This window comes from Panthera leo, chromosome A2 (assembly GCF_018350215.1).
Source record: "Panthera leo isolate Ple1 chromosome A2, P.leo_Ple1_pat1.1, whole genome shotgun sequence".
Lineage (NCBI taxonomy): Eukaryota > Metazoa > Chordata > Mammalia > Carnivora > Felidae > Panthera > Panthera leo.
The window spans coordinates 15,622,415-15,693,630 of NC_056680.1; the positions used below are offsets into that span (position 1 = coordinate 15,622,415).

Genomic DNA, 71,216 nt, shown 5'->3' on the forward strand with positions numbered 1-71,216 from the left:
AGAAGGACCACCAATTCCTTGGGACTAGAGTAATCCTATAGAAATCTTTCTCCAAATAAGAATGACCAGAGGCTGACCAACTTGAGAGTGGTGCTAATCCTTCTTTGCAATCTTACGCCCCCTAACATGGGCTTCCCTCTGCCTTCACACAGAGCAGGCCTGTACACACGTGGCCAGGAACATCCTGCAAGTCCACATGCCCCCTCTTATCCCCGGGCCCACCTCTAATCTTTGTAACCGCCCAGTTCTCCATGCCCATCCATTGCCCATATCTTCTCTCTAACCATGAGTGATGCTCACCTCTGATTTTCTGAAATGGTCGAAGTCAAGGAACCAGGCTTCCATTGTCCTCCTTTGGGCCCTCTGGCCACACTTTCTCTTGTGGAGGAGCTGGGAGTGTGTGTCTAGCAGGGTGGGGGTGGGGTGGGGGGCGGGGGCGGTTACAACCACCCACACCTAAAATCTGGGCTGGCCCCAAAGTGGAGAGCATAGTTCAGGATAATCCTTCTTCCCCTTCCCAAACTTCCCCCAAACCTGCAAAGTATCTCCCACCAAGTTTTCAGGATGCCCCAAATTCCCGGGAGGAAGCATAGCATTCCTTCTGATTAGAGAGGGCTGATCTCTGAAAAGTCCTTGTTCCAACACAGTGGGTCATGAAATAGGGGGGGGGGGGGGAAACCTTGGACTTGAAGACAGCCCAGGGGAGAGACAGGGACAGAAAACTCGAGAGCCACAGAGCACTCGAGACACATCGGCCTCCTGGATAATTTTGCCTAAGGCCTAAATGGAGCAAATTTCCCACCATCCTGACCCACACAAGGCTTGTTCCACACTCTATGCCCCATCCTCTTCCTGTATCCCTCCCTCCACCCTGAATCCTAACCCAGATCCCCCGCAAGCAGAGGACTTTTAGGAATCTTATATAAAGACCTAGGTAGGAATGAGGGGAACACAGCCAGGGATGAGTCCATACACGCTACTCTTTTATTTGTGCGTATGATACAATGATGCTTTCTGTCTTTATGAGATTATTACAGTCATAATTCCTATTTGGGGCTGAATCACTGGCAAAGCAAGTACTTTTACACACATGATCTCATGTGTATCTTCATTGTGTGAATAGAGTCTGTCTTTGTGCTTTTGGCATTTATACAGTTTTACAGATGAGGACGCGGAGAGTCTGGGAGGCCCATGGTCACAGTGATTCAGTAAAGGACCTTAGATTTGGGGTTTGGGTCCAAGGCTCACATCCCAAGGGCCTTCTCAGACAATCTACTTTGGGATCTGTTCTCCTGGATTTTCCAGACTCATGGGCCTCTTTGTCCCGTCACAGGGAGGCTTTACAAATGAAAGCTGTCAGGAGTTCAGCAAACCAGGCGGTGTGTGGGCTGATGGGCCATAGGGGAGAGTTCATGGGACGCCATTGGGCAGTGCCTGGTGTTGACCAGAAGGTATAATGTAAGCAAGTGTGGAAAGAAAAAACAGAAGTAGGAAAAAGCCAGAAAGATGGTCTCCTATTCACTTACTCAACCAACCACAAACATTGCCGGGCGTTGAGGGAGGTTCTAGATCGGCCACACGTGGCTTGTGCCCTTGAGGAACTTCCATTCTGGCTGGGGTCATCTGAGGTCTGGGGCTGCCCTGGGCTTGGAGTTCCTATTCAGAGACCAGCAAGGCTCCTCCCTTCCGGGTTTTGTCCAAGAGAGTGGGGTGGTGGGAATGCTGTGAAGACATCTTCCCTAGGAACTACCGTGGATTTTTTGTGTTCCCGGAGCAGCAGAAGGTCCGCAGCCCTGTGTCCAGGGCAACTTTTATTGACTCTCGTGGGACAGGCCCACAAGAGTGCAGCTGTGGTTCAGTGGGCGGAGGGAGGGGACAGCAGGAGGTTGTGGTCAACACAGTGTGTGGTCAAGGTGGCCACTAGTGTGCAGTGCTCTGGCTGATTTTTTTCAGCAGTGCTGCCTGTCGGGTCCTTTTCTGATAGGGCGTCTTCCCACTTAGCGAAGTGCTCTCAGGGGTACGGCTGAATGTGTCGGAAGAAATGCTTAGATGAACATCTTTGGAGGTGAAGGGATGGGATGGGTGAGGAGCAAACGAGGCGAGCCTCTGTAGTGACGACCCCCCTCCCAACCTGCCTTCCAGGAAGAGTGGCGTTAAGACCACACTGCGTTGGTTTTGGGGGTTGCGAGCTGGAATCGTCTCCCCTTCTCCTCCCAGGGCTCAGCCTGCCCTCTGAATAAAAGTCAAACAAAACTTTAGTAATATTAGTTTGAAGGGGGTGCTGAACGACTACCCAGATCAGAAGCCTGAAGGCTTAACTCTGAGCCACGACTACCTCATTGCCTCTTTCCTTTTGCTGTTTCTTCTGTCCGTGGTGAGTGATGTCCCCACCTATTGGCTGGCAAGTCCATGAGAGCTTTATCCCTTCATGAGGGTCTGAGACTCAATGCGTTTGATAACTGTGCAGAGGCGGGCTGCTGGTGAGACGGTCTGGCCCCTGCCTGACCGGACGGCTGTGCCGGCTGGTTTTGGAGGGGTTGGCTCTGCTCAGTCCTCGGTGACTGCCGGGTGAGACCGTCTGCAGGGCCAACGTGAGCACATCCTAAAATAAGCATAGTCAGAGTGCAATCTGGATGCTGAAAACCCGCAGCTAGATGGGAGACGTGTTGCATATCATAGCTCCAGCTCCTTTCACATGAGCTGGCCCCTGCATATTCGGCCCATGATTCTTTGCGGGAAGGAACGAATGGAGTAAGTGCCACCTTCTGCATGAAGCATTTACTTGCAGGATATAAAGATGACGAGATACCACTGCCTCCCTCCGAATGCCAAGAGCCCAGCTCCAAAGGTCCAGATAAGCAAACACCCACCTTGGCCAAGGCACCCAGGGTGAAGATTCCTGCAACACCTCCTGCTCTCAGGATGGATATTGAGCTGACCCTTCAGATTCATCACTGTCACCGGGAATGTTCTCCACCTGCCTGGTGGGTGGCACCCACTTTCCCTGGCCACGCCCGTTCCAAAACTGAGTCATCTTTGAGTCTTGTGCTTCCCCTCCCTCCACCCCCACGGCCCAGTCCTGCTGACTCTGCCTTTTCCCCATTCCCTCAGAGTCGTTCTTGCCCACAGTGGCTGCGTGTCCGTGGTTCCACCCCCAGATGACCTCGCTTCCTCAGCATCCTTCTGCGGTGCATCTCTTTCCCCACCCAGTGTGCTCTGAATGGACACCGGGGTGCTTCAAGACCCTCAGCGGCTCCTCATCTCTTGCAGATAGAGCCCCGACACCTCAGCGAGTCTTTCCGGGCCCCTGCAAGTTGGCACCAAGGAACTTTCCCAAGCTTCCTGCGGGCAGGACCCTGGTCTTCCGACCTGCTAGGCATGGGCCCTGGTGTTCCATCACTGTGTATGAGTGGGAGCAAAGAATGACAGGTGTCACTATTCTTCCAATGTATGTATTTTGGGGGGCCATGCCTGGGGGGCACGTGCCTCTTGCCCCAGGAAGCTAGTTTACAGATATTAACCTTTCTTCCCTAGTCTACACTCTCAGAGCACCACGCTTATTCGTCTCTGTGGCAATGGCTGTCACTTGACCTTGCTTTTTGGTTAGCAGCACACATGCCTGCCTCCTACACTGTCCCATAGCTTCACATCCCAAGGACGTACATGAAAGCCACCTTCTAACCTTTCCATACAACAAACCTGGTCCCGATCTGTGAACCTGATTTAGTTCTGGAGCGGGGCCTTTGGAAAAGCTCCCCAGGTGATTCTCACGTGCACCCCAGTTAGGTACATTCAGCTGTAACTCCTTGAATTCCAGAGTCTTCCACAGTCCCCAGAGTGGGACTTTGTGCACGGGAAGCACGGAATATATGCTTGTTGAATAAAGTAGCTACTAATAACAGCCCTCGGCTGGAGCTTAGAGAGCATGTGAAGCCTTCTCCTCTTCACCTCTGGCTACAGGTTCCATGACGTATTTGCACTTGGGTGGCCAGGCTTGGAGGCGTTTTACTTGGCTGGGGAAGACTGAAGGTCCAGTTTTAAGAATTAGGCCAGTAGCACCTGCTGGAAAGGACTGAGTCTCGGACCCTCATGAAGTCTTGGAAGATCCTCCTTTCTGGGACTCCTTCCAAGTCTCAGAGCCTTCTGAACGAAGCGATGTCTAAGCGAATGAATTAATAAAAGCAAGAGTGATGAAGTCAGAATTCAAGGCTTGTTTTTGTGGATGGCAGTATAACATTTCCAGCTGGGAGCCACTTTCTGCAGAAGGGGCGACAAGTGGGACCTGCTGGTGGAAAGGTACTGCTTTGGCCCCAACCCCATGGCCTTGGCATTCCCCACGGTGCCCTCCACGGTGCTCCTTCCTGCACCACCGAACTCCCTTTCAAAAGAAGGAGGCGCCCTCATAGTTGAAGGTGCCCAGGGTGTGAGGGGGGATGCTGGACGCCTGCTGCCGACAGAGCCAGAAGTGCCGGAGCAGACTTTTGAGATGCCTGCGGAACTTGACCCCGACAAAGACGTAGAGCACCGGGTTGAAGCAGCAGTGGGAGAAGGCGACGTTGCGGCAGATGAGCAAGGCGTAATCCAGCTGCTGGATGAACTCGCAGCTCTGGATGACCCTGAGTTTCAGCAGTGTCTGTAGAAACAGGATCAGGTTGTAGGGAGCCCAGCTGAGGAAGTACACCACCACGATGGTGAAGATGAGCCGGACCGTCCGGTGGTGCCGTTTGGACCGCGAGCGGAACAGGGTCCTGAGAATCTCCACGTAGCAGAACAGGATGATCCCGACGGAGAGCAGGAAGATGATGTTGTGCTGGTAGACCGAGGCTATGAACCATCTGACTTCCGAATAGTTGCAGTCCGGAGGAAACACCTTGTGGAAGATGGCATCGATGATTGAGGACAGGATGCTGGTCGCCCACACGGCCGCGGTCACCAGCACGCGGCACTGGAGGGTGTGGACGCGCATGGACGAGAGGGGCCTCACCACCGACACGTAGCGGTGGATGGTCATGATGGTCAAGAAGAAGATGCTGCTGTAGAGGCTGATGGAGAAGATCATGTTGAGGAGCTTGCAGAGGAAGTCCCCCAGCACCCAGCCCCAGTGGTACCCCAGGATCCACACCGGCAACAAGCAGGAGAAGGCCACGTCTGAGAGGCACAGGTTGAGGATAAAGACGTTGGTGAGGGACTCCAGGCTCTCGAACTTCACCAGGACCCACAACACCAGGCTGTTGCCCACCAGGCTGAGGAGAAACACCAGGAAGTACAGGATGGTGGTGCTGAGGGTGGCAAAGGCGAAGTTCTTGCTCTCACACAGAAAGCTCTGATCGTCATAGTCAAAAGGAGTGGTGGACTCTGGGATGCCTGAGGGCTCCATCTAGACATGGAGAGCATCTGAAATGAAAGAGATGGGGAGTTTCAAGCCACACGGTTAGGCGAGGATCGATAGGACCCACGTTATAAGAAAGTGTGGTCCAGGGGCGCCTGGGTGGCTCAGTCAATTGAGCCTCTGACTTCAGCTCGGGTGATGATCTCCTGGTTCACGAGTTTGAGCCCCACGTCGGGCTCTGTGCTGACAGCTCGGAGCCTGGAGCCTGCTTCGGATTCTGTGTCTCCCTCTCTCTCTGCTCCTCCCCCCCTCATGCTCTGTCTCTCTCTCTCTCTCTCTCTCAAAAATAAATAAAACATAAAAAAGAAAAAGTGTGGTCCATGGTCCAGCCGCCCGTCATGAACTATTTGTAATGAGACTAAGAACTTTTGCCGAAACATGAAGCCACTAAGCAAACTGGATAGTTTGGTGGGCATTTTTTTTCTTAGCCAGGCTCTCTTGATGGGGGAAGTGGTGCATTCATTCACGTTCATTTACTCTGTCACAAGCCCACTTTCTCTTGAAGCCTGGCATTGGAGTAGCACTAAGCTAGACCAGTCTCCCAGTACGTGTATGAGAAAGAGCAGCGGAACCAGATTCAAATTTGGGCCCCATTACTGTATTTCTGGGCAAGCTGTCTAACCTTCCTGACCCTAAGGTCCTCATCTATAAAACAGGGCTAAGGATCCCCACATTGTTCCTTCGTCTATTTACCAAGTGTCTAAGTGAGCATTGACTCTGCCTGCCTGCCTTCCTCACTCTGTCTCTCCCCCTATCCCTCCCTCCCTCCCTCCCTCTCTCCCTCTTTCTTTCTTTCTTTCTTTCTTTCTTTCTTTCTTTCTTTCTTCCCCCTCCTCTCCTTCCTTCCATAAATCCTGACGGCAGGATTGTTTCAGGAAGCTTGCTTTCTCTTGGAACAGGTCCAAAAAGAAAGGAGCAAACATCTCCCATGTGAACTCAGGTAGGAAATAATCTCAAGACTACGATGAACACTGAGACTCTGGGAGACCAAATCGTCACTAACACAGATGTTCTGTGGAAGAAATATATGCAGAGTGACCTCCGAGGACCAAAGGAGCCATGAGGCAAAAAAAAAAAAAAAAAAAAAAAAAGCTGACTGGTCCAATTTGCCAAGAAATGGTTTAGTAAAGGATCTTATGGATAGAAGTCTGTCTTGGATGGCTGCGAGTCAAATAGATCTCTGCACCCCATCTCCCATAAGACCTGATCTTATAGCCCTAGAGGCTGGGGAGTACATCCTGGGAGACTCTCAGGAGGAAATGTTTGAGAGTAGCTGTGTGTCACAGTCTTGTCTCCAGAGCAGGTCAAGGCCGCCATGCCCCAAGTGTGTACTTACGGGTTCTTTATCATGCCCGTGGTTGGACCAAAAAAGAAAGAATGGTGGTGGTGGGGGTGTGTGGGGGGGGGCTTGGGGGGGGGGGGGACTGTGCTCAAGAAGGCTCCAGGTCACGGAGTGGTCACCGTGGTGGCTTTGTCCAAGATGGCGGCGTCAGGCTGGCGGACGCGGAGGATTAACTCTCAGAGCAGAAAGCCGCCTCACGCAGGAGTCTGGTTTACAGAACTTCCTACAGAGGCAAACAAGCGGAAGCAACCTAAGTATCCGGTAGGAGGGAAGTCGCTAAGAAAACCGCACGGAGTCACGTTGATTCAATCCTCGGCGCTGGTGAGGTTTTGGAAACGGGGAGACTAGAAGGCCGAGGAGAGGAAAGGGAACGTGACGGAAGCGCCAGAACTCTCGTTGAAAGAGGTGAGTGAAGCTTTGGGGAGGAAGACGGGAGACTTGGTGAAGCGGCTGCCTGCGCCACGTAGGGGCCCCCTCGTCACCTACTAGGTGCCAGGCACCGCGCTGTCACAGGCTACTCGTCTGCTCCCTCCGTGCCGTGACTGTCTGCAAGGCCGTCAGAGACACTGAGGCTCCGACTGGTGAAATGGCCTTCCCAGTGTTAATAGAGCCAGGGAGCAGGGAGGAGGGCCAAGCCGGGAGCCAGACCTAGGCTCTCCTGCCTTGTATTTGGAGAAGGAGAATTGGAAAGGTAGCCCAAGTGTCTCACTTACCTAGTTAGGGGCGGGAGGAATAACAAAGGGGGTCTCCAACGTGTCCTATTTTTTTTTTTTTTTTTTATAGATGTCAACACTGATATGACACAGATGTTGGAATTGTCTGACAAAGACTTTTTTTTTTTTTTTTTTTAACGTTTATTTATTTTTGAGACAGAGAGAGACAGAGCATGAACGGGGGAGGGGCAGAGAGAGAGGGAGACACAGAATCGGAAGCAGGCTCCAGGCTCTGAGCCATCAGCCCAGAGCCCGACACGGGGCTCGAACTCACAGACTGTGAGATCGTGACCTGAGCGAAGTCGGACGCTTAACCGACTGAGCCACCCAGGCGCCCCGAACGTGTCCTATTTTTAATACTGTTTTCTTACGGATTTTAAGAGCACTTCTTAGTCTTGTCAACCCATGGTGCCTTTTCTTTTTCGCTTTTGCTTTGAAGTTTATTTATTTAGGGGGGCCTGGGTGACTCAGTGGGTTGATTGTCTGACGTCAGCTCAGGTCGCGATCTCGTGGGTTGTGAGTTTGAGCCCCACGTCAGTCTCTGTGCTGGCAGCTCAGAGCCCGCTTCGGATCCTGCGTCCCCCCTCTCTCTCTGCCCCTTCCCAGCTTGTGCTCTCTGACACATAAATAAACACTAAAAGTAGAAAAATAAAGTTTATTTATTTTGAGAGAGAGAAAGAGAAAGAGAGAGAGGGAGAGAGAGAATCCCAAGCAGGCTCCACCCTGTCAGTGCAGAGCCCGATGTGGGGCTCAGTCTCACGAATGGTGAGATCACGACCTGGACCGAAATCGAGAGTTGGAAGCCTAACCAACAGAGCCACCCAGGCGCCCCAACCCACTGTGCTTTTTAGCTTTTCATTCTGTCCGGGTCTTTGCATTTTTTTGACATTTAGAAAGTAGGAGCTTACATCTGATTCAATACAACAGTACCTGATGACCTGTGACATAAGGCAGACCCTGTGACAGATGCTGGATTCTTGGGTGGAAACACGACTAATAAATAGTCTCTGTCTGCAAGAGGCTTCTAGTTCAGAATGACATTAGAAATCGTACAAAGGTCTGGGACCTCCTGTCGTGTGACTAGTTGGACGTGCAGGTAGTTTGGGACGGGAGCCTTGTACGCACCCCTTACGTCGTATAGGGGATCCCCAAGTCTGCTGCTTGGCTCTTGTCTTCCCCTGACCCAGTCCCAGTGGAGGCCGACCCATCTTCTTAACATCAGCGCCCCAGCTGCATGGTTGGAAATTTCTCAAAATGAAATGGCTTCTCCCGACAAAGGACGCAGGTACCTTGTCCCTCTTTTAATTTAGTAAACACAAGTGGCTTTACACACTCTCGGTGTTGTCACATCTCTTGTGACCACCGAAGAAAGCACCGGAGAGATGGGGTGGCTTCCTGCGCTGATGATTTGCGTGGAATCACCGGAGCAGAATAGTCACACGTCTCTCCTTGTAGTGGAGTTCGCATTTTCTGCTCAACTCTCCGGAATAAAAGAAGTCCTCGGGCTGGTCTGGGATGACAGGAAGCCGGTGACCAAAGTACTCGATGTCGATATCTCCCGCCTCACCTAGTCTTTTCCTGGTCTGTGGTCCTGAGTAGTGCAGCTTGAGTGGGTTGGTAAGAGAACTTTCCAGTTCCTGTTCTGCCGGGTTACCAAGTACTGAATTATTTGCTATGGAGAAAATAACGCTAAGGGGGTTTCACTTCTCGGTAAAGGCTGAGTAAGCTCCGGTGAACTAGGTACAAACCCTGGAACAAAAACGAAAACCGAACCCAGAAACCTGCCTGCGGGCACTGCTGAGCTACCAAAAGATGGTAAATATTGGAAGGGACTGGGCATCTGAAAAAGGAGAACGGCTGAATGGTGGGAGTCCTACTTTTATGGCTCTGGCCTCGGGGCAGGACCCGGTCATGAGGGGCAGCTGAAATTCCAGTAGCAAAGTCACCATTTTTTGGTCTTGAAAAACCGGAGGGCTGAGTTTAGGACAACCGCAGCCACTGGAGAGGAGGTGAGGGGACATCACAGAGAGGCTGTCCTCACTCTCTAGCTGACCTCTGAACCAGGAATGTCCCCTGGGAAAACCGGAGGCACCGAACTGAAATGGACTGACTGCCCACGTCGGGGGAGGCCGAGTTTAGAATGTGAGCCGGCCACGTTGATTACGTGCGGAAACCAACAACATATAAAACAATCAAAACGTTTCAGAAGAATGAAACAGAATCCGGTCTGCACAGCATAACGTCCACGATGATGAGGCTACAATACCACCTGTGCAGCATAGGGAGCAAAAGCAGAACGTGGCCCCTCCTCAAAAACATGGCGCCTCGGTGGCTCAGTCGGTTGAGCATTTGACTTCAGCTCAGGTCATGATCTCGCGGTTTGTGGGTTCAAACCCCGCATCAGGCTCGCTGCTGTCAGCGTAGAGCCCGCTTCGGATCCTCTGTCCCCCTCTCTGTGTCCCTCCCCTGTTTGCGCTCTCCCCAAAAGAAAATAAATGTATAAAAAAAAGATAAGAAACTGACCCTGAGATGCCCCAGATATTAGAATCTACAGATATGCATGGGAATGCAACTCTTTTCACTGTGCCCCAGACTACAGGGAAATATATCCCTAATGAATGGACAGGTAAATCCCAGCAGAGAAGGAGAAAAAAAAAAATCTATGAAAGAACCAAAAGGAAGTAGAAACCAATAACCATAAGATATCTGGAAGAGCCAAAATAATTTGGAAGTAAAACAACATACTTCTTTTTTTTTAAATTGTTTTAATGTTTTTATTTATTTTTGAGATAAGGAGACGGGGCAGGGGGAGGGAAGAGAGAGAGAGGGAGACACAGGATGCGAAGCAGGCTCCAGGCTTTGAGCTGTCAGCACAGAGGCTGACGTGCGGCTCAAACTCATGAACCGTGAGATCATGACCTGAGCTGAAGTCAGACGCTTAAAGGACGGAGACACCCAGGTGCCCCCTAAAGCAATATGCTTCTAAAGAGTCTGAGTCAAAGAAGAATTCACAGGCAAACTGTGAAATATTTGGAACTGAATAATAAGAATAAATGGCACATGTTAAAACTCATGGCACACAACTGAAGCATACTTGGAGACAAATTTATACCTTTCAAAGCTTAGGGTAGAAAGAAAAGAGGCTTAAAATTAAGGCTCTGAAATCAATGATTCAGAAGCGGGGCGGAAAAAAAGAGCAAATTAAAACCCAAAGAAAGTAGAAGAAAGGAAATAAAGATAAAAGAAGAAATAAAGAAATAGAGAGTAAGAAGAGAGAAAATGTGCAAAACCAAAGGTGGTTGCTTGAAAATTTTTTTTTGAAATATAATAAAATTCTAGCTACATTGAGAGCAGAAAGAAAGAGGACACAAATTCTGAATAGCAGATTTGAAAGAATGGTTATTGCTGCAGATTATTGCTGTACAGACAGATCTTACCAACTTTAAATGACTAACAAAGAAAAAAAAACAAAAAGAATAAATGACAAAGAACTATTATGATCAATTTTATGCCAGATTCAACAAGTTACATAAAATGGACACATTTCTTTAAAAATTCCACCTACCAAAGCTGGCATGAAGTGATACGGCAAATCTGAAAAGTCCTACCTTTATGAGACAAAGTTCATTAACTATTAAAAAAAAAAACCTTCCCAGAAAGAAAACTCCAGAACTACATGATTTTTTCTCATACGTTCTGTCAAACATTTAAGGAAGAGATAACACCAATCCTAGACAAACGACCTGAGTGAGATACAGGATGGAATATCGCTCAGATCGTTTCATGAGGCCACCGTCACCCTGATACCAAAACCAGACAAAACCAGCACAATAAAAAAAACTACAGACCCATATCCCTCATGAACGCAGACACAAAAATCCTTATCCAAGTATTAGCACATCAAATCGGCAATAATTTAAAAGGACGATACGTCGTGACCAAGCGGTGTTTACCCCAGAAATATGAGAATGGCTTAATGTTTGAAGAACCAAGCCATTTAAATCCTTGCATTAACAGAATAAAGACAAAGACCACATGACACTGTTTGATCAACGCAGAAAAGTATTTGACAAAGCTCAATACCCACTCATGATGCCAACTCTCACCAAATCAGAAATTAAAGGGGTATTGGACGTCTATAAAAGCGATTCCACTTTTCTGTTGGTTATTCATTCATTTACTCAAAAGCTTCTGGGCTGGGCTTGGGAGGTCTTGGGGACACAAGGGAGAATGACACCAAGTAACTCTCCGAATTCCTTTCTAGGAGCCCGATTCCCTTTTGCCTGTCACTGCTCTCCCTCCCTGTCTCTGCTTGCCCACCTCAGCTCCAAGAGAGCAAATGTAGCTTTTCCTGTCCGCCATATAACCTGGATCGAGAAACCCAGATTTAAATTATCCAACGACTAATAATAACAATGCCTGACCTTAGCGATGCAGATTTGGGGGAATCCCCATGAGGGCTTGGGACTCTCCATATTTACCAGCTCTCCAGTTGGTTCTGATGCCCACAGGGAGTTGAAGAACCCATGGTACAAGCTATTAACATTAGAGGAAAACACAAGTTACACACATAAAGGAACTCACCTATATCTACACCTCCTGTGTGTCTTGAGGCAGAAATGATGTTTCCCTGTTGCACGTTGTGCTCCAAGAAACTGAAACAGCCAGAAGCTAGAGGAAGGTCGGAGAAAACTGTAGTACGCTGTCTCAGAGGGAGACAGGGAGCCTTGACTAATCCCTCCTCTCCCACCTCCTGGCTTCCCGCTTGACCCACCCCCAACTTCCCTATCCCCACCCAAGACCTCACGTCACAACCTGGCCCCATCACTGGTCACCCAGCGTGTCTCCAAAGGCAGGTGGGGTCGACAATGCAGGAGTCACCTGAGCCCCCGGATCCCACTGAGAATAGAGTCAGGTAATTTTGGAGTGGGAAGGGATCCTAAAGGGTACGTTTTTAAAAAGCTGCATTTGTATGTTAGCTGAAATTACATTTTATTAATGTACCAGTTACGTATGATGACGACGATGATGATTTTAAGTTGAGGTGAAATTCACGTAACATAAGATTTGCCATTTTATTTTATTTTATTTTAATTTTTTTTTAACGTTTATTTATTTTTGAGGCAGAGAGAGACAGAGCATGAACAGGGGAGGAGCAGAGAGAGGGAGACACAGAATCTGAAACAGGCTCCAGGCTCTGGGCTGTCAGCACAGAGCCCGACGCGGGGCTCGAACTCACAGACCGTGAGATCATGACCTGAGCCGAAGTCGGACGCTTAACCGACCAAGCCACCCAGGCGCCCCAAGATTTGCCATTTTAAATGGCAGGATTCAGTCGTTTCCGGCATATTTCACAATATTTATGAGCCATCATTGCTCTCCAATTCGGGAACATTTTCAGTGCCCTCAAAAGAAATCTCACACTTGTTAGAGGTCAGTCCGGTTCCCCATGTCTCTCCATCCCCTGGCAAACCACTGATCTACTTTCTGTCTTTATGGTTTTGTCTGTTCTGGACGTTTTGTCTAAGTGGAATCATACAATATGTGACCTTTGGTGACTGACCTCTTCCACTTAGTATAATGTTTTGAAGGTTCATCCACATCGTGGCATGTATCACTACTTCACTCAATTTCATGGTTGAATACTATCCCCTTGTGTGGATAAACCACATTTCCTTGGCCCATCCATCAGCTGGAGGACATTTGGGTTGTTTCCACTTTTTGGCTATGATGAACAATGTCGCTCTGAACAGTCACGCACAGGTTTTTTGCGTGGACATATATTTTCAGCTCTCTCGGGTTTCTACCCAAGAGTGGAATTGATGGGTTGTAGGGTGACTCCTATGTTTAACTTTTTGAGGACCTGCCGGCCTGTTTTCCACAGAGCTGCACCATTTTACTGTCCCACCAGTAATGCGTGAGGGTACCAGTTTCTCCATATCTTCACCGACACTGGCGAGTTTTCTATTTTTTAATTATACGGTATGACATGGTAGCTCACTATGATTTTGATTTATGTTTCCGAAATGGGTAACAAGGTTAAGTATCTTTTCGTGAGCTCATTGGTCAGGTGGGTGTCTCGTCGAGAAGTATCCATTCAGAACTTTTGCCTTTTGGGGGGCGCCTGGGTGGCTCAGTCAGTTGAACATTCGACTGCGGCTCAGGTCATGATCTCGCAGTTCGTGAGTTCGAGCCCTGTGTCTGGCTGTGTGCTGACAGCTCAGAGCCCGCAGCCTGCTTCGGATTCTCTGTCTGTGTCTCTCTCTGCCCCTCCCCTGCTTGTGTGTGCACTCTCTTTCTTTCTATCTCTGTCAAAAATAAATAAATAAACATTAAAAAACAGGACCTTTGCCTTAAAAAAATATTTATTTATTTTGAGAGAGAAAGCGTGGACATGCGTGAGTGGGGAAGGGCAGAGAGAGAGAGAGAGAGAGAGAGAGAGAGAGAGGGAGAGAGAGAATCCTAAGCAGGCTCCATGCTGGCAGCACAGAGCCTGACTCCGGGCTCGATCCCATGAACCGTGAGATCATGACCTGAGCCGAAACCAAGAGTCGGACACTTAACCAACTGAGCCCCCAGGTGCCCTCGAACCTTTGTATTTTAAAAGGATAATACATCATGACCAAGTGGTGTTTATCCCAGAAATATGAGAATGGTTTTAAAATTTGGGTTATTTGGCTTTTAATTATTAAATTGCAAGCATTATTTAAATATTCTGGATACTAGAGTCTTATCAGATATATGATTTGCAAATAACTTTTCCCATTTTGTGAGTACTTTTTAAATGTGTTGATAGTGTCCTTTGACACACGAAAGTTTTTAATTTTGATGAAACCAAATTTACGTATACATTTTTTATTCTTGCGATCAATTATATTAGGTTAATACTGGCTTCCCAGAATGAGTTAAGAATATTCCTTCTGCTTCTAACTTCTGAATGAGATGTAGAGAATTGATACAATTTCTTCTCTAAAGGTTTGGTAGAATTCACCCATGGACCCATCTGGGCCTGGGGATTTCTGTTTTGGAAAGTTATTAATTATGGATTCAGTTTCTTATTAGATATAAACCTGTTCACGTTGTCTGTTTCTTCTTGTGTGAGGTTTGACAGATTGTGTGTTTGAAGGAATTGGTCCGTAGGTTATCAAATTTGTGGGCCTAGTATTGTTCCGAATATTCCCCTAGTTTTCTTTTCATGTTGATGGAGTTTGTAGTGATGTCTCATCTTTCATTTCTGGGATTAGTAATTTGAATCCTCTATCTTTTTCTTAGTCTGATTAGAAGCTTATTGATTTTGTCAAATGTTTAAAGAACCAGCTTTAGTTTTGTTGAGTTTCTCTCCAAAAATGGGATCACATTTATCCTTTTTCCTTTAAACAAAATGCCATGAACATCTTTCCAAGCCTATTTTACTCTTTTTAGCTGCTGCACTGTGGTGTCATACTTTACGTATTTCCCTGTCCAAAGAAACAGGAGAGGTGTCCAAATGGACACCCAATTTGCTTCCAAATTTTCAAATGACCACAGTGATACAGGGAACATCAGTGTGTGTGTGTGTGTGTGTGTGTGTGTGTGTGTGTGTGTGTGATTGTTCTTTGCCAAGGTAGGTAACGATTGCGAGGGCTCGGAAGTGTTCAACAAGTGTTTATTCCTTAAACATGAAGACACAATTTGAAACTCAGGTTTTCGCATTTCCTCATGTTTGATTTCAGTGTGAAAAAGAACCCGTGGTCACGCCTTAAACACAAAGTCCTGAAACACTGGTCAGGCTGGACAAAGGTGGAACTGAGTTCCAGCCTCATGCAGATTCGACATGCAGAAGGGGAAGTCCAGTCGTAAGTACAGCACCATGCAGATGGGGGCCTGGTAACCACAGTTCGGGTCCGGACCCACGCGTGGGGAAGTGGGATTCAGGGCAGAGACTAGCTAGCACCAGAGGCATCAACATCGAGTGGGACAGGAATTAATTGCTGTAATAGGCACTGCTGATTCTAGATCTCCTGGGTCTCACAGCCTCATTGGACTGTATGGCTCTGTCTGAGCCCATCGACACGAGACCAGCCACGAGCAGGTGTACGTCAAGGGTCTTGCAGCTTCGGGAGTCCTTGGAGAGATACACATTGGCCTCACTGGGTGGCCCGTTCCCAGGGGACATCTTCAGTCATGGAAGTGAGGAGTCCCAGAGACCAAGGATCTCACGGAGGGGTTACAAGGGAAGAACACCACAGTCTGTGGATGACCACACAAGACACCGCTTCAGGCACCTCATCATCAACTGACGTAGGCTTCGGGGACGGGATGGACAAGCGCCAAGGTTCTGTCAGTGGGGAGCGCGTGCTAGGGCCATCATAATCGGGACTTCGAGGTTAACATGCTTTTATTTGAAACTTAGGCTGGAGAGCTTGGGGTCTCTCTAGTTGTGCCAGAGTCTAGGGCAGAGTTAGATCTACAGGAGGAAATTAAATCATCTTAGCTCCAAGGGTTACAGGAAAGCATGACTCCATGGGGGTCACAGGGAGTCACTGTACACTAGGTCCTCAAATATTATTTTTATTATATTATTATTATTGAATGGGTAATGGAGTCACAGGGGTCCATGTAGATCATAGATCAAAATCAAAGATACACATTGAAAGAAGAAAACAGGAATTCACAATTCCGTATCAATAATAAGTAAATCGGTGAGCGGGTAGGGCTCTGCTTGAGGGGAAAAGCCAGTAGGTAAATGTGGAGGCAGATCTGGGGTTGGAAAATTGCTGTGCAACCATCACAGAGAAGAACAAGAACCTCCAACAGGTGCTAACTCTCGGGGCGGGGATTTTTGATGAGGGGCAGTATATTTGCATGGTTCTTTTTTTAAATAATGTTATTTTTTTTTAATGTTTATTTATTTAATTTTGAGAGAGAGAGAGAGAGAGAGTGCAGAAGCAGATATGGGGCTTGAACTCATGAACCGTCAGATCACGACCTGAGCCGAAATCAAGGGTCAGATGCTCAACCGACTGAGCCACCCAGGCACCCTCATTTGCATAGTTCTAAAGTGTCTCCACACAGACTACTTATTAGTTATAAAGGAAACGACAGCAATTATACAGCAGAGAAATCAGACAACCTTGACCAAATGATCACATTTAACATCCCCAATAAGGGGCGGGTGGACGTCACGTGCCTCCAGATACGATATCCTGAGGAGGACACAATATCGGTGCCCCGAGGAGGGCACAGCAGAGGTGCCCAGATGTTAAGTCACTCACCCACAGCCAAAGAGCAAGAAAACAGTAGCTGAGTGGGCTTTATCCCAGCTTGTGTGGCTCCAAGGTATCAGGTTGCAGGGCGGTGGGGGGAGGGGGGGGATGGCTTGGTTTAAGGTGAGCCACACCGCTGTCCAAGGTCGGGCTTGGGACCGTGATGCAGTACCTGGTTCCGCAGGCTGGGGTGGACGGTCCCCGTCTATTCACCCTCCAGCCACTGTCAGAAATGCTGCTGCAGGCACAGCCCTCGTTATATGTGCCAGACCAGCATTATGAGATTTCGACACCAATTTTTCTTTTCCTACGAAATCCTTTCTTTTTTTTTTTATTTTTTAACGTTTACTTATTTTTGAGAGAAAGAGACAGAACGTGAGCAGGGGAAGGGCAGAGAGAGGGAGACACAGAATCCGAAGGAGGCCTCAGGCTCCGAGCTGTCAGCACAGAGCCCGACGCGGGGCTCAAACTCACAAGCAGTGAGATCACGACCTGAGCTGAAGTCGGACACCCAAGCAACTGAGCCACCCAGGCGCCCCACTAACGTAGACTCTTAATCAAATACTTACACAGGTAAAGTTCTGGGTGTTCATGTATTTGATATCTTAGGACATTTTAGCCAAACTAAGGTGTATAATGAGAAAGGGGACAAAGAAAAGGATGAACTCGGGGTTTCCAGTTGCCGGCTCAAGTTGTGCGTAAATAACCTGAAAATTTCTATTATCTGTCCTTAAACCCTATTTCTTATAGCCACAGGGCTAAGATTTCTGAACACTAAACCAATTCTCCACCTGCCAGTGGCTGAATTACAATGTAAATCAAGTCCACAGTATCGCAAGGTGTCTTCTGTTACAGGAGGGCATTGGTTGGGAAGGAATGGGATTCCGAAAACTGGAATAGGGATATACAGGAAGATCTCAAGGAAGCTGAAGGTATAGAACCCTAAATTCTCCTGAGTCTTCTTTGGTTATTCTTTGACATGCAGGTACCACCCACAAATGGTGGCATCCTTCTCTGGGGCATTCCTGAGTGACAGGGATGAAGCGAAATCCTCTCGGTGAGCAGCATTTTGAGCATTGCACCTGGCTGTTCATTTTGCTTGGAAGGAGAAACGGGTACCCAGACACCCAGTCCTGCTATTTATAGATAGCCCCTGATTTCAGGGCCATGGACCTCATCCTGTACACAGCAAATTTGCTAGTTGATTTCAGAAAGAAAATCTTCCTTCCCTGACTTCTGAATTCAGGGAAGAGAAGTAAGGATTCTCACTGTCACTTCTATGGAACATGAGTTTACAGGTTACATTTCCTATTACTACCAAAAAGAAGAAAGGTTGCTTGGCCATTTTTCACTTCCACTTGGCTGAGGCCTGAATACCCATGGCCAAAGCCAACCCCCCCTCCCCGCCCAAGGTTGTTTTTTTCCTTTGATCCAACTTTTAATATCGAGGTATGTGTAAGCTATATTGTACATTTACTAACATATGTGTTTATAATAGCAGACGTGCATGCATTTATAATAATAGAGTCATATTGCCACCTGACATGATACGACCGTCTTGCATACAGCTGCCACTATGCTAACCCTTTCCCCACGCAGGTTGCAAAGTCTTTGGGTGATATTCACTCTTTTCCTTGATACACTTGAAAATGCGATGTATGGTTAATTATCGTTAATACATCTTGGGTTGAAAGAGAATAAGAGAAGGAAGAAAACACAAATACTTGCTTCATACGTGTGTATACAAACATATTCATAACAAAATAGGGAAGAAATATAATAATGATAGTTCTCACTTCTGTATCTTGTCACCTGGTTATTTACAACTGCCTTCTTCCACTCCCTGTTTCATATTCCCCTTGCCCTCAGTGAGCACCTCACGGGGTCACGGGTCTTTGCCTGGGGGGTGACCCACACCTTCATACCTGGAACCTGGACCATTAGCATTCCTGCTTGAATTGGGTTGTTGTGGTTTCCCGCTGACTTGAATCACAGGACGTGGTCATACGTGGCAAGAGACAGCCTAAGGGATCTCCTGTACTCCAGACACAGTCGTTACTTCTTCTCATGTGTAGTAGCCGATCGGTTTCCTCTTGGTGGCCAGGACCAATCACCCAGCCAGCACAGTGACTCCCTTCTTTGCCTGTTGAGTCAGAGGCAAGAGGATCCCAAAGCGGCCAGGTGGTCGCCTCAACTTCCGGGCCAGTGGGATCGCTGTTGTGTCCTCTGGTGGAAGTGTGTGCAGCATGGCCTCAGGGCTCTCCCACCCCTGCTCCCTCCCCCTTTAGCCTTTCAGGAGTTCCCCCCCAATAAACCTCTTGGACGTCTAATCCTTACTTGGTGTCTGCTTTTGAAATTCCAAGAGAGCAGGAGCTCACGGGCCATCTGGGGATCTCTTCTCCCTTCGAGCTGGTTCCCACCAGCGTGTGCTGCACTCGTAGGAATTTTGCGAGCTGGCTGCTGTCATGAGGCTAGCTTGAAATCAGCCCTGGTGAAAGTATTTACACCTCAGAATTTGACAAACGCTACAAATCAGGGCTCTTTCCTCTGGAGGGCATGTTGTTCAAATTTACCAGCACACCGCTGCATGGAAGGTTATCCCTGTCTTGGGACTGTTCCCGAGAGAGAGTCCCCCCGGGTTGCTATCCTAGGTGGTATAGGGCTAGCGTTCAGGATGCCGGTAAGAGACAGATGGCCCTCTCGACAGGGTGAGTGAGGACAATTCAAGGAAAGGACTTTCCCCAGAGGTGTGGGCAGGGTGTAAGGAAGTCAAACAGCAGGGGTGAAGTATTCCTGATCTAGCAATAGGGGGCAGCTACCGCCGATCGATCGCAGGAGGGAAGGCACAGGAGGAAGCATCACTGAAGGCCCTGGAGAGACCCGGAGCCCTAGGAGAGGGCTGGCTGCTTGACGCGGGATGTGGCCAGCGGCTGCGGAAGTAGTCATTTCCACTCCTTGCCCAGCAGGGAGGGAGCCAGAGGAATAAATACACCGGCCTCTTTCTCCTCCCCTCCCACACCACCAAACTCCTGCTGGAGCCTTCCGCTGCTGCCAGCAAGGAGGCAAGAGGAGCTGTTGATGAAGCCCAGGCAGGTGGACGGCAGAAGGCAGACCTGGAGGGACGAGCGTGAGAGTCCCCGTTCCGAGCCTCGGGCAATCCATCCCAGTCCAGCCTCCTTGGGTGAGGTTTGCACTCGCCACACATGCTGTTTCCATTTGCACGAAGACTCTCTTGCTTTCCCCCCTCCCGGTTCATTACCACCCCTCCTTGGCTCAGACGTCACCCTTTTGAACATGCCAGGCTCTTTGTTGATTGTTTGCTCTGGTCCCAACATTTTTATCCAACGGTGACTTGTTTGGCACCGTTTGGCAACATTTTTATCCAACGGTGGCAACATTTTTATCCAACATTTTTATCCAACGTATGGCAACATTTTTATCCAATGGTGACTTGTTTGCTAGTCATAATACTAGGAGCCAACATTCCTGGGCACTTAACCACATGCCAGGCACCGTGTAACTATGTTAGACTTTATTCTAGGCTATAGCCTCCATGAGGGCGGGGACCATGCTCTGCATTGTTCGTGTCTCCATCTCTCTCGGGCCTAGGACAGTGCCTGGAACATACGAGGAGCTCGACACACATGTGTGGAGTAAAAATCCCCACTGTGAGCCCGGCAAGTGTTTCCTAACGCTTTTGCAATATGGGAGATGAAATATGGCTTGAAAACGTTTTACTGCTCTTTCCATCGGGAGGTGAAGTCTAATGCACCTCCCTGAACGTGGGCCGGTCTCGGTGACTTGCTTGACCGACAGAATGTGCCGGAAGTGACATTCTGGGGGTTTTAGGTTGTAAGAAGCCTTGCTGCCTCCAGCTGGGTCCCTTGGAACATGCTCGTTGCGAACCCTGAACCGTTACTTACAAAGCTCAACTGCACGCGGCCGCCAGGCTGGTGAGGCTGTATGTGTAACGTCTGGTGGTTCCAACTGAGCTCAACGATCAAGCCTTTTCTGCTGAGGACCAGACATGGGAGTGAAGCTGCCTCAGAGTGGCCCATCTACCAGCCCAACAGCACCAAGGGGTCTCTGTTGAGGCCACATGAAAAAGAAACCCTGCTCACGGGGCGCCCGCGTCTCAGTCGGCGAAGCGTCCGACTCTGGATTTTGGCCCAGGTCGTGATCTCACGGTTCGTGAGTTTGAGCCCCGCATCGGGCTCTGTGCTGACAGCGTGGAGCCTGCTGGGGATTCTCTCTCTCCCCCGCCCCTCTCGAAATAAATAAATAAACGTCAAAAAAAAAATTTAATTCGAAAAAGAAAAGAAACCCTGCTCAGGCTCTTGAGCCACAAAATTATGAGCTATAATTAAAGGGCTCTTACTTGGGGCCTCTCTCTATGGGGGGCTTTATCACACAGCAACGGTCAGAGGACACGATATCGGTTAGGGGGAAGTCCCCAGCCTGATTTTCCATGTCACCTCTCCCATCCCACACTCTTGGGTTCCCCTCGAAGACTGTCACCACCAGGAGTCCTGCAAACTCTCCAGAAACTTGCCTTTGATGTGGCTCGCTGAGAGGTACCTTTTCTAGTTAGCTTCCATTGGCAACACCGCCTGGAAATCCCCCAAATGCAGCCCCGCCTGCTCTTTGGCAAAGCTCCAATGGCCGCGTTGTCCCGGGCCACCTGCCGCATCATCATGCAGCCCCCTCCAAGCTTGGGGGCTTGAAATCACCGGCTCCCGGGTAGAGGCCCTTTTCCTCTGAAGCCTGCTGTGCCCATCCGACCACCCATGAACCTGGTTAGACAGTTTCACACTGAGAGTCGGGGAAACACAGGTAGCCGGCTGGGGCCGCCCCTGGTTCTGCTGTTGTCCCGCTCCCCGGTCACACCTGTCCCAGGCAGAGCGAAGCCTTGCTGGAGTCCCCGGATATTTGTCCGGGCGGCGCTTGGGAGGGCGGCCACAGGCTGCCACGAGGGGACTGGAGCCCGGTGGGTGTGCTGCGACAGCATGAACAGTTCCGGATGGAGCCTCTGAAGCTTTCTGGAAGTAGCGAGGACTCGACAGTCATTTAAGAAGCTGGAGGGCTCTTGGCCTCTCCAGGGCCTCTGGAAGGGGCCGCGTGGGGGCGTCCCTGGTGGTGCTCGCGGCATTTGCCAGCTCATTCTGAGCAGGACGTCTACCCTCTTCTCACCCCCTCATGGTTCTTCAAACACACGTGGGTGGGCGGGTGGGTGGGGGTGACAGCATGCCTGGCAGAGGTCACAAGAGTTTGGAGAAGGGGAAGCCCAGGCAGCGTTTGTGATGCAGCCAGAAGGGCACGGCAGGTTCCAGACCTCGTAACGTCTTGGCCGCTCCCTGATGGTCCCAGGGCTCGGCCCTCCTTTCTGAGCGGGAGATCCGTGTGGAAACTGCACTATGTACGGCTCACGATGAATGCAACCCCCGAGGCCCTCCTCAGTCCTACAGAAACAAGCTCTTCAGGGGGAGTCTGGCCTCTGCATTTTGAGCAGGTGGCTAGGTGGGACAGAAGAAGGCAGGTGTGGGGATGCATATCATGGGCTCTGGGGTCCGCCTGGAGGGCTCAAACTCAGACCGCGGGACACAGGGGCCGCGTAATTTCGGTGCCTCAGTTTCCCTATGCACACCACAGGTAATCACAGCATCAGCCTCACTGACTTGTCACGGGGATTAAATCAAGGAAATGAGTGAGGCCCTCAGAACAATGCCAGGCGAGTGCCCCGTAGCTGCCAGCTCCGGGTACCTGGATGGGGAAAGTGAAACGCAAGGCAGGAAGCTGTACCTTCGGAACACGGTCAGATCTGGGTACACGTTTGAATGGAGGACAAGAGCAAAAAACACGCAGCCGCACCACGGGCAGAATTACGCCGTGAGCCTTCATTTTCGCAGCCAGCCCCGGCTGGCATTACTCCAGGTGCTGGGTGTTCAAAAAGGAACAAACCGTTCCCTGCCCTCGAGAGGCCCGCGGGCTCACTGACGCGGAAAAGGACCTTCGGAGGCGGTGTGCTCAGTGTGATGTGAGGGAGAGACTCTAGACACGGCAGCCTTGGAGAGGCGAGGAAGGCTTCCTAGAGGAGGTGATGTCAAAGGGAGATCTGGGGGATGAGGGGAGGTTGTCCAGGGAAAAGAGGGCTGGATGCCGGGTGTAGGGACGCTTAGGCAGTAGTGCATATTCTGGACCATCCCGTGATTCGGAGGGGGGTGGGGGGGGGTTGTGCATAAGAGGCAGTGCTGTTGGGGTTTGTGGCTTGAAAGACGAGCAGGTTCTGCTGGTCGGGTTGAGTTGGCTCGCCCAGCGTCTTCAATTCTGGCTAGCTCATCTCACACACTGTGCATCCTGACCACAAAAGTCACCTTGTCTCTCTCCTCTCTCTCTCTCTCTCTCTCTCTGTCTCTTTCTCGCCTTTGCTCAAACAAACTGAGGGTTACCAGAAGGGAGATGAATGGAGGGGATGGGGATTAAGGAGGGCACTTGTGATGAGCCCCGGGCCGTGTATGGAAGTGTCCAATCACTATACTCTGCACCTGAAACTAATATTACCCTGTTATGTTAACTACCTGGAACCTAAATAAAAACTTTTTTATTTTTTTTAATTTTGTTTAATGTTTATTTATTTTTGACAGAGAGAGACAGAGCATGAGCGGGGGAGGGGCAGAGAGAGAGGGAGACGCAGAATCCGAAGCAGGTTCCGGGCTCCGAGCTGTCAGCGCAGAGCCCGACGCGGGGCTCGAACTCACAGACCATGAGATCATGACCTGAGCCAAAGTTGGATGCTCAACCGACTGAGCCACCCAGGCGCCCCAAAAACTTCTTTTAAAAAAGTCACCTTGTGTGTCATCGAATAACACTCCACCTGGGTGAGTCAACCAGCACACTGTTTTGGTGCTCAGAGAATGAAAAGTCACAAAGGTCCAAATCCCTGCCTTGAGGAAATGTGTGACCCCCTTCAAATGGAGGAGTGTTAAATAATTTGGGGTCCTCATTTCAAAACCACCACATGGAGACTCAGGGAGGATGTCCAGGAGGTAATGACACAGGCTAAGTCTGGAAAGGTGAGTAGGAGTGAACAGAGAGAGAAGAGGAGGGAGAATGTGGCATCTGGGGACCACAAATGTAGAAATCAGGAGACAGGAAGCCCTGGGACTGGTTCAAAGGACTCTAATTACAGCCCAAGAGGAGAAAGTGTGTCCTGGCAGGAGCCATGGGAGATGAGGCAGGAAAGGGAGGCGAAGCTAAGGAAATTCATCCTGAATGGAGAAGTGAAAGGTTTTAAGCAGAGAGGATGCTCTTGGCTGCGAGTGATAACTAAAGTGGCTTAAGTAACGGCAGGCTGTTAATTTCCCAGAGGAAGATGATGCTAGGGTGGGTGCAGTAACTCAGCAATGTCATCAAGAACTAGGGCCCTTTCTGTCTCACGTACCAGCCTCAGCACCTCTGTAGAACCATTCCTCATGATCACAAAATGGCTGCTGTGGCACCAGGCATCATGGCTTGGTACAGCCTCCGGAGCAGGGGATAAGGAGGCATACGTGTGAACAAGTCACTCTCATTCGGAGGAATTTTGCAATGTCCGGGGGGGCATTTGGGGTTATCACAACTGGGAGGAAGCCGTTGATATCTAGCAGATAGAGGCCAGGGACACTGCCCAACAGAATAGACTCCCAGGAAAGAAAATTATCCAAGTGGCAACAGCACCAAGGTTGAGAAACCCTGGTCTAAGCTGGCTGGGTGCCTTTGGCTTATAAGGGGAGGTGAAGTTGCCTCCCCTCCCTGTGCATTTGAAGTGTAGAGCCCAAAGATCTTCTTTCATGGCTGGGTTGCTGAGGAACCCTAGACACTGCCAGATCTGTCAATGTGTTATCAAGCTACAACCATAGGGGGTTCCAGATAGATTGAAATGTAAGAAGTAACAGCAGAAAAAACAGGAAACAGAAATAGTTATCAGACGGATGGGTAAAGACTTACTTATATGTTTATATATGTGTTGCATATCATCATAAACACAGTGTATCTATGAGCCTCAGCACATAGCGTTCGAGAAGGGCATTATTATCTGTCGCGGGTGATGAACTGCTTTGCAGGACACAGCTTTCTTTCACTCTGATACATTGTTAGTTCCTGGAATTTCTGTTCCAGAGTTGTGTCTTTGTTTCCTCTTCAAAGCGGAATGACTGACCCGCCACCATAGGGGCAGTGATGGTGGGGAGTGGAGGAGGGGGGGAGGATTTTGAAGGCAGGTGTTACCAATGTACCAGAAATGCACCTTGTCTACCGTCAACCCAGACCCTGAAATGTTTCTGATACTTCCGCTGGGGGTTTCTGGTTTGACCTAGTTCTGACTTGATACCTTTTTCCTAAACACCTTCCTTTTCCTGTTTCTTGTTTACCGTGGCGGCTGCCCCTTAGCCTTGTTTTGGAAAATGAGCCCTGCTGATTCGGTGTGGGTGTCAGTGGATCACGGGCATGCGTGTGTATCCATGTGTGCAGGGGTCGGGGGCTGGGGAGGGTTCACCTCTATTTCCTTGTCAAGGCAAGTTAGCGGACAAAGCTCTGGGCTCCTTCGATAACAAAGACGAACTTGGCCTCCAGCACATCCTTACTGTGAAATTAACAGCTGCGAAGAATATAATAAAATCGAATATGTAAAAATAGTAAAGCAACTTCCTGCTCCTGAAAATCTTCACCGAGGAAGTTATTGGAAAAGAAACAGCAGACTTTAAAATAACCCAAAGATCAAAGAAGTCTCAAGGGGAATAATAATAATAATAAAAAAAGCACACAGAATGGAATAAAAATGAGTCAGAAAGGGAGCACTGAGAGGGAAATTCATTGCCAATTGCTTGCATCAGAAAAGAGAAACTCGCTCACAGAAATAATCTAAGCCCCAATCTTAAGAGCCCGGAACAAGAAAAGCAAAAATAAACTCAAAGTAAGTAGAAGGAAGAAAAATAAAGAGCAGAATAATAAAATTGAAAACAAAGACAACAGAAAAATGAAACAAGAGTTTGTTCTTTGAGAAGATGGGATAAAAGTGATACATCTCTAGAAAGACTGACAGAAAAAACGAGAGAGAGAGAAAGGCACAAATTGCTAATATCAGGAACGAAACAGATGTCACTACAGACCTTGCAGACATCACAGGAGAGTAGTCAAATCCTACAGACAACTCTACAACTTGGATGAAGCAAACTGATTACACAGGCTACCACAGCTCCCCCAAAATGAAATAAATTAACCTCAATGGCCTTGTGACTTTTAAGGAAATTGAAGTCATAATTTAATCTAAAAATTTTTTTATGTTTATTTCTGAGAGAGAGAGAGAGAGCGCACCAGCAGGGGAGGGACGGAGAGAGAAAGACACAGAATCAGAAGCAGGCCCAGGCTCTGAACTGTCAGCACAGAGCCTGAGGTGGGGCTCGAACTCAGGAACCGCGTGAATGACCTGAGCCGAAGTCGGACGCTTAACCGACTGAGCCACCCAGGTGTCCCTGATGTCATAATTTTAAAACTCCTGAGAGGGGAGCCTGGGTGGCTCAGTCGGTTGAGCGTCCGACTTCAGCTCAGGTCATGATCTCGTGTCTCCCTCTGTCTCCCTCTCTCTCTGCCCCTCCCCAACTTGCGCTCTCTCAAAAATAAATAAAACGTTAAAAACAATTTACAAAAACTCCTGAAAAAAAAAATCCCCAGGTCCAAATAATTTGGATGGGGAATTCTTCCAAATGTGCAAAGAAGAGTAAATGCTAATTTTACATAATCCCTTCAGGAAAATAGAGGAGAACATTTCTCAACTCACGTTGTGAGGTCAGTATTACCCTATACCCACACGAGACAAAAAATAGTACAAAAGATACATAGCAACGAATACAGTAAAAGCATTTGACAAAATTCAACACCCATTCATGATCAAACTCTCAAGAACCGGGGATGGGGGAACTTTCTTAACTTGATAAAGAACATGTGTAACAATGACCAGCAGCTAACCTCACACGAGTTGGTGAAAGACTGAATGTTTCCTGGTAAGACTGGGAACAAGACAAAGACACATGCTTTTAACACTCTTATTCAGTATAGTAAGGCAAGAAAAGGAAATAAAAGGCACACAGAATGGGAAGCAAGAAATAAAACTGTACCTGTTTGCAGGTGGCATAATAATCTGCATAGAAAATACCAAGAATATCCAAAAACAAAACAAGACTGTAACAATTCCTAAGCCAGTAAAAGAGTTTAGCAAAGTTGAATATAAGATCAACACATATGGGAATGCAAGCTGGTGCAGCCACTCTGGAAAACAGTATGGAGGTTCCTCAAAAAACTAAAAATAGAACTACCCTACGACCCAGCAATGGCACGACTAGGCATTTATCCACGGGATACAGGTGTGCAGTTTCGAAGGGACACATGCACCCCCATGTTTATAGCAGCACTATCAACAATACCCAAAGTATGGAAAGAGCCCAAATGTCCATCGATGGATGAATGGATAAAGAAGATGTGGTATATATATACAATGGAGTAATACTCGGCAATCAAAAAGAATGAAATCTTGCCATTTGCAACTACGTGGATGGAACTGGAGGGTATTATGCTGAGTGAAATTAGTCAGAGAAAGACAAATATCATATGACTTCACTCATATGAGGACTTTAAGACACAAAACAGGTGAACATAAGGGAAGGGAAACAAAAATAATATGAAAACAGGGAAGGGACAAAACAGAAGAGACTCATAAATATGGAGAACAAACTGAGGGTTACTGGAGGGGTTGTGGGAGGGGGGATGGGCTAAATGGGGAAAGGGCACTAAGGAATCTACTCCTGAAATCATTGTTGCACTAGATGCTAACTAACTTGGATGTAAATTTAAAAAAGTAAAATTAAAAAAAGATCAACATATAAAAAGCAATTGTATTTGTTTATGCTAACCATAAACACATGGAAAGCAAAATTAAAGTACAGTACCATTTACAATCTCTCAGAAAAGAAATATTTGTGCATACATCACCAAAAAGTGTATAGAACATGGATGCTGAAAATTACAAAATGTTGATGAAATCAAAGGAGATCTAAATAAATGGAGCGACACACCATGTTCACAGGGTGGAAGATTCATCACAGTAAAAGTGTCATTTCTCTCCAAAACGATACGTAGTTACAATGCAATTCTGTCAAAATCTCTTAAGATTTTTTTTGTAGGCATGCACAGGCTTATTCTAAAACCGATGTGGAAAGTAAAGGACGTAAATGGCTAACACAGGAAGGCAAGGCAAGGAATAGGAAGAAAAGAAGGAAGGAAGGAGAACCTCGATCTGAATGTTGGACTTTTCACACAACTTAACTCAACATGCATCATGGACATACTCGCATATGTAAAATTAGAAAAACGTAAGAGATGACTTGGGGGACCTACAGCTTGGTGAAGGGTTCTCAGACATAACATCAGAGTGTCACAAGCCTAAGACAGATAGATCACACTCCAGCAAAATGAAACACGTTTGCTCTGCAAGTGACCCTGTAAGACCAGCCACAGACTGGGGGAGAATACTTGCGAACCACATAGCAGACAAAGGATTCTGCATATACACATTCGGGATATGCAGAGGATCCTTGACCTTCAGTAGTAAAACAAACAAACAAAGAAACAATTCAGTTAAAAGTTGGCAAAGGACTTGAAGGGACATTTCACCGAAGAGGATAGACAAACGGCCGACAAGCGCACGAAAGGACATTTCACGTCGCCAGCCGTGAGGGAAGTATGAACGGAAGCTGTGAGGAAATACCACCACATACCTATACGAGAGAAAATCAAACACAGTAACAACACCAGATCCCGGCGAGGATGTGGACAAACTAGATGTCCCCCTGCGTCGCTGCCGGAAAAGCAAAAAGACACAGCCCCCCTGGCAAAGAGCTCGGCAGCGTCTGGCCACCCCTGAACACACACTGGCGAAGACTCTTGGGCGTTGATCCCAGACAAACAAGCTTTGGTCCTCCTACTGCTCGGCTTTAAAAGCTTCAACGGCTGTTGACTGCCCACGGCCGTGGGTTTACAACTGCAGAGTACTGGCGTGTCCCTTATGTTGTACCAAACACGATCTCCAGGCGCTTGGCCCAGAAATCCTGATGCGGGAAGGTGGCGGGGAGGGGGCAGGGATCCCCAAGTCCAATGAGCTCAGCAGGTAACCAGGCCGCGCGAGGGGTCTTTCAGCTCACACGCTGAGAAACTCAGACTCTGGCTCTGTTCCTGGGCTCTAAGTGGACCGTGAATATCCTGCCGCACAACAAAAACCTCTGCTCGCCCGTCCCAGGACCAGGGTGAGGCAAGCGAGACGCCGGGGGGGTGGTGTTTAAGGAGGCGCTCACTCTCAGGTGCAGGCGGGTGCTGAGCTGGCTCCTTCCTGGAGCTGGGGGGGGACTGTCCTTCAGTTTTGCACCTTGGACGCCTCCGCCCGGTCCCGGCCCTGCTCTCCCCACAAGGCCTTGGACAAAACAGGTTTGCAGCAGCTTTATTCGCTATAGCCCCAAACTGGAAACAACCGAAGGTCCATCAACAAGTGAACGGACCGCCAGATTGTGGTATAGTCATCCGACGGGAGAGAAGTCAGCGATGGAAAGGAACAGGCTACTATTACGTGCAACAGCGCGGAAGGCTGTCACACACAGCATGCTGAGTAACACCCACGAGTTGATTCAGAACTGAATGGAACTTGGGAAACTCGGGGAAGGATAAATCTAATCTGCAGTGGTAGAAACTCTGGGAAAGACGAATCTAAACCACACTGACAGCAAATCGCTGGCTGCCTGGGGTGGGTGATTTGTCTAGGAAGGTGGGTGATTGCAAGGGCACTTTTGGGGGTGTCAGGAATGTTTTCTATCTTGACTGGTGGTGGTCACACTGGTGTAGACTTGTGGGAATGCCCGTTTAACGGGGGTACTTTTCATCGAATGTGAATTACCCATCTCCGTGAAGCTGATTCAAGAAACAAAGAGTCAGACTGAGCTTCCGACTCTCGATTTCGGCTCCGGTCATGATCCCGGGGCCAGGGGGTCGAGCCCCGTGTCTGGCTCCCCGCCGAGCGCGGAGCCCGCTTAAGATTCCCTCTCTCTCCCTCTACCCCTCTCCCCTGCTTACATGTATGCTCTCTCTCTCTCTCTCTCAACATATAAAATTAAATTAAAATAAAATAAAGTGAAACAAAATAAAACCAAATAAAAAAATTTTTAAATAAACAAAACAGAAAAACAAAGAGAACCCCCAGCTGTCCCACAAAAGTCTGAACCCCGGGCTTGGCAGGGAAACTTCTCTTGTTGATGGGCTCCAGGTACCACCCCATCTAGTAGGAAGAGCCTTGGTGAGGGGTCAGAACACCTAGATCCTGATGCCGGTTCTCATAGGAACTGCCTTGATGACCCACGGGTCGGTCATGATGACCTCCGAGTCCCCGTTTCCTCCTGGGCCGTGTCTACTTCGTGGTACAGACCCGGCCGAGCCCTGGTCATCGCTCAGGAATTTCTACTGGTTCTTGGATGGAGACTTCCCTCTGTGCAGCCCTTTGAATTCAGGTGCCGAACGGCTCTGGGAATATGGGACTTGCACAGCAATCAGGCATACGCAGATGTAAGCTACGGACATCGTTTCTTTTTACCCGAGTGAAAATCGGAAACTCATAGTATCAAAGGCTGATGAGAAGGGAGAAAGCTTCACTCTGGGGGGCGGGGGGGGGGGGTCCTCATCCAGAGACACTCCGCACAGGCCTCAGCAGGGAGTTGGGGAGACGCTCACCGCAGCGTCGTGTTTGATGGCAAAGAAATAAAATGAAATAAAATAAAATAGTCTGTCACTAGGGGATGAACATATACAGTGTTGATACGTGCACACATAGTGACACAAAGCAGCAGCCAGAAATGGGTCTCCGTGGCTGCAGCTCAAAAACATGATGTCGAGTAGAAAGAAGTATTCCGGACCGTGTTTGTGGCACAGTGTCATTCAGGTCAACTAAACGCATGCACACTGGGGTTCTGTGCGCCCAGGCAGACTGCAAAAACGCTCCAGGCACGATTTTGAGGACGGCTCGGGTCCAGAACCAAAATCGCGTCTTCAGAGCCCGTGGTTTTTGATCTGGGCTACACTGAATCCGCAGGGGAGTCTGAAGATGCTGACGTCTCACAGCCAGAGATTTCCGGTTAATTGGCCTAGAGCGCGGATCTGGACCACCAGGATTTTCCTTTTTTTTTTTTTTTTTAAGTCACGTCCCCCCCTCCCTCCCAAGTGTGGCCAAGATCGAGGTGGCCCAGGGGCTTAGATTTGGTAAGTAAAACGACTGCTCAGGAGAGTCCTGTAATTTAAGCAAGACTGGGAGGCACAGCTATAACACGGAAAAGATACTCCCCTTGCAGAATTGATGGGCTAGACGTGATGTTGGTCATTGGTGGCCATTCAGTGGCTCAACAAACGGTAGGCATTATTTTGAAAAAAAAAAAAAAATAGATTATTGAAATCATCAACATCAAAGTTGAAAGGTAGAATTGTGAATCCTGGTAAGTTCAGCTACTTCCCTGGGAAGGAGGGAAGCTTCTTACAAAAAAAAAAAAAAAAACAAAAAACAAAAAACTTTTTAAATGTTTATTTACTTATTGAGAGAGAGAGAGCGAAAGCAGGGGAGGAGCAGAGAGAAGGAGAGACAGAATCTCAAGCAGGCTCCACGCCGGGAGCGCAGAGCCCGATGCATGCGGGACTTGAACTCACCAACCGCGAGATCGTGACCTGAGCCGAGAGGAAGAGTCAGACGCTTGACTAACTGAGCCATCCAGGCGCCCTGAGGGAAGCTTCGATATTGGTAAAACAGGGGGCTGGACCTCCCCGGTGCCAAGTGTCCCCAACCGGGTCAGGAAGCTGGCTTTCTTGGCAGTCACAAGTTGAAGATGTTAGAGAACTTACTGTGGGCCACTGCCCTCTATTGAAATAACACTGTCACTTCTGAATAGAGGATACTCAGACTTGCCACGTAATTCCCCTTGAACTTCAACTCACTGAGGAAGGGGCTGACCCCTGTGTGAGCACTCACAGAAAATACTGCCCCTTAAAGGAACTCCTATAATCATAGCAGCTAATACATGACCCCTCCTTACGTCTGTTCTAAGCATTCGGCATATGTTTATCCTCACGTCAAACACAACTCATCACACTGCACACGCAGAGGCAGGGACTATTATTATCTACGTTGTATAGACGGGGGAACTGAGGCACAGAGAGACGGGGTAACCTGCGGAAAGTCACACCCCCTCCGGGAGCCAGCAAAGCTGGTTCCGGAGTCTACTCCTAACCAGCTCTGCTCTCCTGCCTCTCGAATGAATGACTCTGATTCCTTTGATCTTCTCATGACAATTGTTCGGCAGCTGTATCGTTGTCCCAGTATTTTCCCCCCACTCAAAACACCCTCGGGTCTGTGCTCCACCCCCTGGTCTGCCCCGCTCCTTCACAGCAAAATTCCTTGAGGGAAGAGCCCACAGCCACTCTCCCCAGTGTTGGGGTTGCCATGCGTTCTCACGCCCAAATTCCTCAGGAGTCCCGCGTCGCCCTGCTTCCCTAATTTGCGTGTGCTCTCCCCAAATGGCCACCCATTCCCTTGGATCATAATCCTATACAAGGCCAGCCTCAAACCGAGGTAATGCACGTGACAGTTCACAACGCAAAGGCATTTTCAGAGCAACTGAGACCTTGGCTAGCTGTCACGAACATCTCACGGTGCAGGAAAGGCCAGATGAATTCACGACCTCTGCTGTCACGCTCCTTCCCCTACCTTCACGCCCTTGGCTGGATGAAGCCCCAAACACACATGGCTTCTCGGGGGTTTTCCCCACACACTCCCCTGTTTTGTCCACCAGGAGGCAGTCTTCTCCCTTTACAGGCCCCCCTGCCTCCCTCTTCACCAGCCAAGTACACAACCGTGGCTATTGAGCGCAGGGTATGTGGATATGAGTGAACTGAGATGTGCTTAAGTGCACGTTGCACACTAGACGCTGGAGATTTAGTACAAGAAAGAGAACGTAAAATATCCTATTAGCAAATGTAATAAACTGACCACATGAAATAATCTCTTAGATATACTGAATGAAAATTAACACCACCCATTGAGTTTTAGATTTTTAAAAACGTGGCTGCTAAAACATTTTAAATGGCATATGTGACTCACTTTACACTTTGATTGGACAGTCTTGGCTTAAAGGCTCCCTCCCAATGGCAGACTCTAGGCGGGTCTGCAAAACCCTAGGGCTCTAAGGAGCCCAGTTTGAAAACCATTCGCTTGACTTTACTCTTGAGGAAACTGAGGCCCGGATTGACTAACAACTTCTCCAAGATTCTCCAAGTGATGGGATCTGGGGTTTAGATTCGAACCCAGGCACCCTGACTCTATGATTTTTTCCTCTCCGTTGTGGATGTCCTCGAATGTCGCATGGGGAATCAGGCACAGGGCCCTCTGCCGGGTCGCTGAGGTCCTTGATCGTGATATGTCACCACCTCAGGTTCTCTCCCTAGCTCCCATCTGCGGGTCTGCTGTATGCCAAGGGGCTGCCCTCTGCGGCTCGGGCATTTTTCTGCTTCCCGCTGGGAACCGCGGTCCGTGCTCTATGGCTCTACCCGGCGGCTCCCTCCACACTGTTGACAGCCTGACTGGGGACCAGGAACACGAGCCAGGACTGCTCAGCCCTCCCCATCTTTTTATCTTGCCTACCCTCTTGACTTGCCCGATCCTACTCCTACCCAGGGGCCACAGTAGCTCTTGCTGGAATAAGTCCGATCCAGCTGGAAGGATGAGAAAACGGCCACGTAGGTTGGCTACCTGCTGACCCATGACCACCACGCTGGTCACTACGGGAGGCTCATGGAGCCCACAGCCCAGCCTGCGGACGGGTGACCAGCGATCACACGGCCAGTGATTCACGTGGGAACCGAAAGCACCCCTTGCTGGGGTGACTTCTCTAAAGTGGACACATGAATCAGCAGCAGGGACACTGGGAGGCAAGGCTGACCCTGAGTCGTAGTCCGGGACCTTCCACGCTCAGCCCCAGCACCGCAAACCTTCTTCACCACAGCCCAGCAGAATCACAGCATCGCAGGTCATGGTAGTCTCATTTGTGGTAGGGGCTGGCGTCCAGAAGGCGTGTGTGAAGTGTGTGTGAAGTGTGTGTGTGCGTGTGTGCGTGCGTGTGTGTGTGTGTGTGTCCGCCCGGGTGAGAAGACGTCCCCGTCGCTGGCTTGTTTCTCATCATGGGGGCCCTGCGTGAGGGGGAACAGTGGGTCCCAGCCAGTCTCCCTCGCCTGGATTCCCAGTCGAGTTGCCTTGCGGGTCTAGGCTCCGAGCCCGGCCGGGCCCGCTCAGTCAGCTTGCTGTGTCATGCCCACAACCTCATCTCTCCCTTCTCTGGGGCCAAAGTGGGGACTAGCTGAATCATGAGGCCCGTCACAGATCAGCAGGTCACACGGTGAGGGCTCTCTTCCCTGTTCCGCCGCAGCTCTAGCTGTGCATCTCTGGGCCAGTCACTGTCCGTCTCTGAGGCTCTGTGTCTCAGAGGATGTTTCTCTTCATTATCTATCACTTAAAAAAAAAAAAAAAACCTCCTTCAAAACGTAGTGTCTTAGGCACTGATCATCTCACGTTGTTTCTGAGGCTCAGGAATTTGGGAGCAACTCGGCTGGGGAGTCTGGGCTCCCGACCTTTCATGGCAGGAGGGCCAGATGTCCACTGGGGCTCTCGTCATCTGAAGGCTTGACTGGGCCTGGGGGACCTGCTTTCCAGACGGCTCTTTCACGCGGCTGCTGGCAGGAGCCCTTGGTTTCTTGCCACTTGAGTTTTGAATGGGAGAGCTGGCTCCGCCCAGAGTGAGCAAATCGGAGACAGAAGGACAGAAGCCACCCTATCTTGGATGTTCTGGCCTCTGAAGTCAAGCCCTGTCACCTCTGCACTGTCCTATTTGTTACCCAAGGCAACCCTGTTCGAGGATGTGAACGTCAGAAGGTGCAGACCCCCCGGGGGTCACCTTGAAGGCCGGCTGCTGCAATAACAGTTGTATCTGCCCTGCCCATCTCGCGGGGCCATCGTCGTGAGGTTTTGTTTGCACACCCGCTGCAAGGAAAACTAATAACCAGAGGATGCATCTACTAAGAGTCAAGGCAGAGGCTGCTAAAAACAGCTGTAAAAGGGGGCGGGACCCTGAGGCCATCAGAGGAGGCTCCGCGAGGAGCACGAGGGGGACCCGGCTGGGAAACTGGGTAGCTCAGAGGACTCCAGCCCGCCTTGTTGTCCCGTATGAGGGCGCAACGTGGAGACAATCGGGACTGAGCGGCAATGTACCCAATGCATATGGGCGCTCACCACAGGGAGGCTTTGCTCATCCACTCGTGTTCTCTCCACGGAAAACAGGTGGGTCACAGTCTCAGGAAGTCCAGGAGGGAGGCTGATTTGTGCCTTAGCCCTTAGCTGTGACATTCAGCTGAGTTAGTACGCTTTTCACCAACTACAGCGGGCCGCATAAATGTGAAGGTCCGTTGTCATTCCCTCCGGGCAAGACCCTGCCAGATCGTTCCTCAAAGCATCTCTCCACCCAATTTCTTAAACAGCCACAACGAGAAATTAGATGTCTTCAGGGTTTTGCAACGATCGGAAACCACTGCTCAAAGTTGACCCTAAATCTTTCCCGGCTCGTTGACGCCCACTTTTCCGCGTGGATATTCTGGTTACTCCTGCTGTATAATAAATTGCTTCAAAACACAGGGGTGTAGAACAGCAACCATTTTATTTTGCTCATGGTTTGGGGGGGCGGGGGTTAGGAATTCCGAAAAGGCTCCGCTGGACTCTTCACCTGTGGGATCTCTCATGCGGCTCACGGTATGATGTCACCTGAGGCCTCAGTCATCTGAAGGTCTGCGGGGGCTGGATGGCCGACATGGCACATGCACAGAGCCGGCAGGTGAGGCTGGCCGCGGGCTGGAAGTTCAGCCGGGTGGTCCGCGTGAATGCCTATCCAGAGCCCCTCCAGCATGGCGGGCTCAGCCTAGTGGGGTTTCTTCTATGGTGCTAGATTCTTCGGCAGCTAGAGAGAACTGGAACCTGCATAGCCTTTTGGGAAGGCCGTCAGGGTAATTTCTCCCACCGTAGTTACACGCTCCCATGGTCCCCTGGGATAGCAAGCGAGTTATGAGGTCAGCACAGACTTAAGGGGATGAGAATTAGACTCCACTTCCCGATGGCAGAGTGGCCATGGGCCTGTGGGGTGGGACGAGTCGCTGTGGCCATCTTTAGAAAGTGTAACCTTCCACAAAGGATGACAATCGTTTCCCATACTCGGAGGCTTTGTAGAGAGTAATCCACGAACGACCCATTTCACGGAGTCAAAGACTATTTAGAGCTGAGTAGAGTCTTAAAGATTCTCTAGTTCGATCACTTTATCTTCAGATGAAAAACATTGGGGACCGAAGAGCTGAAGTGGCTCGCCCCGGATGCAGCAGCTGAGCAGAGGGGCAACAGCCCTGGGAATCCCAGTCTCCTATCCACCTGTGCTCCATCCTGCCCTTGGCAAACTCTGGTTGTGGCTGGTATCGTTCCTCGTCCTTCTTCCTAAGGGGACGAGGGTTTTGCTCAGGGAATCTATCCTGCCCACAAGGCTTATGAGCCTCAAAGGGAGCTCACCCTGTGGTGTTGTGCCGTTCACACCCAAGGTCAGCATGGCAGGAGCCATTTTGCTACCAGCCTGCAAATGAAGCCACCATCCCGAGAAAGGCAGAGTCTAGAAACAGAGTCTAGAAAGTCGCTGGAAAGCGAACTGCTGCTGCTGTTGCTGGATGAGGTCAGCCGCAAGCCTGCTGTATTAATCTTTCCATTTTGTGAGTCAACAATCTCCTTATTGTTGAAGCCACTTACGGTTCAGTTCCTGGTTACTTGCAGCTGAATGCATCCCAGGTAAAACCCTTCCGTTGGGGGGATTAGTCCCGACCTTAGAAGGGGCAGGTAAGGAGATGTAGCTCAACACTCTGGGCTTAAGCTTCAGTTATGGCCAGTGTATGTGGCCCTGAACTTGGTTCAGACGGTCTCCGATAACTGGGATTTTCTCTCACTCTCTGAACCCAGTCTCTACCTGGAAGTGACTCAGTCCCTCCAGAACCCACTCTTGAGCCTCTGTCATTTTCAGTTCCTGCTCAGGGCTGGGGTCCTCTGGTCTTCCAAAATGTCACCCCAGTGGCTACGGTGCTATAACCCACAGTTGTCCAAGGTGCCCTCCTACCTGTCACCCATCTTCCTGGATTTTGGAGGATCACCACTGTTGGGACCCCTGTGCTGAATGCTGAGTTCTGCCCCCAATGGCACATGACTGACTGGACCCCAGTATCGGATGCTTACTCGGCTTAGGACTGTTGTACCGTGCACAGTCTAGACACCCAGTCCTACCCTCCTGGACTGGACTTCCTCCCTGCACCTGCAGCAGATAAAGCCTGCCCCTCTCACAATTCCCTTTGTGCCTTCATGAGGCAGTCTCCTCGTAGATCTTCCTGGCAGACGCTCTTGAGGGGGAAATGCTTCTTTTGGGCCGTACAGCATCTCATATTTGCGCCTGCAAATCTTTCACAGTGCACGAGGCTCATGTTTTATCATACTGTCTCTTTCCCTTCCGGTTGGGGAGTCAGGCCACATGGGGGAACTTTGAAAGCAAAACAAGAAAATCCATTTATATCAGCTCTCACTAAGATATGCTTTGTTTGAGGTCTCTGTTTACATCCTTTGTGGCCCCGGATGATCCCCTTGCACTTGAAAGTATTGCCTGCTTGCCAAGAAGAAGTCTATTTTCAGGGCAGAACTCATTCTGAGACTTGCTTTTATGGTAACCTCGGAGCAAGGTTACAGGGGAGTAGGGGACTTTCAACTCCTTTAAATAATGACCGCTGTTGGTATTAACCAAAGGAACCGCACGGTTACCCCTGACTTAACTGGCTTAGGTCAGTTCTAACGCTGGAAGTAGGAGTTAACACATGCATTTATGAGCAGTGGGGAACTTGCTAAGGATTTCTGCCAGGTGGAGGAGGGACCAGGGAAACCACCTCACATGTATGTGTCCAGCAAGTCCCTGGAAATCTTCCTCTGGGCTGCCGTGGCATGTCCCCTCCTCTTCCCTGCCCTTTTGCCCACAGCACCCAGCCCCACTCCGCCTTCTTCCTCTTTCACGTTCTGGAAAAACTCCTTCCCTCTGCAGAAAAATTGAGCTGCCAGTTTGAGTAGTGAACTTCTCGAGGCAACTTTCACGCCAGCTTCGTAGTCTTTGCAATGACCTTGAGAGTGCTGATCAGTGAAAACAGAGGGTGATGATTCAATGTTCTTGATAAAGACGAAGGTGTCATGAGTTCTAATCTCTCTGAATTTCCTGGTAGTGGTTCCGGCGTGTCAGCTATGGATGGAAGGCTGGCAGGCTTGGTTTCCAGGCTCTGAGGCCGCCTCCTTTCTGCAGGTGACACAGGTGGCATCACCCCCGTGTCCCCTTCTGCCAGGTCTCTCAGGAGGCTGCAGTCCAGACTCTGAGGCTTGAATCCGTGGAGCCTCTTATGAGCTCTGGTTCCAGCTGGGCTCCAGTTCTGGCTGCAGGGTCTTTGCCTCGTCCCTTGGGACTTCTCTCTCCCTCATGAAGCTTGTTCATCCCCCAGTCTCAGTGTGAATGGGCCCTGCCTTTCACCCAACACCCTTTCCCATGTCTTTGGGGGTTGGATTCCTGTCCCAGCCTCCAGCCCAGCTGGGACCCTGAGAGTTGATGGATACCAGATATTTCTGATGAAACCTGAAGGGCCCCTGAGCTCGCAAGGGCACCTCCCACCTCCCGTTTTTTTGTTGTTTATTTTATTTTTTTTGAAAGAGAGAGACAGAGACAGAGACAGAGAGAGGGAGGGAGGAGATCCCAAGCAGGCTCCCCGCTGTCGGCATGGAGCCCCACGCAGGGCTCAAACTCACGAACCGTGAGATCCTGACCTGAGCCAAAATCAAGAGTCGGACCTTAAGCCAACTGAACCACCCAGGCGCACCCCCGCCTCCCAGTTTGGTCACGTACAACCACGGCGTTCCTTTGGTTAATATGAGCAGCTGCCATTGGTTACAAGAGTAACTCCCGTTCTCACCCACCTACATGTTGGGTGACTCCCGCTACATGTCTCTGACCGAATTCCTCCCCCACACACTGCCTATCGAGTGGGCACCTATCAGTCACACCGTCTCCTGAGGGCTTGATGAAGTCTAAACTCTCCGTTGCTCAGGGCGCTCCCCCAACATGGCGCACCATAGAAGGTCTCACCTGAAGCCGATGTGACAGTACTCTCGCAGCGGGATTGGAGACCCAGCTGGAGAGACTCGGGTTGGCCCCCATCCTCCGGAATCAGCCGCTGGACACGCAGGCGGTGGGTGGTCAACACTCCTAAGTGGGAGGGAGGAAAGACTCCGTAGATTCTAACACCCCGCCCACGTGTTCGTGGGGTTTCTCGGTGCTTCACCAACGAGGACCCATCCCTCCATTCATGACGCCAGCTAACGCCACCTCTGGTATCCATCAGAGAGACAGCGGAAGCACTGTGGGAGCCCCTCTGGGCTATGGCCTTCTGATTAAACTCTAATTACCACCCCCTGGAGTTGCCCTCCTGGGGGCAACTGGCCTCCCTGAGAGTGTAGACGAAGCGGTACAGACTCACATTCGGATCGCTCTTTTGGCGCTTAAGCATTTTAAAGTAAATTGCACCCCACCATTTATCCCAGCACCGGGGCACCCCGCCTCTATCCTAATAGTAACAAACAGCATTTCTGGTTTACAAGACGCCATCGCACAGCTTTCCACCCCTTGCAGAGTAAGCGCCCTGAATAATCTCCAGCCTGTCCACCAAGGAGTCTCCCGCCAGCGAGGGCTCCGCACAGCCCCACGGCATCTGCTTCCGCTTCCGGGTCGCTTTGCAGCAGGCATGCGTCGCGCGAGGTGCTTACATACGATGGCGCCCTGGAGGCTTCCTCCCCACGCCAGCTTTCCTGGCGGCCACGTGACCGCATGAGCATGTGATCTGCCCAGGCCAATCATAGTGGCCTCCTCCTTTCGGCCAAAGTGGCTGGCCAGGGAAGTGCACGTGGCCTGGCAAAGCCAAGCAGGAGGCCTCCTGGTTCTCTCAGCCCAGCGCTGGGAGGGGAGGCTGGGATTCTGGCTGTTTCACCGCTGTTTGCTCTGGTGACCTCGGCCTGGCGGGGACAGCTCCATCGCGAGCATGAATCTGACGGTCGGGGCGAATCAGAGGCCTGGGTCACGACGGCCTGAACGTGGCCTCCCCACCAAATTCACGTGTTGAAGTCCTGATCCCCAAGGGGACGGTATTAGGAGGTAAGGAGGTTTGGATGACGTCCTGAGGGTGAGGCCCCCCAGGACGGGATGAGTGCCCTTCGGGGGCCTGCCCTTCTCTGCGCCCACGAGCGCTCAGGCAGAGCAGAGCCCATGGGAGGGCGGGCGAGGAGGCGGCCGCCTGCAAGCCCGGAGGCAGACCCTCCTCGAGAGTGAGTGTGTAGGTGCCTTGGCCTTGGGCTTGCCCACCTGCAGGGCACAAATGCCCGCTGTCCAGACCGCCCCGTCTGTGGGGTTTTGTGCATGGAGAGAGGAAGTCCTCACGACTGTTGAATCTCTAAATCCAGTCCTCCCTGGGTCCAGCTGTACCTCTGTGCGCGTGCGGTTTGGCTGTGCAGCCCACAGATTCCCTTTTTCGCTCACGCTGGTTTAAACTGAAGTTTCTAATGAATTTTTCCACCATCAGCAGCCAGTAGCCGCTTGACAGCTGCTTTCACTCCTCCCAGGAGCCCCGTGCTGCTGGCCTTCCGGCGCTTGTCGCTCCGGACCAGTCCCCCACCCTGTCCTCCTGAGGCGGCTCCGCATGTCCCCATCCTAACCTGAGGGCCACCTGGGCCGAAACAGAGACCCCAGCACTGCAGCGCGGTTGGCTCGTGGCCGGCACGTCCGGTAGACGTCCGTTCTTGGGGTTAGCAAGGGGTGCTCGCCTCTGGGCTTGCCCGCGGCTAATTCACACACACTGTAGATCCGGGAAGTCCCGATTAGGGATTTTGCTTTCGTGTTTTCAAAAGTTATGTGTCCAGGCGAGGTATCACACTGTCATCCTCTTCAGGCACCCTTTCTGCCTCCTGGGAACGACGTCCTCCCCCAGGACCTGAGGCTCATCCTGTCCCCTCAGCGCCGGCCTACTCTCCTTTCCTATGTGTCCCCAGGCCCCAGCGTGTGCAGCGTGGCTCAGTCAACTGTGATCTCCAAGGGAGGCCTCATACTGTGGATGCTCAGCGAGGCCCACGTGTCCGGTGCCCCGTGCCCATGCGAACACCCCGGCCTCACGTCACGGGTGACTCACCCCGAGCTGTGGGCTTGGCGGGCAGGGCCCTCTCGATCTCTGGCTGCACTTTCCACGCGGAGGAAGCCAGATAGCATCACGTGTTGGTGGTTTGTTTCCATCTCGCTGATCGAGAGCCTAAAAGCAAGAGATTCTGCTGTATCTTCCCTTCTTTTATCGATCGGGGCCAGGGGTCCCAGGGCAGCGGGTGAAGGGTGTAGACTTTAGTTTGCTCATCTGTACACCGGACCCACTAGTCAAACATTGCTTTGCACCTCACCTCCAATGGGACTGAGTACCCTGGACGTGCAGAGGAGAGACTCCTGAGAGCGTCAGGGCCCTTGAGAGAAGGGGGTTTCCTGAGAGGGCAGTGATGTCTGGCGTGACAGGCACTTTGGGGCCCACGTGGGCTCTTGACTTCTCTCGTGGCCTCACGGCTGCTATCTTTCCACATGTCGCTCTCTCTCTTCTCTCACTCCCGGGGAGAAAATCATCTGTGGTCCCTCCAGCCCCGCGTTCCAGAGGGAGCCGGTCTGCCCAGCAGAACCCGGAGACGTCCCCTACTCTTCATTATCTCTCGGGGGACACAATCCTGGGTTTCTCGCCCGACACCTCCCTGCCTAGACTAGGGCCAACATGTCCCAGCCTTCCTTGCACCTGCGGGTGGCCACGTGACCGCGTTCGGGCCAGTGATTCATACAAGTGCAAGTTCTCTGTGTGGCTTCCAGGCTGTGCTTTTAAAAGGAAGAGGCGCGTCATCCGGGTCCTTTGCCCTTTCCCGCCTGGCAGAAGGTGGAAACGCTGTGAGCCCCCCAGCACAGTGCAGGTGGGGACGGGGCCACAGTGGGCAGAGCGACAGGATAGAAAGAGCCTGGGCCCCTGACACCTTTGCGGACTGGAGCGGCCACGCCAGCTTAGACCTACATTTATTTCAGCCGTGTCGTTGGGATTTGGTTTCGGCAGCTGAGCCACGGTTACATTTAGAAAAGCGGTATCGCCTTCGAGCCGGAGTTCCCAGATGGCCAGCGGGATGGGACCCCATCAGGTTGGACATCCCAAAATGCCGGCCCCGTGGCGCTGGCAGCTGGGGACGTCAGCCACAGGAGTTGGTGGCATCGTTAATAAGAGGCCACGCGTGTGCCTCTTTCTGTCCTGTGACTCCACGTCAGATCCCCTGGTGAGAGACTCTGACTGGCATAGCAAATGCTCTCACCTTGGTTTGGTCGGTTCCCCTTGCATCAGGTCGCGTCATGAGCCACTAAGCGTTTATGGTGGGGTGTCCACTCCCGGTCCCCTCGGCGGGCACCCCTGTCTAAGCATCACCCCAGAACTGCTTTCCCTAGGTGGGTGGGTGGGGCTATAGGCCACGTAATTTCAGTTAGAGGGGACATTGGGCGTGAAGAAAAATACCCAAAGCATCAAGGAATTGTCAGCGGCCACGTCCGGTGATTCTGGCAGATTTAAGCGCCAGGCAGGTTCTCTTCAGAGCAAGAGAAGGGACCCAGGAACGGGTGAGGCCAGGTGCCAGGGGCATGAGCCAGGGGCGAAGCTGGGGCTGGAGCATGCACTGCAGTGAGCAGCGAGAGAGGACGAAATATTGTAGCTAAAACATCGCAGCGAGGAAATCTGTTCCGGGCGCCTGAGGAGGCTGTCAGGGCCCCGGGAGGAGGCCCACTTCTTGGGGAACAAGATAGATCTCATGCCTCAGAAGCATGACTATAGTCAGATTCCAGACCATAGACCAGATTCCAGATTCCAGCACTGTATAAGAATCCAATCCACTCTGCCCGATTCTTCTTCCTTCTTTCCCTGCCGTCAGAACTTTTTAAAATTTGTTCTCGCCATGGCTCACCAGCCACCCAGACGATGCACAGTGGAGCCCGACCTCTTCCTCCTCAGAATAACCGCTGGAAAAAAGAGGCTATCAAGGTCATGCTTCTCTGCATTAGGGTTTCACAATGGTGGTGAGTGACTGGAGAGATGGAACCGACATTGTAATTGCCCACCAGCCACCCATTGTCTCCTTTCTTAGGAAAAGAAACCCAATTTTAGCCTCTCTACAGCTCGGGGGTGGCCAAGCAGCAATGGCCTGCAAGAAAAATATTTTGGAGAAGCTGGCTTGGCCGGAAGAACCACTCTTTTTCTCTCTCTTGCTTCTTCCCTGTTGCTGGCTTGGAGCACAGATCCTTCATCGCCGGCAGCCATCTTGGATCACAAGGTGATCTTATGGATAGAAGCCACCCCTGAAGAGGGAGGAACAGAGAGGTCAGAGTCAGACTCTCTGATGCTGCTATGGGTCCCACATAGCTGGGGAATCAACCTCCAGGTTTTTGGTACCTAAGGGAGGAAGGAACTTCTGCCCTGTGGAAGCCCTCACTACTCGGTGTGCTTTGTGGACCAGCAGCGTGGGCATCCTTCAGGAGCTTGCTAGGAACGCTGAACCTCAGGGCCCGCCCCGGACCTTTCGAATTCGACTCTGCCTCTTCACGAGGTCCACAGGTGTCATGTTGTGCCCACGGTGGTTTGGGAAGCACTGGTTGAAGCCACTATTATCGTTTATCCTGATGTTTGTAGCTGAATCTCGTCCTTGCGGATAGAGAAGATAATTGTGGTGCAGGGTCACCAAGAAAATGAGGCTTCTGGGAAGCTCACCAGTGTGTTCTCCCACATCTCCCTTCCCTGCTTCCAGGAAGAGCATGCATGACTTTCTAGAAAACCCCCATTTCCCCACATCATACCACGAGGGGTTTGGGGAGCCCTGACCAGCATTGTCCTGGGGCTCAAGTTCTTGAAAAGCAAGGTTCTTGTCAGCTGCAATTACCTGCACCCCAGCCTCCTCTGTCTCCAGACCCAAGGGTTTCAGAGGACAGATGATGACATTAGCTCAGAGGAGGTAGGTGAAGGGGCCCACAGTCATTCTGAAACCTTAAGGCATCACAAAATAGATCATCTTTCCCGGAAGCCTCGGCCTACTGTTTCTAAACACAGGCGTTTCTAGGCTGTGTTTCTGGGGCTGCTGTCACACTCAGCCCCTCTGTGACTCAGGCTTGATTGCCGAGGAGGGCCACACCCTCTGGTACGGAGCTCTGAAGGGTCCCTCCCTGCTCATCCATATCTGCCCAGATGGATGGGGGGGGGGGCGGGGGTGGTGGTGGAAAGGGAGCTCCTGAGGATGACGTTCCAGAAAGTGGTTCTTGACACGCTCCCAACTGGATGCAGCCGTTCAAATGAATCACTTGAAAACATCCAACTGGAGTGGGGGAACTGGAAGTAATGGTTAAAAGCACGAGTCTCTGATTCAAGGAGATCTGGTTTGAAGCCCCGGTTGCGCCCTTTGCTACTGTCTGACCTTGGACAGGTCTCTGATTTCCCTAAGCCTTCTCTCCAGTCCTGCCAACCCGGGCCTGGGTGTCCTCATCTGTATACGGAGTAATAACCAGTATAACACAACAGCGTCTTCTTTGGAGGGGCTTCTGTGGGTTCAGGTGCTGGACCGTGTGCGTCATTAAATCCTCAGTCCTTGACATGGGCAGGTGTGTGACCTCATCTTGTACACCTGTGCCTGTCAAATGGGAATGCCCCAACGCACCACCCGGAGATTTTGGTAGAAGGCAGCTTGATTTGGCGGTCTGGTGCGGGGCCTAAGCTTCCCGGTGCTGCTGGCAACCCCACCACGTAAGGCACGTATGGCAGGATTGGGGACTCTCGACTGGCAACTTGTGGATACTCTTTAGTCTTGGCTCCTCAGATGTTCAAAGACACCATCATTCCAAAAAGCAAAGGGCGATCACTTGTTACATGACCCTGTCACAAGATTTCTGTTCTGGGGTTCATAACCTACTAAAGGTAGAACTTCATCTGGGATAAAGTGTCTACATCCTGGCGAGACAGGTAGAGGCGACAGCGGGATTTGGTTCCCTCCGGGTTTCTTGTGGTGCATGATTTCCTCATGTTTCAGAGACCTCTCAGTTTGATGTGGCAATTTTGCTGTGGTTATGCCTTTCAACACACTTCCTGCTCTTCTCGCAAAACAAAGGCTGCTTTACCCCTCGCTTGGAGGCCAAAGCCCAGATGATTACAGGTTTCCTCAAGAGCTTGAGCAGAGGGCCTGGGCCGGGGGACGGGGGCACATCCGTGGTCCTCAGTGTGTGAAGCCTTTGGCTTTTTTCTATTTGAACAGCAGAATTAAGATTCGCACGGACTTTACTTTCTATTGGAGCGAAGGATCGCAATACTGCTAGAGGAACTTGAGCTTAGCAGCACCTCACAGCAGCAGATTTCAAGTGGAAATCTCGCTCAGCCCCTCAACGACGACGGAAAGTAGAACCCAGTCCTTTCTGTAGTCGAGGTTGTCTGGGTCACATAATTTCAGTGGCTATCCTCAGAGTTGCTAGGAATTCAGAGACTCATAAGCTATGGGAGCTGAGCAGGATCTGAGGACTTCTAAAGCCAACTTCTCTATGTTTCGGAGGTGGAAACCGAAGTCCGTAGAAGGCCAGCTGGCCTGGCCTTCGTGGTCATTTAGAATCACCCCGCAAATATTTCAGGTGGATTTCTTCGCTTAGTCAACTCCATTTCCTCCATTTTTTTTTTGATTAAAAAAAAATAATAATGTGTTAACCATTTCTTTATGAGTTTTTCCATTATGGAAATAACAACAACTATGTTACAACCTAATTGGAAAACAGAAGTAAATAAATCACCCGCACAATCTCTTTTTGACTGGACGCCTATCTATTACTTTCAAATCCTTTGGTATTTTTCTTATTTTGCTTTTTAATTATTAACATATAGGTGCCTGGAAATAAAAATGCCAACAGCCTGGAAAGCCATAAATAGTAAGCCTTTCCCACTCCTTTGCTTGCTTTCCTCCTGATTGGTACCTTCTTTCGATTGTTTCTCTTTTTCTCAGGTATTGACCTTGACTGATACGGCTAGATAACATACTCCGTCTAGGTCTTTGTTTAGCAGTTTTAGGCACTATCTACAGACTTTCAGCTGTGACAGGTGAGTGACTTATTCACTTATCACTCCCTTCTCCCACCTCCAAATCATTGGGGGGGGTGTATTTTCATATCTTCTGATGGTTAACCTTATGATTTTATATATCCCTCCATCTCTGTTTACTGACACTCTAACTGTAGGTAGTACTTCTCGGTTCCCCACCATATAAGACAGGAAACTAACACCCCTTCCTTCCTTCCACTTCTCTCTTTTCTGCTGCCCACCTTCTCTCAACTATACCACTTCTCTCCCCTTGTCAAATTTATAGCACGGGCATTCTCTCTGGTGAATTTATCTTCCGTGCTTTGTCACTAATTGAATTCTGATCATGGAAAGCCAGGGAACAAACCGTATATAAGGTACAAAGATGCTGTAACTATTATTCTCTAAGAATTGGGTGTTGGGTTGAGATCTATACAATGGATTGGTCAAGGTCCAATTGGATGACCAATGTCAAGGTCAAGTGGGTCTTCTTTTCCTAGACTCCATCAGCTACACAAAATCATTTTTTATTTGGTTGCTTTTGTATTTGGGCCACGATATATGTGTACATATTTTATTATAATATATATGTATAATATACTATGTATAAGTGTGTTTATATATTATAAATAAAAAATATATACTATGTATATTTCCACAACTTACTGTTTTCTGATTTTTGGTTGATTGACAACAGAAACATATTCCTTCTTCATAATATCACAAATACCTTCCACTTCTTTAATTATATCATTTATTCTGTGCTCCAAAATGTGTAGACTTTTGGCTAAGCCGACTGCACATCTGAACTGAAGTGTGAGTTTCTTTTAATTGTATTTCTAGGCTGGTTTAATTTCCTTTTTTTTTTTTTTTTTTTTTTTTTTTTTAGTTCTCTTGTCTTCCTCTTTCTCAGGTAGCACATCATCAATTTTATTTCCACAAAGAACTTATGGGAATTCATTCTCTGAATTCTTGCATGTCTAATAAGCCTTTACTTCTCCTCCACTCTGGATGGATAGTTTGGCAAGATATCAAATTCTAGGTACAAAATTATTTCTTTGGACTTTGAAGGCAATTCCTCCACTGTCTTCCAGCATTGAGTGGTGCTGATGAGAATAATGCCAACCTTGGTCTTTCTCTTTCATTGGTTGTCCAGATCTTCTTTAGTATCCGTGCTCTGAAATTCCATGAGGTTTTTTCTGTGGATCACGGTCTGTTCACTGTGCTGAGTTCCTGGGGTCTTTTGAGCTGCAATACAACTTTGCCTTCTTTCCACTCTGGGAGATTTTCTTCAATTATTTCCTTAATAATTCCCCCCTCTCCATTTTTACTTTTCTCCTTCTCTGAAGTCCCTATGGCATAAATTTCGGCTCACCTCATTGGACACTTCCTGTCTCTTTTTCTCAAATTACCCACCTTTTGTCATTTTACTGTCTAATCTGCAAGGTCTTCTGGACTTTTTGGTGTCATCTTTCTTTCTTTGAGTTTTTTTAAATTGTATGTCGTATATTTATTATAATAATTAATAAGTTATTGTATCTAATCAAAATTATTTAAATTTATTTAAAAGGCTTAAAACAAATTATAATAAGTTATTTAACAAAACATAAAAATTATTTATTATAATAATTTAAAAGTACATTTCAAAAGGGATTTAAAACAGGCTCTTTGTTTCCAAGGGCTCCTTTTAAATACACTGTTTTGGGGGCATCTGGATGGCTCAGCTGGTTGAGCATCTGACTTCGGCTCAGGTCATGATCTCACAGTTTGTGGGTTCGAGCCCTGCATCGAGTTCTGTGCTGACAGTTCAGAGCCTGGAGCCTGCTTCAGATCCTGTGTTTCCCTGTCTCTGCCCCTCCCCTGCTTGCTGTCTCTCTCTCTCCCTCTCTCTCTCCAAAATAAATAAGCATTAAAAAAATTTTTTTTAAAATAAATAGACTTTTTGTGTTGTGGGTGCATCATCTTGACTCTGCATGAGGATAATTAGAATTTGGGGTTTGTTTTTACTGAGTTCTTCTTCCTCTAGGTTTATGTATTCTGTTTACTCATCTTGGTCTTTTATTTTCCTGTGTGAATGGTCATTTGGGGCTGCCCATTACTACTTATGTATGCCAGGCTGGGTGGTGTAATTTGGGTAATTGGGGAGCGTTTCCTCTTCTCTGAGTGAAAAGGTTGATTGTAAGCTCTCCAGCTGTGGAAGGGGTATTCACCTTCGGGCTTCAGAGTAAGCTGGAGAATGGGAAGAAGCTTGCAGCCTCCAGCCCTCCCCACCCTACTCCAGGATCCATTCCCACCACGCCTCCTCCCAGCCCCCACCATGCTGTAAGCCCTGGCCCCTCGGGCCAGCTTTTGTTTATTTTTAAAAAATTGTTTTTCCAGCCTCACCTTTGACATAATCGCGACATGCTGGCCAGACTTTGTAGGTTTCGTTTTGTAAATATGTAATATCGATATTACATTAGTTGATACTGATTAATTCATCCTTGCTCCTGGTGGTGGTTTTGAAACGTGCTTGTAATTCTTTGACACTCCTCACAGTAAGGAGTAGGGTCTGTGACCTCTCCTCTTGAACCTGGGCAAGCTCTTATGGCCGCTTCAGTGAATAGAATGGGGCAGAAATGGGGCTGTGCGACTTTGAAGCCAGATCAGAAAAGGTCATGCAGCTTCTACCAGTGTTTCTTTGGGACACTGACTCCAGGGCTCCAGCTGCCACATAAGAGGTCTAGCTATGCTGAAGCCTTTTTGGGGACATACCACACAGAGAGACCAACAGATAGGTAGATAGGCAGGCAGGAAGGTTGGTAGGTGGGTAGATAGTTAGACCCAGAAATGGATAGATAGATCCATGGGTGGCTGGATAGATCCATCCGTGGCTTGATGAATAGATTGAATACCCGGCTATTTCAGTCTTCCTGGGCTCTAGACATCTGAGTGAAGAACCCTTCAGGATGACCTTGGTCCAGCCTCTGTCTTTCTGCAACCACATGACAGACAAAGCAAGAACCACCTTGCTTAGCCCAGTCAACTCCAGTTTGGTTTTGCTTAAAGCACCATTTGGGGTGGTTTGTTACACATGAGCCATAGCTAATCAGAACACGCCTTATTAACATATTTAATCATAGTTTATATTTATAGAAAAATATCACAATGGTGTCCTGTAATCTGGGATCCCCTTGTCTATGCTTCTGGTTTGAACTCCCTGTCCATTTTCCAGGAAAAACTATTCCTTTGGTAGCAGTAACTCCCAGAGTAGGGATTGTTTCTGATCCAGAAACCAATGGTTCTCACCAATGGCAATTGTTATTTCCATTATTAAGAGACCATCCTAAAGAAATTAAGGCCTTCAAATGCTTTCCCTTCACACCCTCTCCCACCCCATACCTGCTCCCTTACTCCCCTGCTTGAGAAAGAATCATGAGGTTTTAGAACCTGAAAGAGATCCAAGGGATCATCGGAGCCAACCTACTTATTTTACAGATGAAGAAACTGAGGCTATGACCCCCCCCCCCTTCTTCCCATTGCACACTTGATAAGTAGGTGACACAGAACTAGAACTCAGGTCTCCAGGCGACCGCTTCAACCAGCATCAACCATTGATGCTACTCCTGCCCTGGACTGGGTCATCTTTCCAACCCAGAGCAAAGGCTTGACCCTCTAGGCTGCCCTACCATGTCCTGTCATAATCAAGAGAAAGCTGGTGTGTGTCCTGCCCATATACCGGTCTTTCACTACTCTAGGTCAGATCGAGACCCCATTCCGGCTAGTACACGTGTGTGAGCAGCTATTACACACAAAGAGAACCAAACAGAATAAAGCCCAAATAAAAAGGGCTTCTTTTCACTAAGAGACAGAAACGAGATGGTCTGTGCTTCCCGATGTTAATTATATGAGGGGTGGGAATTGAAACAGATCTGAAATTCTCCCTCTCCTACAAACCTGCCAAACCCCAAAGTTTTTCAATCTCGTTTTATGAACAGGCAGAAGTACTCTTGCAGCTCTCAAGCCATTGAAGGAGCACACACACCACGATATGTGCTGCTTTGCAAGGAGCTGTCAAAAGCAGAGCTGGAAAACCCTCGTCCTCATCAAGTGGCTTTCCCCAGAAATGGTGTGGATGGAAGTGGGGGGTGGGGCGAGCAGGAGGCTGCGGACTGAAAGCTGAGTGCACAAATTCTGAAAAGGCTTACTGAAATCCCTGGTTGTGAGGCAGCAGATGGAGAAGGGCAGGTTCTAGAGCAGAAACCCTTCCTGCCAGCATAGCAAGGATAAAAATAAACTCCCAGCAAATGCGAAGAATCAGCCATCGCCTACACTCTCTTCCCTCACTGATAACACTAACATGTTATCATGTGTTATTTTCCATCACCCAAATCATGTGCGACGTACGATTTTGTAACCTTTTTTTTCACTGTGTATCCCATCATAAAAATTGTCCCATGTCATCAGAACTTATCCACAAACATCATTTTTGAGAACTATGTAGTATTGGCTGACTATACCGTAATTTACTTATGTCCTTCTTGCTGGATGTTTTCCCCAGTTTTTCAATATTATAAATAACTCAGCAATAAACCACTTTGTCTCCTACCTGTGGTTTTCCAGAGATATACCTCTCTCTTAGCCTTCCCTTGTAGATTTTGATAGAGAAGACTCTCATGTTGTTATGAAAGCAGAGGTTAATAAGCCAGTAAAATGCACATTTTTTTTTAATTGTAATTTGTATTGTGTAGGAGATTGTAAGCAATGCTGGTTTTCTTCTTTGAACTTGCTGTGAGGGATATCCCTATTTTACAGATAAGGAAACTGAGGCTCGAAGAAGTTAAGTGATTTGCTCAAGGTCACTGAGCCACGATTTCAATTCAGGCAATTACACCCCAGAGCCCACACTTTTTTTTTTTTAATGTGTATTTATTTTGAGGGAGAGAGAGAGAGAGAGTGCATGCACACACAAATGGAGGAGGGTCAAAGGAAGAGAGAGAGAGAGAGAGAGAGAGAGGGAATCCCGAGCAGGCTCCATGTTCAGCGAGGAGCCTGACCTGGGACTCAGTCCCGCTACTGTGAGATTGTGACCTGAGCGGAAATGAAGTCGGATTCTTAACCAGCTCAGCCACCCAGGTGCCCCCAGAGCACACGCTTTTACTTGCTTTGCTCAAATAAACTGTGGTCCATAAGCGACAAGATGACACTGTAGAAGAACGCGTGGTAAGATTAAGAGGACAAAAACAGCTTACAAAGCAACACCTTCAGTCTGGTTCTTATTTTTTTTTCGTTGTAGGATACATAAAGTTCACAGGACGAAGAATGGGAAAATATCCATCCAGATGGGGGGGGATTATTTGTGATTTTAATTTTCTTTGCGCTTTTCCAGATGTTCTACAATGACCATCTCTTGAAGTCAGAAAACTTCAGGGTATCAGAGTCTTTTATTCATTCGGTGGATAGGAGGGTGCTGTGGGTGAAGGCAAACGTGGGCTCTGGGCTAGGGGGGATGGGGAGATGGGAGGAAAGCAGGAAGACTGCAGGGAGGAGGGGGTGTTTGAATCAGGCCTTGCCATGGTCTGAAATTAACACGGAAGAAAATGAGGACATCGTGATGGTTTTCTGCGGCTTCTGAACACATCCCCTTTCTTCTGGAGTCCTAGCACCATATTCTCCCCCTGGAATCTTTGCGTGTCTGTGTGGCCAGATCTGCATTATTTCTCTTGGGAAGGGGCTTCCAGGATGCAATAGAGTGATTTCCACAATTACCTGGCAGGGGAGTGGGGTGGGGGGTTGGCTACCCTGGTCCTCGAGAGAGAATGTTTCCTCCTGCTCAGGTCACAGTGGTCTCCGTGACACCCGTGGTTCAAGGTAGTGGCTTGGGCTACGGGGGACGACACCTGTGGTTTGCAGAAGCCGCTCTAGAAACGTCTGCCATTTTCTGTTCCTGGAAATGACTGCACTCCACGCAGAGGTGGGATGGCTTAAATGTCAGAAAGCGCCCCCCCGCCCCCGGGACTCAGCCCACAGAAAGAGACTCCCCCCACCAGGGGCCCATGGACTGGTCCTTCCGAGGCTGGCCCTGTGATGAGAGTCGGTTTCACACCTGGCCAAGCACGTCCGGTGCACAAAGTTCCCACGAGAGCATCTCAGCGACTCTGGACCCCACAGAGGACTTTAGGCATCGTTCGCAGAGATGACACCGACTGTATCTGGCAAGTCCCTCGAACAAAACGTCACCTCTAACCAAGCCAGAGGCATGTGTCTCTCCGGCAGGAAAGCAGTTCCCACCTCCCAGGTCCTGGAAAAATTCCCCTCGTGTCAGCTGTAGGCCATCACATGCTTCCCAGTCATTTCCTCCTGGAAATGTGTAAGGAAGCCGGCTTTGGAATGTCCCAGAACTTGGGGAAGGAGGCCCAGGCCCCACCCATGTCTTAGCGCCCTGCCGTCCCCCATGTAAGGCAGATTTAAAGCTGAACTCGTCTAGTGGCCGAAAAGGGGAAGAGAGTCTTCCCTTTTGTAGAGCATTCCCAGGAGAAACCCAGTGCTCGTGAATTCGTCCTCTGTCCCTTTGACACGTCGGAATTCGTGTATACAATCCGCGTAGGAATAGGTAGGAATCCAAGTGTGAATTATCTGTACACTTCTCGCCAGCTTTAAAGCCCAGGCATGTTCTGTAACGGCTTAACGGTCCTCATTATCTCTTTGAAATGCAAACATCAACCTCTGCGGTCCCACCGCGCCTGTCACCACGCTCCAGGCTGTGACAGCCGGCCTGTCCTAGAGGCAAAGGCAAATTCACCGGCACAACCAGCTCCCGGAGCCGGTGGGTGAACTCGGGTAACCGCGTGGAGACCGCAGATGGCGCGGCCAGGCCCTCCTGTGGGACGACGGGCTACCCTTAGTCTTGGGCACCTGTTCACAATGGATTGTGGCTGTTCGGTGGCACAAAAAATGGCAGACTGTCTTTCCGGCTGTGTCATCTCCACGGAGCCTCGCGTGTGGGCGCGCTGCAGTCGGCTTCCACGCTTATGCGATAATAAAACTGTTTTCTTCCTCTTCTCACCGTTGTGGAGCAAACTGGGATGGAAGGATGTTCCTTGCCCCCAACACCCACGGCCACCAGCTTCTTCACTGGGCGCGGAGGCCGTCCTTGGCCTGGTACTCACAGTGCCCATCTGAGGACGGTTGTCCGGCACGCCAGTCTCCCCGCCTGCCTTCTCTGCCCACTCCCCTGCCCCCCGCACCGGGTCAGCCTTGGGTCCCCGCTTCCCGGCCCTCAGTGACCAGACCGTGTGGCCCGTGCCTAGACAGGGCTGGGAGCGGCTCTCTGTGTCCGGGTGAGGGACCAGGCCCTCTTTTGTTTTGCGGGCCTTCCCCACGAGGCTTCGAGGTCCCTCGGGTCTGGGCCGGCTGTCCTAGAGCCCCGGTGCTGCCGGGGATCCATGCAAACAGGGCCCTGATGCATACAAACGAGGAACCATCCCGCCCACCCCCTTCCCCCACCCAAGGAGAGCTGGGCTTGCAGGTAGCGAGGGGGGAGATATGTGTCACACCCCACTTTGGCGGGAAGGGGCCGTGCACGGCTGGGTAAAAGAGACCACATCGCTCTCAGCTGTCACCTTTGTTGAGCCGTCAGAGTCAGAGGTGACTCACGACCCCAAGGGCCCTTTACGTAGGTCTCGGAGTCCAAACCTGGCTCTTTCCAGGATGCCGGCTGCTGCTGTGGGTAATTACGAAGGGAGGATGGATGAGACAGGCATCTGGAAGATTCTGTGCCCCCTCCTCTTAGTCTGTTTTGTTTTTTTTTTTTTTCTCTTTTTTCTCCTGTGGGGATAGAAACCAGGTCTGCTTTTCTTAGCTGGAAGCTTGGCTTCTAGTCGTTTGGACACACCCAGCAGCTCCTTGCTGCCCGCAGAGGTGGGTTGGCGTCCTTGAGAAGCCCCCTCCCCCTCTCCTTGCGCCATTGACGGGCACACGCCGCGAGGATGAGTCATTGCGTGGTCTGACCCCAAAATGTTCCTACTTGGCCTCAGAGTGGCCACAGGGGGCTGGCGCTGGGGGCAAATCCCGAGTCATACCAAAGGGTGAGGGCAGACTTCTGAACGCTGGTTCTGGAAAAAATATCGTGGCTCGCTCTGTCTGTTCCTGGACTCCGCTCCTTTCTCTTCTCTCTCCCGGGGACAGCAAAGATCAACTCCCTCAATTGTCCTGCTTCTCTAAGAAGAGAACCTCCTCCCAGGATTCCGGTGATTGGTTCAATAATCGTTCTGAAATGAGAGGAATTAAGGTAAAGACACACAATTTCAAATAGGCCTTATTTGCCTTATTCGGCATAGTAGGTGTGCCCTAGCATGATAATTTCCATGGAAGGAATTCTTTTTCAAATGTGGAAAGTGGACTTTACTATTCAGCTCAGTCTTATAATACGCTGTTTGAGGAGAAAGCGTCCAGGCATAATGAGAATGTGTATCCCATCATCTCCTCAATTTGAAGCTCAGATTTTTTACATAGATGGTTTCTTCAATGCCTTTAAAAAAAAAATATGTGGTCTGGTACAGCATCCTGAAATCTTTGTTTTAACTTTAAGATGATAAAAGGAACACATATTCAAGATATCAGTTTTTATTCAAGGGTTTTAAATTTATTTTATTTTTTTAATTTTTTAAATGTATGTTTATTTTTGAGAGAGAGACAGACAGGGAGCAAGCAAGGGGTGGGGCAGAGAGAGGGAGACACAGAATCCGAAGCAGGCTCCAGGCTCTGAGGCATCAGCACAGAGCCGGATGCGGGGCTCGAACTCACGAACCGTGAGATCATGACCTGAGCTGAAGTTGGCCGCTGAAATGACTGAGCCACCCAGGTGCCCCAATTTTATTTTATTTTTAAGTTTATTTTATTTATTTTGAGAGAGAGAGAGAGAGCAGGGCAGGGGCAGAGAGAGGATCCCAAGCAAGCTCTGAGCTGCCTAGTAAGGGCTCGGTCCTATGAACCATGAGATCACCACCTGAGCCAAAATCAAGAGTCAGACGCTTAACTGACAGAGCCACACAGGCGCCCCAGGAGTTTTAAATGTTAATGTTTTTGACTGTATCAACCTTTCCCTTTATGGTGTGTGTATTTTATTTTCTCCTTAAATGCATAAACGGCTGCAATATCTTCGCCATAGGTGTTCATGCCTCTGCAACGTGTCTTTGTAGCACCTCGACCTGTTAGGAGGTGCTGTTCTTTCTCTATCCTTCTGGAGTCTCTGTACTTGCTTCGGCCAAGGGAAGACGGTGGAAGTGATGCTGTGGCTATTCTGAGCGCAGAGGACTTCGGGAGCTCTGCCTGCTGCCGTGTAAATGAACCACGCTAGCCTACTGGATGATGAAGGATGTGGCCCCGTCACCCCAGTGGCCTCAGCCCACAGCCGGCTCAGCTAACCTGGCAGCTGGCCATGGTTGCCTGAGCGAGCCCAGCAAAGACCGTGAGAACTGCCCAGCTCAGCCTAGCCTAAACTGCTGACCTGTAGAATCACCAACAATGAAAAATTAGCTGTTACTTCGAGAGAATCCCAGCCCTAAATGTTGGGCTGGTTGGTTAGGCAGCAATATTTAAATAGTACAGGTCTTATTAGAGAGCCCTCGCTATCTTGAAGTCCTAAAGCATCTATCTTTCTGTGTTCTCAAGGTTTCTCTATTTTGTTTTCCATATTTATGTGCCATAATCGATCTGCAATTAAGTGTTTCTTGTGGGAGGTAGAGACCTAAGGCATTTCTGCTCATTCAATTTTTTTCTGAATTTTTTCATATTTGAAATATTTCATAATGAATGCTGTAGTCATTTTTATTTTTTTATTTTTTAAAATAATTTTTAATGTTTATTTTTTGAGGGAGAGGGGGAGAGAGAGAGAGCGAGAGCAGGGGAGGGGCAGAGAGGGAGACACAGAATCCGAAGCAGGCTCCTGTCTCTGAGCTGTCAGCAGAGCCTGATGTGGGGCTTGAACCCTCGAACCATGAGATCGTGACCTGAGCCGAAGTCAGACGATTAACCGACTGAGCCACCCAGGCGCCCCGTTGTAAACCTTTTTTAGCAATTATATATGTCCTTTCACACTTGATCTTAGCCAAAAAGCCAAGAAGCAATACATATTTTCTTTTTAAAAATGACCGTAGGGGTGCCTGGGTGGCTCAGGTCATGATCTCACGGTCTGTGAGTTCGAGCCCCGTGTCGGGCTCCGTGCCGACAGCTCAGAGCCTGGAGCCTGCTTCGGATTCTGTGTCTCCCTCTGTCTCTACCCCTCCCCCGCTCTCTCTCTCTCTCTCAAAAATACGTAAACATTAAACAAATTTTTAAAAAAGACTTTAAAAAGACTTACAACAAAAATAAAAACAAGATTTCACAACTCAGCTATGGCCACTTACGACATTGTGAAGGAGGAGGGGTAGAGTTTGTATCAAACAGTTTTCCATTTTTCTCACTTAGCATCGCACTTATTTCCCTATAGCCAAATTATCCAAGGTAATCTCGAAGGATCGCATGTAGTTTGTCGCAGGGCCACACCATTTTTACTTCACCAGGCACACGCGTGAGGCATGGGCCACCTCCCGTTTTTCAATACGAATGCTAGTACAGCACTGGATATTCTTGCTTTTTTTTAAGAGGTTTTTTTTTTTTTTTTTTAAAGTTTATTTATTTTGAGAGAGAGAGAGAGAGCACATGTGCATGTGTGTGAGTCAGGGAGGAGGAGAGAGAGAGAGACAGACAGCGCGTGCGTATGCACAAGTGGGGGAGAGGCAGAGAGCGAGGGAGAGACACTGAATCCCAAGCGGGCTCCTCACTGTCCGTGCAGAGCCCGTGACGGGACTTGATCCCACGGTCTGAGACCATGACCTGAGCCGAAATCAAGAGCCAGACGCTCCACCGAGCGAGCCCCCCCCCCCCCGTCGGGGCGCCCTCCGTGCTGAATATTCTTGTGCAAATATTTCTGACCAGCTCTTCAGGATCATGTCTAGAAATGAAGTTGTGGGGACAGAAGGGATGAGAAAGACAAATATCATATGACTTCACTCATTTGAAGACTTGAAGAGACCAAACAGATGAACATAAGGGAAGGGGAAGCAAACGTAATATAAAAACAGGGAGGGGGACGAAACGGAAGAGACTCTTGAATATGGAGAACAAACTGAGGGTTCCTGGAGGGGTTGTGGGAGGGGGGAGGGGCTAAATGGGGAAGGGGCACTAAGGAATCTACTCCCCAAATCATTGTTGCACTAGATGCTAACTAATCTGGATGTAAATTAAAAAAAAAAATAAAAATTTAGGGGCGCCTGGGTGGCTCAGTCGGTTAAGCGTCCGACTTCGGCTCAGGTCACGATCTCGCAGTCCGTGAGTTCGAGCCCCGCGTCGGGCTCTGTGCTGACAGCTCAGAGCCTGGAGCCTATTTCAGATTCTGTGTCTCCCTCTCTCTCTGACCCTCCCCCGTTCATGCTCTGTCTCTCTCTGTCTCAAAAATAAATAAACGTTAAAAAAAAAAAATTAAAAAAATAAAATAAAATAAAATAAAATAAAATAAAATAAATTAAATGAAAAAAAGAAAACAATTTTCAGATCCAAAGTGCAGTTCGAGAAAGACACTCTCTACAGAGAGAGCGCGGGTCCCCACCCCCTCCACCAGCTCTGCAGGAGGAGAGCCATCCAACCCCACGCTTCATCCGAATGTTCTCGCTGAAGTAAATGAAGAATCCAATCTCGGATGATTCACCGAGTCAGAACAAGGTCGCACGCTGGTGAGAACAGAAAACTGGGAAGAAGCACCTGATCTATTAACTCAGTACCTTCAGTTCCTCCTCTTAAATTCACTCGACAGAAAATATCATCGCACCAGTACCCAGAGGCCTCCCCTGCCTTGGGCCACACCCTGCTCCCCGAAGCCTGAACCAGGAGCCAGGGACACAGGACGGATTCCGACTGGGCCGTTGCTCAGGGCCAAAGAGGAGCACACGGGGGCTTCTGCCTCTCTGCTCGGGGAGAGGCCAGAGGGCCCAGGCGGTCACTCATTCAAACATCTCTGTGTCTGGTCTTAGCCACCGCTGCACCAGAGGCTGGGCACCCAAGAGTGACCAGCCTAGAGAGAAAATTCCCAGTCGTAGAGATAAGAGCTCTCTAAGGCCCAGCTGCAGAAACCAAGAAAGCAGGGGAACGAGTGCCCCATGTAGCCTGGGGGGGTCAGGGACAGCCTTCCGGAAGAGTGCGCGTCCAGACGGATCTTTGAATAAGTAGGGCTTGGCCAGGCTGAGAGGGGAACAGGTGTTCGAGGTAACTACAGGGAGGAAGGTGGAGAGTGTGGCAGAAGGGGCGGGTCATGAGAAGCTTCCTAGGGCTGGCCCTATAGCCTTTACGAGGTCCTACCATCTGGCCCCACCACCTTTCTGAGCCCACCCCTCCTCCACCCCCTCCACCCCACCACCCCGCCCTGCTCCAGCCCCGTTAGAGTCTTTGCTGTTCTGCCAGCGCGCTTCAGTCCTAACCTCTGCATTTGCCTCTCTCTCTGCCCGGAATGCTCTTCCCTCAGATAGATGCAGGCTTTCTTCCTCACTTCCCTCAGGCCTCTGCTCCAAATGTCATCGTCTAAGCAGAGACACTTCCTCTGATAAGCTATCATATAGCATGCCACTCTGGCCACCTACCCTGCTTTATTTTTCTTCTGTTTCTTCTCTGTCTCCCACGCCAGCATCTAGTAGAACGGGAGCCCCGTGAGGATACGGACTTTGCTTTTTCCTCGTTCAGCCAAGTAAAAGCTACTGAGTAGTCTAGCCCCTGGGCCTAGAACACTGTCTGATGCATAGCAGGGGTATCAGAAACATTCAGAGGACAGAAGGATGAATTTTGTCAAAGATGACGTGAAGCCACCAAAGAGATTTTCATTTGGAGAGCAACAGTCAGATTTGCAGTATAGACGGCTCTCTCTGGCTTGCTTCTTCTTTTCTCTTCCTGCACCTTTTGGGCGCAGCAAGTACTGAGCAGTTTCAGTCCCGTTTTGCAACGAGGAAGTTGCCAGTGAAGTGTAGAGTGGAGAGGCGGGGGAGGGGAGAAGAGTGAGTGGGGTGGGACGTGGAGGCAGAATGTGGGCAACTCTTTCCGGAACATCGAATGTGAAGAAGAAGGCCAAGTTTGGGCCACGACTTAGGGGGAAAAGGAAGGTGATTAAAAAAACAATGAGGTCTACCCAATTCCAAAGCTCTTATTCTTTTTCAAAGGTTGGGGCACCTGGGTGGCGCAGTCGGTTGGGCGTCCGACTTCAGCCAGGTCACGATCTCGCAGTCCGTGAGTTCGAGCCCCGCGTCGGGCTCTGGGCTGATGGCTCGGAGCCTGGAGCCTGTTTCCGATTCTGTGTCTCCCTCTCTCTCTGCCCCTCCCCCGTTCATGCTCTGTCTCTCTCTGTCCCAAAAATAAATAAATGTTGAAAAAAAAAAAAATTTTCAAAGGTTAAAAAGCCTTATTTCAAGATAATTATAGATTCCCAGGTTGTGAATAGTAAGTACCGAGAAGTCCCAAAGACCCTTCACTCAGTTTCTCCAATGGTGACGTAGTCCATACACGTAGTCTAATATAAATAACAAGGATCCGATTCTGGGGCAACGCCACGGGCATTTTTTGGATTATGTAACGTTTTTATGTCGTTTTCATTGTATGTGTGGGTACATGCGATCACCGTCACGGTCAAGATACAGAATTGTTCCATCCCCACAGACTACAAAAAGGCTACTCCTTGGTAATCACACGGAACCCCCTCCGTTCCCCCCTTTCCCCTTAACCTAACCCCTGGCAACCATGAATTCGTTTTCTGTCTCTACAAGTTTTTCATTTCAAAAATGTTATACAAATACGATCATTGAACATACCGTGTTTGGACCTTTGTTCCCCTTCAGCATAGCGCCCTTGAGATCCATATCCAAGCTGTTGTGGGTACACACAGTGGTCCATTCCTAGTAACTGGTAAGTAGCACCCCATGGGGCGGATGTACCACAGTTTAACCGGTTCACCCGTTAAGCCCGCCATTTTGGTTGTTTTCCACCTTGGGGCTACGACCAATAAAACCGCTGTTAACAATCGTGTACAGGTTTTTGTGTGGACCTAAGTTCTTATATCTCTGGGATAAATGCCAAGTATTTCCGTTGCTTTACCATATGGTAGTTGCATATTTAGTTTTTAAAGAAACGAACACACTCTTTTCCAGGGTGGCCGCAACATTGCCGTTCTCACTGGCAGTATGTGAGTGATCCAGCCTCTCTGAATCCTGGCTTGCAGGAGGGATGGGGATATTTCCTCGTGGTCTTAATTTGTATTTCCCTAATGGCTAGTGACGTTGGATATCTTCTCATGTGCTTGTTTGCTATCTGTATATCTTCTTCAGTGAACTGTTTCCTCCTGTCTTTGCCCATTTTCTAACTGGATTTTTTTCAATGGTGAGTTTCGAGAGAACTTTATATATTGGAGATAGGAGTTTTATCAGATATGTGGTTTGCAAATTTTCTCCCAGTCTGTAGCTTGATTTTTCATCCTCATAAGAGAGTTTTTTTAAATTTTTTTTTAATGTTTATTTATTTTTGAGTAAGAGAGAGACAGAGCACGAACGGGGGAGGGTCAGAGAGAGAGAGGGAGACACAGAATCTGAAACAGGTTCCAGGCTCTGAGCTGTCAGCACAGAGCCCGACGCGGGGCTCGAACTCACAGACCGTGAGATCGTGACCTGAGCCGAAGTCAGACGCTTAACCGACTGAGCCTCCCAGGCGCCCCCTCATAAGAGAGTTTTTTACAGTGTAAAAGTTTTTTTTTTTCCCCCCCTTGGATGAAGCCCAGCCTTTCAATTTTTCATTTTATGGATTATGCTTTGGTGTCATGTCTGGGAACTCTTCACAAGTCATAGGTTCGAAAGATTTTCTTTCATGTTGTTTTCTAAAAGTGTCATAGTTTTATGTTTTACATTAAATCTGAGATCCATTTTGAGTTACTTTTTAAATAAATGCGAGGTTAGGTTGGGGTTATTTCTTTATTTCTGCCTGTAGATGTACAATTACTCAACCACAGTTTGTTGAAAAGACAATCCTTCTAATGATTTCTTTGACATCTGTCAAAATCAGTTTGCTATATTTGGGTGGGTTCTTTCTGGGTTCTCTCTTCTCTTATGTTATCCTATGTGTCTCTCCTTCTGCCAGAACCACACAATCTTGAGTATTATACCTGTATAATAAGTCCTGAAATAGGGTAGAGTGATTCCTCCCATTTTGTTATTCTTTTTCAAAAATGTTTTAGCTGTTCTGGCTCCTTTGCCTTCCATAGAAATTGTAGAACAATCTTGTCTATCTCTATAGAAATCTCTCCAGGATTTTGAAAGGAACTTTGAATGTTAAACTTATATATCAACTTGGGGGGAATTGACACCTTTACTATGTTGAGTCTTCCAATCCATGAACATGGTAAGTCTCTCCATTTATTCAGATCTTTGATTTCTTTCCTCGATATTTTGTAGTGTTCAGTATACTCATCCTATACAGGCTTTGTTAGATTTACACCTAAGTATTTGCTGGGTTGTTGTTGGTGTTGTTATTGTTTTTGAGTGCTTATAAATTGTATTTAATATTGGTGTTCATTGCCCATTGCTACTATGCACAAAGAGAACTTAATTATGTATATTTGTCTTGTATTCTGTGACATTGCTGAAGTCACTTATTAGTTCTAGAGGTTTTTTTTGTTTCTTTTGGTAGATTCCTTGGGAATATTCTGCATAGACAATCATGTCATCCGCAAATAGAGATAATTTTATTTCCGTCATACGTGCATTTTATTTCCTTTGCTTAGCTTAGTGCACAGGTAGAATTTCCTGTATATGTCAGCTAAAAGTGGTAAGAGTGGACATTTTTGCCTTTTTCTGAAACTTAGAGGGAAAAAGCAGTCAGTCTCTCATCATTAAGTATAATGTTAAGTGTAGGTTTTTGTGAATGCTCTTAATCAAGTTGAGGAAGTTTCTCTATTTTCCTGTTTTTCCTGGGAATTTTTATCATGAATGAATGTTGAACTTTATCAAATGTTGAATTGTTTTTATTATCACTGGTTAAATAGGTGGCCAAGCATTTTTTTAGTGACCCATGATCCCATTTTCCAAGTATTCAAACTTTTTTATATTTTTGACAACTTTTGATATTTTGCCTTCCCAAATCAAATCATGTTTTTTGGTGTTTTTTTTTTTAATGTTTGTTTATTTTTGAGAGAGAGTGCACATGTGTGAGGGAGAGGCAGACAGAGAGGGAGAGAGAACCCCAAGCAGCTCCGTGCTGTCAGCACAGAGTCCCAGGCGACATGGGGCTCGATCCTGTGAGACCATGACCTGAGCTGAAATCAAGAGTCAGATGCTTAACCAACCGAGCCACCCAGACACCGCCCCAAATCAAATCCTAAATGAAACCTTGATTCAAATCGACCTTGAGATTTCTTAGAGGGTCCCTGGAAAATCGAAAAGAATTCGTTCTTTCACTTTTGTAAAAAGAGAGATATTAAAAATAAATTGGCTTCTTCGAGTGCATGGGAAGCACTATCAAATAAGAAGAAATCTTCGATCTTCATTAGGTTATATTTGTATGGATAAAATATTATTAATATAAATATTTTATAAATTGTATGAACTTCCTAGAAATCTGTCAATGTCCTCCTAGTTCATTGATACATCCAGGGGCTGCTTTGCCTGATATTAGACAACAGTTACAAGCTCCTGCTGAATTCATCCTCTGAGGTGTTGTTTTCGTTTTTTGTTTTGTTTTGTTTTTTAATTTTAGTTATTGTATTTTCAGTTCTAAAATTTCCACATGGTTCTTATCTCTTCCACTTCTTTGCTGAGACTTTCTATTTTTCTTCTTTTCCGGGGTGCTCATAGTTGCTTGCTGAAGCAGTTTTATGATAGCTGCTTGAAGTTCTTGTCGAATAATTGTAAAATCTCTTGGTGTGGCACCTATTGAGTCTCTCTTTAAAACTTCAGTTTCAGATCTTCCTGATCCTTGGTAAGATGAGTGATTTTTTTAAATCAAAACCTAGAAATTTTGATAGCCATAAATGCTTACATTAAAATAGATGAAGGTTCTCAGATCAACAATCTAACTTTATACCTTACGGAACTAGGGGAACAAAAAGAGCAAACTAAACCTAAAGCTAGCAGAAGGAAGGAAATAATAAAGATTAAGGTAGAGATAAATTTTTTAAAAAGAGAATAGAAAAACAGTAGAGAATATCAACAAGACCAGCATTTAGTTCTTCAGAAAAAAAAAGATCCACAAACTTGACAAATCCACATTGACAAGAAGAAAGAGACACAGCTCCAATAACTAAAATCAGAAATGAAAGCGGGGACATTATTACTGATTTTACAGAAATAAAAGGATTATAAGAAAGCGCGATAAACAACCGCATGCCAGAAAATTGGGTAACCTAAGGTGAAATGGATACATTCCTAAAGACACACAAACTAATCATGAACAAATAGAAGATCTGAATAGACCTGTAACTAGGAAGGAAAGTGAACCAGCCATCAAAACCTTCTCAACAAAGAAAAGCCCTGGACTAGATGGCTTAAACTGGTTAATTCTGCCAAACATTTAAAGAAGTGAAACCAATCCCTCTTGAACTGTTCCAAAAAAATTGAAGAGGAAAGAAGCGTTCCCCACTCATATCGATGAGCCCAGCATCATCCCAATACCAAAGCGAGAATAGACAAGAATATTACAGACCAATATCTCTGTGCATCTATGCTGTGAAAATCTTCAGCAACACGCTAGCAAACTGAATTCAGCGGCGTATTAAAAAAAAATCGTATGCCATGACCAAGTGGGATTTATTCCTGGAATGCATTGACGGTTCAGGGCGCAAAACTCAACATAATACATCACATTAACAGAATGAAGGGAAAAACCCCACACGATCATCTCAAGGGGCACAGAGCAAGCATTTGACAAAACCCACACCTTTTCGTTCTAGAAATACCCAAGGGACTAGACATAGAAGTACCTCAACATAACGAAGTCCACGTATGAAAAATTCACAGCTAATATCAGACTCAATGGTGAAAAAAATACAAATTTTTTTTTTTTTTTTTATTAAAGACCAGGAACAAGACAAGGATGCTTGCTTTTGTCTCTTTAGTTTAACATTGTCCTGGAAGGCCGGGCCAGAGCAAATGGGCAAGACAAAGAAAGAAAGAAAAGTCGTCCTTGGGGCGCCTGGGTGGCTCGGTCGTTTAGGCGTCCGACTTCGGCTCAGGTCATGATTTCGCGGTCTGTGAGTTCGAGCCCCGCGTCAGGCTCTGTGCTGACAGCTCGGAGCCTGGAGCCTGCTTCAGATTCTGTGTCTCCCTCTTTCTCTGACCCTCCCCCGTTCATGCTCTGTCTCTCTCTGTCTCAAAAATAAATAAACGTTAAAAAAAAATTTAAAAAAAAAGAAAAGTCGTCCAAATTGGAGAATAATTAAAATTATCTCTGTTCACAGATGACATGATCTCTAGAGATCCCCTCCCCCCCCCCACACGCAAAAACTGTAAGAACTAATAACTGAATTCCGCAAAGTTGCAGGTCACAAAACTGACACCCCCAAATTAGTTGCACTTCTCCACACTCACCATGAATAACCTGAAAAGCAAACTAAGAACCCGACTGCATTAACAATAGTAGCAAGAAGCATAAAATACTCAGGGATTAACTAAGGAAGCAAAAGACACTTAACTCACAACGGCCGGAAAATGGAAAAAACCCAAACGTCCGCGGATGGATGAATAGATCAACACACTGGGGTATATACAGACTATGGAGTATCATTCGGCCTTAAAGAACAAGGAGGAAAATCGTGACACAGCCTACAGCACAGATGAACTTTGAAAACATTGCGCTGAGTGACATCAGTCAGACCCCCAAAAACGAATACTCTATGATTCCACTTACGTGAGGTGCCTCGAATAGTCATTTCCATAGAAACAGAAAGTATAGAACGGTGGTTGCCAGGGGGTGGTGATGGAGACTTTTAATGCCTTACTCATTAGTGTTTAGCGGGTACAGAGTTTAGTTCCGGAAGATGGACAAGTGCTGGGGACGGACGGTGGTGATGATTGTAGAGGCACGAGAAAGTACTCAATGCCACCGAACTAAACACATGAAAATGGTTAAGTAGTTTCTAAAACCTAAAAACTTGGAGCGTTGTGTTACGAGACCTTGGGACTTGAACCTTCTGTGTGAGCTGACTTTGGCAGGGGAAGGGAGGGCATCGCCTGGGTTCCACCAAGTGAGTGCAGAAGCTCGGTTCCCCATGAGGCGTGCGTTGATCCCGGAAGGGATGAGGCTTCTCATCCCGGGGCAGAGGTGGGAGTCCCAGCTCCCTACGAGGTCTCCATCGATGCCCCTGGCCCAGAGGAGTAGAAGTGCCTCCTTCTTGCCTCCCGTGTGGCCTCCTCTGACCACATGGGGGATGGGGCAGGAGCCTCCTTACCCCAAGACAATGGCGAAAGTCCTGACTCTCCAGAAGAACCTCGCCCCTTTGTCAGGGTGGTGGGGAGGGGGAGGGCCACCTGGTTCCTGTCGATGGGGTCGAAGTCCAGGCTCCCCATACGGTCTCCACTACTGACGTCTAAGGGAGTTGGGATGGGGGGGGGGGGCGGATCTCATTACAGTCCAGTGGTAGTGAGAGTCCCTGCTCCCTGCTCGGCTTCCACTGACACCACCCCTGCAGGGGAGTTCGGGAGAGCAGACTTTGGCCAAGGCTTTTTTTCCCCCCTTGCCTGTTGGAGTCTCCTGGTTGCCAGCTTCTTCAGCTTTAATTCTGGGGTACATGAGTGAAAAAGAGACTCTTAAACACAGGGAACAAACTGAGGGCTGCTGGAGGGGAGGCGGGTGGGGGGATGGGTTAAGTGGGTGATGGGCATTAGGGATGAGCCCTGGGTGTCATCTGTAAGAAATGAATCACCGGGTTCTACTCCTGAAGACAAAACTACACTGTATGTTAACTAACTTGAACTTAAATTAAAAAAAAAAAAAAAAAAAAAGGAAACCCCAGGGACTCACTACTATGTCATTCCTGTAGTCCTGGGACCCCGGGTCAGTCTGCCCTCTTGTCTTTCAACTTTCAGAGTCTTATGTCTGTCTGGGATACGACGCCCTGGGCTGTCAGTTGTACTTCGAGAAGAGAGTAGGAAAAAGTGTATTGACTCCGTCTTTATACACGCGAGAGTCTCTTTGGGGGTTTGCCTTTTGTCAGGAGAAGCTTGAGCCTTCTCTGTGTGCTAGAAGGAGAGGTTGAAGGGGTAGGAGGGTGGGGGTCTGCTGCTGGAGCCGGTGTGGGGTCGGGGGGGAGGGGCTGGTGGGATCCGTAGGCCCCGGGAAGGGAGAATGGGCAGCGGGTGCGGAGAAATGGGAACGAGGCGGAATGCCAAACCCGGCCCTGGTGACTCTGTCTCCTCTAGGAAGGCCGACGCTGGTGGCAGAGGGTTAAGCAAGAGGCGGGGCAGGGTGGGGGGCCGAGGGAGGAGGGGCAGAGGCTTAGAACGGCAGGGAGTAGTTTCAAGGAGACCTCTGCTTGGTCACCGGTCACAGGCTGGCCCGCCACAGCGATCAGTCACAACGGGTGATGCTGGCATTACCGAAGGTGGGCCGTGTGCCCAGCCCTGGTCCTCCCAGAGGCTCTGCAGAGAGGACAGGGTTCGGGGGCTTCCCAGTTCGCAGTGAGGAAACCAAGCCTCACGGGCACGAAGCAACAAGCATTTCATGGCCTTGACGTCGTGGAACTAGGACCTGACCGCATGGTTTCTAATGATCGAGCCGTCTTGGGTGCCAAGGGCCCAGCTGAACTTAGAGACCGTGAATCTGTGGTGTCCTCACAGCTGGGTGAATACCTCTCTAGGAGGGCTGGGGGTAAAAACAGAAGGCTAACTGCTGGATGGAATCCAGGCTGGGTCAGAAGGGCAGTGTGCAGAGGGTATCGGCGAGACATGGACTGGGGCAGTGACCGTGTGTCCTGGGTCAAGAATTAAGTCGAGGCAGCCAGGGGGTAATAAGAATCAGGAAAGATGGCGGGTCCCAGAGGCCGGGGGGGGGGGGGTGCGGAAACGAGATGGAAGCATACGAGTACCGGGGTGACAGAACAGGAACTGTAGGACGTTGTGGTTAGAGGAGGAGAAGGTAAGTTAAAGATTTCTTGGTAAGGCAGATCCCAGAGGTGACAAGGTCTAAGAGCTTGGGGGTGGGGGCAGGGGTGGGGGGGGGGCAAAGGATTTGAGGTCAAGAAGTTCAAGAGTGGAGGGTAAGAAGTCGCTTGCCCGGGGTGACACAGCTGTTCACTGGGAGAGGTGGGCATGGTTCGAGGGGATAGAGAACGTTCGGTGACTCTTGTTCAAGCACTGTGAGGCAGGCTTTATTCGAGGGGAGGCTACCCAGATACACGGGATGGGATTCTGCAGTGAGGGAGAAAGATGTCTCAAGTCCAAACAGCACGGGCAAGTGGGAGTGGAGGGGCAGGGGTGCGTGGGTGGGAAGCGACAAACAGGAAACATGGAGGTGAAGGGGGGATCTCCCTGGGGCAGTTCAGGGTGATCGGATGCCTCCCGGGGAGGGATGGGGCAGGGGGGCTCTATCAGATGTGGAGGGTGGAGGTCTTTACTCAAATGACTTTGTAGTTCTTGCTAAAACTGGATCTTCGAGGGAAGGGGGCTGATGGGCCCAGGAGAAGGTTCAAGAGTCTGACAAAAAATTGGGTCAAGCGGAGAGGGAGAGAGAGAAAGAGAGAGAGGGAGAGTCTTTGTCCGATGTAAACCCCACTGAGAATCCAGAAGAAATCCATCAGACAAAGGGTGAAGAGGGGCGGGGGTGGAAAGCGGTGGGAATGATAGGGGGCCAGGAGGGAGGCAGAGCAGACGGAGATTCTCGAAAGAGGGGCATTTTTTAAATTTTTTAACGTTTATTTATTTTGGAGGGAGAGACAGGCCGAGCATGAGTGGGAGCAGAGAGAGAGGGAGACAGAGAATCCGAAGCAGGCGCCAGGCTCTGAGCCGTCAGCGCAGAGCCGGCCGCGGGGCTCGAACCCACGAGCCACAAGATCATGACCCGAGCCGAGGCCGGACGCTCAACCGACTGAGCCCCCCCAGGCGCCCCCAAAGAGCGCCGGGGAGTGAAATCTGGGCGATGCTGGCACCGGACCTCACACCTGCCTCGTTCGCTCCCAGCACCTCTGTGGGCGCGGGGCCTGGAACCCACAGCCCCGGGTGCGAGGCGGGCGTGCAGTACATCCAGCTGCATGGTAGCCGAACGGAATAATCGCTGCTGGGAGGCGATGCTCGGGTCACCGGAGGGACATTCCCCAGCGGGCGCCGCGGGTCAGCGGCCACAGGAGCAGCGGAAGGGCCCTCGCAAGCCCCCTGGGTCGTGTCTGCCCCTTCGCCTGAGTGCCAAGGGGAGTTAACAGGGAACAATACGCCTTTTAGAAAATGTGAGAAAACAGACGACAAAAGAAAGAAAAAAAGGAAAAAAAGGCCTAGTGACCAGCTCTATAAAATGCATGACGAGAGTGGCACATGCAAAAAAATAAATACATAAAATAAAATGAATACATAAATAAATAAATAAATGAATAAATAAATAAACAGGTTCGTAAAAGAGGATTAGGTTCTCTTTCCTTTTCAGGAAGTTTCCTTCATCATGACCAGCTCATTGCTTTTACCACCCAGTGCGGTTAAAGTAAACAAAAAAAAAAAAGAAAAAAGGGAACAAGCATGGTGTTAGCAGAATCACATGTTCCTGGCTGGAAAGAAGTCGCAGCAAAATGCAGAACCCTTGGGTCTGTGTCTTTTCTCCCAGCCCCAAGGTGAGTCTGCCGGGCTACCAGGCAGATGCTAAGTGGTGACTCGTGTTTAGCTGCATCGGTTTTGAAGGCAAGATTTTTAAGGAAGGGCTCCTTCTGCTTTTCTTTTCTTCTGCGTTAAAAAAAAATTTTTTTTTAAGTTTATTTTGAGTGAGAGAGAGAGAGAGAGAGCATGAGCAGGGGAGGGGCAGAGAGAGAGAGAGGGAGAGAGAGAGAATCCCAAGGAGGCTCTGTGCTGTCAGCGCAGAGCCCAGCGCGGGGCTTGAACCCATGTACCTCGAGATCGTGAAACCAAGACTCCGAGGCCTAACCGACTGAGCCACCCGGCGCCCCTCTTTGGGCTTTAAATTGTAAACGTAGCACATTTCACACAAAGAGACACATCTTTCCTGCTCGGCTGAAAATTCCGGTTGGAGGGCATGGATTGGGATGTTTTTGTGTTTGCCAAGTGTTAACTTGCGGCCAGTTAAACAGTGTTCCTGGAGGCAGCGAGGGAGGCGGAGACAGGTCCCCCTTCGCGACTCACAGGCTCGGGTCCAGCATGCCCAGCCTGCAACCTGGGCTCAGGGGACATCGCGAAGCCTGGAACAGCAGGAGTCCCCACGAGCCACAGCCGCCAGGCTTGGTGGGCTTCTCGGGGCCACCTGACGACAGTTCTGAGTTTCCCCCCACTCTGCGCCACACGTGTTTCAAACCTCACTCTAGAATTCTCCCAGCTGTCCCCCTGCCCTCCTCAGCAGGTGGCCCCAAGAAAATGTCACCAAGGCAATTTCGCCAAGAAAACAGAAGCCATCAGGACGAAACAGTCTTCACTCTTGCTAGAAACCCTTGCGTTTCGCCTACACCTTCACCCCTCCCAGCCTTGTCCTCAAGGGACACACGGTGAAGGTGAGTCCGGCCCCGCCCTGTCCCCTCCGCAGACACCGCCCCATCGGCTTCCACCTCTCCCTCTCCCGTTTGATGAAGTCTTTCCCTGGATCCCTCCAGCCACTGCTCTGTTTCGCCCCCTCCTCTTCACAGCCAAACTTCAAGCCACCTGTCCCCAACCTACTCCAATCTGATGCCTGTGTTCCCTGTTCCGCGGACGCTCACGGCCCCCACACTCCCTCGGCAAACCCCCCCACCCCCACCCTACCCCAGCTACTTAGCCGGCCAGACACCCTGTCCGGCACTGGTTTCCTGGAATGCTCCGTCTTCTGACCTACAAAATGACCCTCCTAGTGTTCTTCGTTCCTTGCAGGCTTCTCCCTGCCTGTTTCTGGGAGGTTGTTTGCTTTGGCTTCTCCCCTATTCTCATTCGTCACACTTCCGGAGGCAGGGTCCAGCTGGGGGCCAGGGAGAAACCACACACAGGTGAGGCAGGCTGGGTGGGGGTGATAGGGAGCGGTGGGGACTGGGGCACCCAGGGAACGAGAGAGCTTCAGAAAGGTGGCGGCCACAACTCAGCAGGAGCAGGTGACTGCCAAGGGCAGGGGCGGCAAACGTTTTTCTAAAGGGCCAGCGGCCACGAGTACTGTAGGCCTTGTGGGCCACATGTCACCTCTGTCACTTACTCTTCTTTGTTTCAAGAACCCTGGAAGAATGTAAAAAAGTTCTTAGCTCTAGGGGTCATACAAACACAAGCCAAGGGTCAGATCTCATGTGCAGATTGCAGTTTGCTGATCCCTGGGAAAGAGTGAATGCCACGTCCAGAGCGGCTAGATGTTCTGGCCAGAAATCCAGATTCTGTTTGAGATTTCTTGGTTCCTAAATGCTGACGTTTAGAAGATCTTCTGGGAGCGCCTGTCTCCAGGTACCCCCTGGGCATCTTGTAGTCACTGGAAACGTGTCCACCCAGAACCCAAGTCGTCATCACGCCCCTCCCCCCGCCCAAGCTGAGTTCACACACTCAGCAAACGGTAACACCCTCCACTAGAGACAGACAGCTGGGAATCCTTGCCCTTCACCCCCACATCGTCAGCACAGTGCGGCCCATCCTTCTTCCTGAATTCCTATCCACCTGGCTCTGTCCTCCGTGCCACCGCCCTGTGTCGGACCACCATCCCGTCACCCCTTGAGAACCTCCTCCCAATAAATAGTCCCCAGCTCCTGTCTTACCTTCTCCTAATCCTTGCTCTGGCCAAGATGATCTTTCTCAAACGCAAATCGCAAATCCGGTCAAGGCACTCCCAAGCTTAAGACACGTTTGCTGTTGGGTAAGATCCTAACCTTCAGTTGATCTCCAAGGCTTCTGGTGGTCAGGTCCCTGCTGGACCCCGTCCAGCCCTGTACCTCTAAGTGGCCACTCCTC

General features: G+C 49.3%; 1 protein-coding gene across 5 annotated transcripts; it reads right to left on the reverse strand.

The window, feature by feature from the left end:
• Window positions 1-962: 962 nt before the first annotated feature.
• XCR1 (X-C motif chemokine receptor 1) lies at window positions 963-39,849 on the reverse strand. Of its 5 annotated transcripts, XM_042929084.1 has the most exons (4): window positions 39,421-39,849; window positions 39,030-39,149; window positions 12,029-12,115; window positions 963-5,394 (listed from the first exon to the last, which is right to left on the reverse strand). In XM_042929084.1, exon 4 carries the CDS (start codon window positions 5,375-5,377, stop codon window positions 4,382-4,384), a length of 996 nt encoding a protein of 331 aa, XP_042785018.1. In that variant the 5' UTR covers window positions 5,378-5,394; window positions 12,029-12,115; window positions 39,030-39,149; window positions 39,421-39,849; the 3' UTR covers window positions 963-4,381. The 5 variants fall into 5 exon arrangements, 4 of the variants coding, with proteins under 4 accessions (XP_042785018.1, XP_042785017.1, XP_042785019.1 ...); XM_042929083.1 differs by having other exon boundaries at window positions 39,030-39,849; XM_042929085.1 differs by lacking the exon at window positions 12,029-12,115 and having other exon boundaries at window positions 39,030-39,849.
• Window positions 39,850-71,216: the final 31,367 nt, after the last annotated feature.

Coding starts and splice junctions, on each gene's coding strand:
- XCR1 (XM_042929084.1), bottom strand. CDS start 5,377: ATGGAGCCCTCAGGCATCCCAGAGTCCACCACTCCTTTTGACTATGAC.